Source organism: Dipteris shenzhenensis, chromosome 26, assembly GCF_047967505.1.
Source record: "Dipteris shenzhenensis isolate YYH24624 ecotype China chromosome 26, Dip_SZ_1.0, whole genome shotgun sequence".
NCBI lineage: Eukaryota > Viridiplantae > Streptophyta > Polypodiopsida > Gleicheniales > Dipteridaceae > Dipteris > Dipteris shenzhenensis.
In genome coordinates, this window is record NC_141621.1 from 37928146 (window position 1) to 38000234 (window position 72089).

The 72089-nt window shown below is 40.2% G+C and overlaps 1 protein-coding gene across 2 annotated transcripts; it reads right to left on the bottom strand.

Annotated features, from left to right (window-relative positions):
* Nucleotides 1–16860: 16860 nt before the first annotated feature.
* Nucleotides 16861–34177, bottom strand: LOC147885035 (polyadenylate-binding protein 2-like). 2 transcript variants are annotated; one of them, XR_015543535.1, is made up of 8 exons: nucleotides 34040–34177; nucleotides 24376–24478; nucleotides 24180–24250; nucleotides 23950–24053; nucleotides 23788–23875; nucleotides 23572–23699; nucleotides 23131–23463; nucleotides 16861–17823 (listed from the first exon to the last, which is right to left on the bottom strand). XR_015543535.1 is itself a non-coding variant. In XM_087397177.1 (7 exons), the coding sequence occupies exons 1-7, from the start codon at nucleotides 34175–34177 to the stop codon at nucleotides 23415–23417; spliced, it is 681 nt and encodes a 226-aa protein (XP_087253303.1). In that variant the 3' UTR covers nucleotides 22939–23414. The 2 variants fall into 2 exon arrangements, 1 of the variants encoding a protein (XP_087253303.1); XM_087397177.1 differs by lacking the exon at nucleotides 16861–17823 and having other exon boundaries at nucleotides 22939–23463.
* Between the last annotated feature and the right edge of the window lie 37912 nt (nucleotides 34178–72089).

A 72089-nucleotide genomic window follows, 5' to 3' on the forward strand; every position in this document is an offset into this window, starting at 1 on the left:
TGGTCACCACAAGTTGGATGTGGATCAGAGGATGCCACACAGTAGGCTTATGCCTTGAGACACTCTATATAAGAGGTCTATCATTGTATTGTTTATCGAGCATTGGAATAGATTGATTGAGTGTTGCCTACATTGTTGTATCTCCCATTATGGATTTTCTTGTATGGTTAAATCCTCCATGATTGTTACACTGATCTCATGTAGCCCTAGGCTTAGTGGCAGTCTCATTTAGTTTCTTATCACTAAGGGTAGATAGAGCATTTCTCGGGGCATCCCACTCTCGAGTTGCGAGGCCCGTTTGGAGCCTCAAATGATCCCGGATGGCTCTGGGCTGAAAGGTGACCATAGGTTAGTTGCTTTGTTTTGCACACCGGTTCTATCGTATGGTCGGTGGCCTATTTTGGGACTGACCCCCAATCGACCATTTTGGGCGGACTGGGTCGGTCACCCAATTGAGCCTAGCCGACTACGATTAGTGGCTATATAAGAGCAAGCCCGTGAAACCCATTTCATCACTGGCTACAGTAACCCTGATTCCTTAGCATCCAGCCTCCATCTTCTACTATTTCTAGCATGCCATCGAAGCTTCTTTCACAGGAGCACATGGTTGGGAGGCAACGCCATCTATTGTATCAATTCTAGAATAATCAAATTTTTTATTCTCCATACTATCTTATTTTCTCTCTTGCATACGAGATCCTGTTATCTATTGAGCACAGACGTTGTATTATTTTCTTACATGTTATTAGAGCCTGGACTTTAGCAACAAGATTTGGTAGTGTGTTTCTGTTTGCGAGCAGATTGTGAGAGATGGCCCAGCCCGCAAGACTGCGAATCCCACCATTCAGTGAAAGTGAAAAGTTGGACGGCTCTAACTATCCACTCTGGAAGTTCAAGATGAAGGCCATCCTAAGCGCATACGAGATTGGGACACCACTACTGGGATGGACGTGAGGCCAGTTGCGAGACTAAATCTAGCCAATGCAGGACAACATATAGTACCAACTGCGGATGAGATTCTCGTGTGGATAAGAAGAAATGTAGATGCATTGTGTTCTATTGTTTGCAACGTTAGTGATTCCGTCATGGCATTAATTCAACATGTCAGCATAGCGGAGGAGGCATGGACGGTCTTGAAAAATCAGTACGAGACCACGAATCAGATGCGGATTCAGAATCTAGAGACTCAACTCGCAAACGAGAAGTTGTCTGAGTCTAAAGCGGCGGAGAAGTTCATCACCAGGGTGAAGAATCTACGCGATCAGATGACTGCGATTGGCATCACCATCACCAGCAAGAATCTAGCACAAAGGTGCATACGGATTCTCCCACCAAAGTACAATGGTCTTGTTATGGCGCTGAATACACAAAACAGAAATCCGCCCCTCAACTTTGAGGATTTAAGCACGATGCTTCTAGAGGAGGAGATGCGTTAAAAGACGAGGACTGGAGAAGATTCGGCTTTCTGGACCGGATCAAAAAAAGGTAAGGGTAAGGACTCTGGTAACCCATCTTCTTCTGATGATAAAAAGATAAAGAAGAAGATCAAGTGCTTCTATTGCAACAAGGCAAGGCACAAGCAGAATGAGTGCCGAAAGAAGATTGCAGATGAGAAGAACGGAGTAAAGAAAGAGTCCAGCAACAGCGCGCAAGCAGCACCAATAGAACTATTCATAGCAATTGAGGAGATTTGCATGGAGGCAATTCATGTACCTGTGGATGAACCTTGGATCATTGACTGTGGTGTATCATGCCACATGACCAGTCAGAAGGATTGGTATACCTCTCTACAGCCGGTAGGGAATGACATATCCTGGTCGCAGTCGGCAATGATGCAAAATGTCCAGCAAAAGGAAAAGGTACGATTGCTCCCAAGTTAGATGGAGTTGTAAAACAATTGCCCGATGTTCTTTATGTGCCAGATATCAAGAGGAACTTGTCCGTTTCTGCGATCACGGATCGGGACCTCAAAGTTCAATTCGATAAGAATGGTGCACAGATTTTGGATCTTCAAGGGAAGGTTGTTGGTAAAGGTACACGGCGCAACAACATTTACGAACTCTCAGCTTTCAATGCTCGAGCAGATGTGAAGAACACTAAGCTATGGCATGAGAGGTTTGGTCATCTAAACCTTAGTTCTTTGAAGGAGATGCATAAAAGTGGAATGATTGCAGACCTACCAAAAATTTCAGATCTGCCCAATGTATGTGAAGCTTGCATGATGGGCAAGCAGCATCGGCATCGCTTTCCTAAAGAGGCCAGTAGGGCAAAGGCTCCTCTAGAGCTCGTTCACACAGACCTCTGTGGAAAGATGGAGACGGAAGCTTTGGGTGGTTCCTACTACTTCATGATGTTGATCGATGACTACAGTAGAAGGATATGGATATACTTCCTGAAGACTAAAGACGAGTCTTTTAGTAGGTTCAAGGAATGGCATGTAATGGTCGAGAAAGAAACGGGGAGGAAGGTGAAGAAGTTGAGATTAGACAGAGGTGGAGAGTTCACATCAACTGAATTCAAAAGTTACTACAAAAGTCATGGAATCAAGAGGCAGAAACCCCCGCCAATACATCACAGCAAAATGGAGTAGCAGAACGCAAGATGCGCATCATTTGCGAAATGGGCTAGAGTATGATGAAAGGGAAAGATTTGCCAAAGACTTTCTGGGCTGAAGCATGTAACACTGCAGTTTACATCCTAAATCGTAGCTACACGAAGGCTGTGAATGGGATGACTCCACTACAAGCCTTTTTTGGTAAGAAACCTTCAGTTGCACATTTCAAAGTTTTTGGATGTGACTGTTTTGTGCATGTCCCTGATGCTACCAGGACCTAATGGGAACCGAAGAGCTGGAAGTGTATTTTCTTGGGCTACAGTGAAGAGGCGAAGGGTTACCGTCTCTATAACCTTGTTACCAAGAAGGTAATTGTAAGTCATGATGTGGTCTTCTTAGAACAGCCACATCAATTGGAGGAGGATGCTTCCTTCCCAAACAACCAGGACTAGGATATCCATCCAGTACCACCACCAATAGCAGACCGAACTCCCCAACGGTGCTTGGGAGGATTCAAGACAAAGAAGATGAAGAAGAGCCTGCAGAACCACAATGGCAACGGCCATTCCCGAAGTGGGTAAAGCAGCTTTTGGATGGCAGAGAACCTCCAGCCATTGAGGAGGAACCATTCGAACACTGCCAATCTAAGAGATTAGAGGAGCAAAGAAGGGCGCAGGAACACTTGGTCAACTATGCGTTGATGACAGAAGTGATCGTGCTGATGAACCCAAGTGTCTTGAAGAAGCACAGGGCGATGATAGGTGGATGGAGTCTATGCAGTCAGAGTATGGCTCCATAATGAAGAAAAACACTTGGGACCTTGTGGATCGACCACCAAAACGCAAGGTAATCAGAACCAAGTGGGTGTACAAGACATGGTTTTGAGTATCAAGATACTTTTGCTCCCACAGCTCGACTAACCACAATTCGCAGTGTTTTGGCTTTAGCTACCCAGGGAAGTTGGCCCGTGTTTCAGATGGATGTGAAATCCACCTTTTTGAATGGAGATCTCAAGGAGGAGGTATACGTGGAACAACCACCAGGTTTTGAGATCCCCGGTTCAGAAGGTAAAGTCTGCAAACTGAAGAAGGAACTTTACAGGCTGAAACAGGCCCCACGAGCATGGTACTAGTGAATTGATGCCTGCTTTCTACAAAATGGGTTCAGGAGGAGCCCATCTGATGCAAATTTGTATATCTTCAGAGAAGGAGGCAGGTGTATGATTGTGGTCCTTTATGTGGATGACCTTGTCATAACAGGGAACCATGAAGAGAAGATCTCACAGACGAAGCATTTGCTAGGAAGAGAGTTTGAAATGACAAACCTCGGACTGATGCATTTCTCTTTGGGGAATGATGTTTGGCAAGAGCCAAAACAGATCTTCATTTCACAACTAAAGTATGCCAGAGAGATACTAAAGGCATTTGGCATGGCTGAGTGCAAGACAGTTGGTACCCCTATGGAGGTTGATGCAAAGCTCTCAAACGAGGATTCATCACCACTGGTGGACGAAGCGAAGTACAGAAGGCTTGTGGGCAGCTTGATTTACCTGTGCAGCACATGGCCGGACATCAGCTTTGTGACTGGTGTATTAAGCAGGTTTTCCAATAAGCCCCGGGAGAACCATTGGAGGGCAAGTATGTGGGTGCTGGAATACATCAAAGGCACACTTGATTATGGCATCACCTATACCAAGGGCAACATCTTGACCAGATTCTGTGACTTGGATTGGGCAGGAAACGTGGACAGTAGGAGATCAGTGACAGGGTACTGTTTCTCACTTGGATCTAGAGTTGTGTCATGGGTCAGCAAGAAGCAACCCACAGTTGCTCTTTCTTCTACCGAGGCCGAGTACTTGGTGTACTGTCCGACTACAAAGAATGTTGCGGACATCTTCACGAAGGCTCGTGGAAGAGACTTGCTGGAGAGGCATCTTCATCGACTTGGCATTGGGCCGAAAAAGTAAGTTCACTTGCGGGTGGACACTGAGGGGGGGTGTTAGATATCAATGCTCCACTCTCGTGTAACTACGCGGGAACCAGCTAACTCTACTTGTAAGCCCCCCATATGAGGAGAAGGCATTTGAGTAGCTCAATTATCCGGTAGGTCCTGGTTTGGACACCGAATGGGGGCCATGTGTGGCCTGATGGCTGGACGGCTTCAGATAGAGTTGACACATCGCCAACTAGACTACATGCAAGTGCGGGAAGGCATCCCTTGACTAACCGCACTGAGGGTGGACGGAGCATTTCTCAAGGGAGCCCACTCTCGGGTTGCGGGGCCCATTTGGAGCCTCAAATGATCCTGGATGGGCCGAACAGTGACCATAGATCAGTTGCTCTGTTTTGCGCACCAGTTCTATCGTATGGTCGGTGGCCTATTTTGGACCCCCAGTCGATCATTTTGGGCGGATTGGGTCGGTCACCCAATTGAGCCTAACTGACTACGACTGCTGGCTATATAAGAGCAAGCCCGTGAAGCCCATTTCATCACTGGCTATAGCAACCCTGATTCCTTAGCATCCAGCCTCCGTCTTCTACTGTTTCCAGCATGCCATCAAAGCTTCTTTCATAGGAGTGCACGGTTGGGAGGCAGCGCCATCTATTGTATCAGTTCTACAGTAATCAAATTTTTGATTCTCCATACTATCTTGTTTTCTCACTTGCGTACGAGATCTTGTTATCTGTTGAGCACAAACGTTGTATTATTTTCTTACATTACCTTCCTCCTCTCGTTTCCATGGATCTTTTTGAAGTAATCGATTCCGTCAAGCAAGCCATTAGTAGCACCAAACTATGGATTGCCGAGAACTAGGGGAAGAGAGAGGAGAGAGCGAAATCTAGCTCCATTAACCCAGTACGAGAAGGATGAATTGGCTTGTCAGAAGGGCTTAAAGAAGGAAGAGAAAAGAAAAATAATTATGGCTACTAGTGAAATAGATAAATTGTAGTCATATAAGAGAGAGCTGATAGACTTTCAAAGTGACATATCTTCGCATGTGGCTCATTATGGAAGATTTCCACCCCATGAAGCGCAAGCCATTCGGAATAAACAAAGTGTTATACAGGAGAAATTTCATCAATCCTTACTTCTCTTCTGTAACTTTAACTACATCGATGAGGATGAGATGAGCTGAATGGGTTCAATTTAGGATACAGAGAGAAAATAGATTTTCCTTCCAGTGAGAGGCTTATTGTGAGTTTGCTATGTCCACTTGTAACTTTGAAAGTGATTCCTAAACACCATTATAAATATTAAGAGAGTTTACAACTACTGAATCTTATTTTTTGGCATAACTTATCTCAAGCTTATTGTAACTTTTGGTGTTTCAACACCTTTATAAATATTGTGAGAGTTTCCTTAATACTGTAACTTTTGAAGGTTTCTATTAACACCATTATAAATATTAAGAGAGTTTACAACTGCTGAATCTTATTTTTTCGTGTAACTTATCTAGGCTGCGTTAAATTTTATAATTTTAGTTTCATCTCCTTTAAAAATTTAAAAGAAAAGCTTGTTTTTATGTTTTCATATGTGCTTTGAAGATTGGGTTTTTCTTAAATTTTATCCGAAAACTAGTCCAAAAGTATATGTAAAAATGAATTTGTACATTGACAAGTCCAAAATTAATTAAATAAGTGTTCCATGCAAATTGATGCTTGATTATTGTTCCAACAAGAGGCTACCAAAATCTTAGACCCACTCCATGACTTGCACTCAAATATCTACTTGGGCCTACAAATTGATTGACATCTTATTTTTCTTGTTGGAATGCTCATTGGGCAACTCTAGGCATGAGAGAATGTTCATTGCCCTTGTCACAACCCGTGCTTTGACAACATAGTTGGTGGAAAGATCATTGTACTCACAAGAGACACAAAATGTACTATGTTCACATTACGAGAAGCGGATGGAGCTATAGCAGTTAAAGAGAAAAAGTTCTCCTTCTCAAACTAATATCTCTTAAACAACTCACATTTAGTCATCTTATAATTTTTCACACCACATTAGAAACAAACAACTTGCCCGGGGGTATGACCATTGGATGTGTGCAAACCAGGGTGGTAGGGATGCCCCTTCATATTGGGTGGCATTGCAAGTACCATGATTGGCATCGATACAATTGCCAAGGTCGAGATAGTATTTGTTGTAGCTTGTTGAGGTGCATGGCAACATTATATTGGCATCCTTTTGATTGTGTGTGTGGTAGCTTGGTAGATAGCACACTAGGGGCAATTGAGTCCACGTTCTTTGGGGCCATTCCCATGGTTCCAGCATTTGACCAGTACACTAGACAGTTTGTCAAAGCATGAAGTTGCTCCCATGCCACCTTTGGAGAGGTGGAGCCTTGGCAAATGACTCCTCTAGATTTGTCTTTTTTGCTTTCTTCTTTGAGCATTTCTAATCTTGGAGGAAGCTAGCTCATTAGAGGAGTCTGATTTTCGAAACTTCCCCTTTTGGAGCTGTTACCCTTAGTGAAACAACACCTGCTTGGCCCATACTGCGCACTCAATCTGCGCACTCAATAGTCTGCTCCATTGAGAGAGATGTGAGATCTGTAGAAGCCATAGCATGTTTTAGCATTTTGTTTTTATCATGAGCAAAATATAATACTTCCCCCACTACTAGTTGGTTAGCATGCAAGAGCCATCATTCAAATTTAGTGGAACTTGGTCCCAATGACATGTCCTTTTGGTCCACTTGACATAACTTGCGAAGGATGTGGATGGTCATCTTCTCCTTGCAATATCAAGCTAAGAAGTGGCAGTGAGCTCCATGAAAGTGTTGAGCAGGGATGTTTTTATTGAAGCTATGCTTATATATTAATATAAAAGCTTGGTGAAAGTTTTCAAACTCATTTTTTTAAGTTTCACAATATTGGTAGAATGTAGATACTTTTTATATTTTTTCTTTTAAATTTTGAAGGAAAAATGAATATCCTGGCAAAACTTTAATATGTTTGGGCATAAAAGTTTCAAATCCTGGCGAATGTTTCAAACATTTATTTTTATTAGAGCATACAAACTTTTGACATCAATATAAAAATTTACCTTCTTAACAAAACTAACTTGAAAAAATTATCCATGTTGTTGAGATGTGATTTTCTATACTAGATTTCCCAAGTCAGAGACTTCTTCCAAAGAGTGGGAATGAGCAATGGCATCTTTATTCTTTGGTTTGCTATGCTGACTAAACATTGACCTACTGAGCACCTTCAAACATCACAATATGAGCATTATCATCATTAGAAGATTTCCCCAAAAACTTGGCCATCATGGCTATGTGGTAGAATGCGTGACAATGGGAGTATATGGGTGAAACCTAATAGGAGGAGGACATAGGGGCAAAGCCAAGATCACTGTTATGATGCCGATAAGATACTCCAAGAATGAGGATAATGAGCCCTCAAAAGTACCATCTTTGGAGAGAGCATTGCTACTATTCTTATGAGGATCAATGAGTGCATCCAAACATTGTTGCTCACAAAGATAATGTGCATCTCGTGCAGACATAAACCATGCAAGTTCTTATGAGAATTGTGGTCACCAAAGTGTTAACTATAGCTCCTTGTGTAAACTATTGAAGATATTGAGAGTGTTTTTGTACTAACACAAACAAACAAAAGTTTAGCTATTGCAAAGTCTCCAGCTTCAAGACCACTGGTGATCCTTCAAGATTCTCCACATCTTGCAAAGGCATCTCTACCAAGTCTAAGCTTCCTAAACAGCCAGGCAAAGCATCTTGGTCCCCCTGACCAACAACAATAACCTCACATGCATTCTCACTACTAACAACTGACTCATTCTCTTGGGCATGACAAGAAACACACACCTTATGATCAGCAACCACACATGCAAAATCTATCACATCATCATCCAAAATAGCATCTAACTCATCATCAATCACACCATCACTCCCTTCCTGCACAACTGGTATGCAAGTATTTGTTATCTTCTCCAAGGAAGCCAATTCCAACAGATCATCCAATGCATTATCAAGAATACAGTTCAGCTCATCATCCAAATTCTCACAAGCTACAATATCCAACTCACCACCCGGATCATCAATATGTACTTCATCCATAGTATCTTCATTAGTAACATTTTGATCGTCACATTCTACCTTGACTGGCTGAAGTACAGGCACATGCAAGTCATTACTCATTTCTGAATCAAAGAGATCAGCCAAGTCATATCCATATTCAAACACATTAGGTTCCTCAGCACTAATATCAGTTCCACAATCTACAACATCGTCAATAATCTTTTTAAACAACATATCTCGATTTCTCTGCCAAGAGTCAGAAGTACAATCAACATGCTCATAATCAGTTTCAGCCTGTTTAACAGTATGACCAACCTCTTTCACATTAAAATCATGACAAACAGACATACAGGAACCCTTATCCTCATCCCTGATAACATGCAAGGAAAAATTAGTAAACTATTCACACGGTAGATAGCACACTGAAGTCTTCATCACTTCCCTAATCATAGGCTGAACCATAAGTGGCTGCACATCATCAATACTTCCATCCTCCTCCTCCTCATCTTCTGAAAACTCTTCAGGGCTGATTCCAAAAACCTTACCCTTCTCCATTTCCAACAGGTAAAGTGACAGCAGTATGGCCTTAAAGGCATGTCAGGTGCAGTTTTTGGAAGGAAGTTGGATGATACCTTAATCAAAGTCTGAGGTTAGATGAGCTATACTTGTAACGTATTACTACTCTATTCAAGGATTGTATTATGATACATAATTTAGTTTTTAGTTTGTGTGCAACCTTGTACAGTTCTTGCAAACAAATGCAAAACAAAGAATATGCAGGATGGATTAAAGCCAATAATATTTGTTGTACCAAAGAACTTATATACTTTGAGATATTTTTTTAATTATGCAATTTCAGCTTTGATTTTGTATGACTTGTTATGAAATTTTCCTTATGTCCAATTGTTTGTGGAAATGTAAACCACCCATACACATTGGTCATGTGTTTGATATGAAGGGTATTCATTAGGAAGTAGAGACATCAACATTACCTATGACATGTTAACATTTAGAATAATTAAGACTTAAATGTGTACAATGATCCAGAGTACTTTTATGATACTTCGAGAGGTCTCATAAGTTATTTTCCAAGGATAAAGACTTATGACATGATTGAAGATCCAATGGTTGAGACTTTGGTACATGCAAAATATATTGTACATTGTCAAGGTGTACTACACGCTGGCTTTAGTATATAAGATATTTTTTTAATTACGCAATTTCAACTTTGATTTTGTATGTCTCTACTAAGGGAATCATTGATTTGTACACATAGGTGTTTCAAGTTGTCCCAAAAATTTGAGGGGATGACTTGTTATGAAATTTTCCTTATCTCCAATTGTTTGTGGAAATGTAAACCACCCATACACATTGGTCATGTGTTTGATATGAAGGGTATTCATTATGAAGTAGAGACATCAACATTACCTCTAGGCAAGCTATTTTCTTCTTGTATAGACAAACATTTAGAATAATTAAGAGTTAAATGTGTACAATGATCCAAAGTACTTTTATGATACTTCGAGAGGTCTCATAAGTTATTTTCCAAGGATAAAGACTTATGACATGATTGAAGATCCAATGGTTGAGACTTTGGTACAGCAAAATATATTGTACATTGTCAAGATGTACTACAAGTTGGCTATATAAAATAGCTTAATGAAGAACAAATGTCACATCGGCACCTAGAACTACCACCTTAGACTCAAATGTCCTACATTTGCATATATCCTACATATTTGAAAGCTATTTAACCGGCATAACCAGAACCAATAATCTTTTATCCATTGGGCCAAAATTTTGATCATTTGAACTACTAAACTCACATGTGGGATGTATTTCAAAAAAGACTCTATATGATCATAGTGCTTTCTAGAAATTTAGTACATGAAAATTGAACTCTCTAGTGGTATCTACCATGAAGGACTTGGCATTTAATGGCAATATTTTTGTGATAGAAAAAGATGAGGTTTCTGAGTTACGGTATACAATTAGATTGACCTTAGAGTTTGGCTTTTGAATGGTATTTATGCTGTTGAGTGTAACCAGGCTACACTATTTACAAAGATTATATGGTCCCATGATGAGAGTTCTTTTTTCCTGTAGCCCCAATATAATAGGTAGTCATCTAAAGTATTGGTATATTGATTGTTCCAAAACTCTGTATTCAATCTCATGCATGTTTTGTTACACAGACACATTTGCATTGTCAAACAGGAACTTAATAAGATATTTGAATTCACATTTTCCCAATAGAACACTATGATAGTAATTTGGACAATCTTGAATTTACATTATAAGTATGACTAATTTACAAAATGGTACGTAACCATGTCTTATTTAGTGCTTTGATTACTATGCATGGTTATTCTTTTACATGCCTAGCATGCATCTCAATTTTCTATGCTATGATCAAAGGTTCATCAAAAGAACTCCCACGCTTTTATTTTCCATTTTACATATAGAATTGTAAATACTCATCCTACCATGTGCAAAAGGCTCCATATATGTCCATTGTGGATGGTCTTACCATAATCTTTCTTCTTCTTTAATCCACGTTAGAAAATTTTCATATACCTTTGGTTGTATAGAAAAGTGTTTGGCAATTTTCTTATCTGTGAAAGAGCTATGAATTTTTCCTTGATCCTCAAAAGGACCCTTTTTTGCCCTACAATACTACGAAACTAGTGCTAAATAAAGGCAATTTGTGGCCATAAAAGGGATCTAAGGCTTGCACTCAGATTCATTATTTCTTGTGGCCATATCTCATAGATGTGCAAAATAATTGACTCATCCTGATTCACCTACTCATCCTGATTCACCTACTGCGACTCCACACATTGAATCAAGAGCAAGTAGTTATGTTCACGAGACTACTCATCTATGCATGCGATATGGTATATTTTAATTGTATTCATTGTGGCCCTACTTCTCATGGTAATTGTTTAATCTTATGATGTGATTTAACTATCTGTATCTTAGTTGATGCTCTTTATAATGTTGCATGCCTTTAGTTGCAAATAAAAGAGTCAAACTTTCCAATCTTCTTTTGCAAACAGATACTCAGAAGGATCATCTGTAAATTCGTAAAGCAAAAAGCAACACTATTTAAACGTAATTATACCCGATTTGAAAAAGCAAGAGAAAAGCAAGCAGAAGTCGGTGAGAAGTGAAGGGAGGAAAAGCAGGAACGTCGGTCTCAAAAAACAGTGCAAGAATAATTATTTAAGGGAGGTGATCTTCCAATCGCTACCATTCGAGCTCTCCACTTCGAGGTGATCTTCCAGTTCGAGGTCTGCATTTCATCGTCCATTTGACGGTTATGGCCTCTTCCATCGGCAGCGCCATTGCTTTCCTTGGCAGCGCTGCAGTGCTCGGTGCGACGTTGTACGCAGCCAAATACTCGTGCACCACCTTCAGCGGTCCTCGTGAGCGCCCGTCCTGTTCCCATGGCACCACAACAACGACCTGCGCATCTCAGACAGTGGTATTGGCACCCCAGTTCGATGGTCCATACTGCTTCGATACCATAGAAAGCCTTTGCGCATGTGGATCGAAATTCTCTCAAAGAGAGTGATCAATGGATGAACGTCTTACATGTAGAAGTTTGTGATTGTATTGTAACTTTGCAGAAATGAAGAGCATGTTCATAGTAACAGTGTTTATAAACATCTATATACAGTATAGTTTATCGTAGCAGTATTTATCAATTTTGCAGGATGGTCATCGTAACAGTTTATCAACATCTATATTATGCTATGCTCGGATATGCCCATTGACACAATGATATCGCTAATGTCAACTTTAAAGCAAAATGATTTGTGTATTTCACGCCTATGTTGATTATCTAGCCAAAGAATCATAAGACAATATCTCACCCTCGTATGTTGAAAGACCTCAATTTCAATTATCTCAAAATCATGATCATTTTAATGTGCATATTTTTTAATAATAAACATCATTCAAATGGCAATTGAAATAGGTTAACAATTAGCCATAAACTTACAAATTGATGAAAAGTAAAATTTTAAAGAACCAAGCTAAATCGAGGCATTTTATGAGAAACTTCATAAGTATTGATAGAGAGTATGGAAGAGTCTATCTTCTCTAATCACAAAATGGGACAAAAGCATCATATATATTGTTAAATGCCTAGATGGATCTTACTCTCTTCCCTTATCTCTTTTTTGTTATGTACTTCTATATCTACTTATGCTCACCTATAGGCAAGCGATATAAATTCAAATTGCCACAAGTAGCATCGGATTTGACTACAAGATTTTAGAGCATGTTATCTTTAAAAAAACTACACCTTAAGCTTGTTTACATTGTGAACCACTAAGGCATCAAATGCCACTTGGCAAAATTAATAGAGTTGAGTGCCTAGAAAAAGGATTTAGGTTTGCAGATTGAGGCTCCCATTTATTTAATTGATTGATCTTGCAAGCCATTCAAAGACAAAAAAATATTGAAGTGCATCTCCATCCACATGATAATATTCTTATTTTTTCACACCTAAATTTGCCAACTTCATGATTTGAGCTACATCCATAATGGGATAGTCAAAGAAGGCTGTTCGGAAATTTGTCCCATTCAATCTCCCTATGGCTTCATCAAGTAGCACTACATAGGAATGTGTGGAAAGAAAACTCCTCGAAAACAAAATTAGCTAAGGTCATTCACTCATATAATTTGTGTAATGGTAGCATGATAGGCGCCTATTATGATATTCCCCTAAACATCATGAAGTACTAAACCAATTTATACTTCACCGCAAAATCCCTTGGATACATCATCTAAGGAGCATCAAAGTCAATTACTACCTCATACTATGTTAACACTTGAAATTGATATTAAATGCTTGGTTTTTCCTTTTTTCTTTAGCCTTTCTCTACATTACATGTCAAAATCAAATTATTAAATTTCATAAAATCAAACATTATTTGAGTTGAAAAAGGATTGATTCCATGCTTTAAGAGTAAATCTTTAAATGGACACTACTCTATGGCCCTGATTCTTGTCTAAGTCGAGAGTAATATTCTTTGATATTATCATTGTTAGTTTTGGTAGGCACTAGTCTTACTAAAAATGGCATAAAGATTATGGCTAGTCTTTATTGCATTTGGAGTAGCGTGGCATATTGTTTTAGGGTAGAGAATCCTTTCTTTGTCACACTACAATAAGAAATAAGGTCAAATCCATTGCTCTATATCTTGTAATGGACCGAGACTTGGTATGCTTCTCATTCATAGTATATCAAAGCACCATATCAAATCTTGTCCCATAAATAAGTCTATACATGCCTTTTATTTTACAATCTCCATTGCACACACTACAACATGTGAGGGTCACCAACGTTGGTTTTTCATAACCATGTTCGACGTCGATGGTCATAAGAAGACAAAACATTCTAGGAATCTATTAGATGATGACATAGAGATTATGGCTAGGATCTCTTGCATTTGGAGTAGCGTAGCATATTATTTTAGGCTAGACAACCCTATCTTTGCCGCACTGCAATGATAAATATTTATATTAGGGTAAGGTCAAATCCATGGCTATATATCTCATAATGGATTGACTTGGTATGATTCTCATTAATATTATACCAGAGCACAGTATAAAATCTTGTGAGGTCTATACATGGCCTTTTGTTATAAAGAATCTCATCGCTGCACACAGTAGAACATGTGTGGGTCACCAACGTTGGTTTTCAATAACCACGTCCGACACCAATGATCAAAACAAGATGAAACTTGGTGCAACCCTAATATATGATGTTTTAAATATTTTGGCTAGGTTATTATTTCATTTCAAGTATTGTAGCATATTGGTTAATAATAGACAACCCTTTTTTTGCCACACTGCGAACTGAAACATTTTTGATAGGGTAAGGTGAAATCTATTGCTCTACATCCTATAATAGACCGAGAATTGTTATGACTCTCAATAACATTTAAACCAATGCCCATACCAAATCTTGACCAATAAATAGGTCTATACATGCCTTTTTATATCCCTGTTGTGCACACTACAACGCGTGAGGGTAACCAACATTGGTTTTTCGTAAACATGTTCGCCATCAATGATCATAATAAGACAAAATTTTGTAAGAATCTAATGCATGATGGTATAAAGATTATGGTTAGGCTTTTTTGCATTTGGAGTAGCATACCATATTGTTTTAGGGTAGAGAACCCTATCTGTCACACTGCGACGAGAAATATTTTTTCTGCCCCCATAATGAACATTAAAAACCAAGGCATCCCCATGTGAACCTCATCAAATTCCTATGACCTAAAGTTGTACAAGCCCCAAGCCAAGTAGAGCATTGGTGAGGCTTGCATCAATAACCACCCAATCCCAAGGTTATGGTTTCATTTCTCCTTGGACTTACTCTAACATGACTTAATACTTAATGTTTAGGATCATTTGAAAGGTTTTTGAATCCTTCCAAGAATCCACAGAGGTAATGACCTCTCTCCCATCTAGACCATTGCATATAAAGAGAAGTAAAATCCACTTTGCCAAAACCTTGGAAAGTAGGGCCCTACATTGCAAGTCTAGACCAATAATTAAAGCCCCCCTCTGGGGTGGGTAGAATCAAAGTCTCCCAAGCCACTCTGGTGGCTATGTTTGAATCCTCTAGTTAAGAATCTCTAGATATACCATTATCCATTATTGGCTCAGTTTGATTTTCAATGGAAGATTATAACACTTTGTGCATGCAGGCCCGAGCTTCACATGCAAGTCCATGTGTTAATGTATGTGTACACACACAGCTACATACATATGGACCCTAACAGAGCTTATGCTTTATGTTCTAAGAAAGGTTACTTCACTGCTCATATACAAGATCTAAATAACAATTCTAAGCATCATATGTGGAGCTTTGAATTTGAAATCATCCACCTTAGAAATCACCCTTTCTAGTTTATTATCCAAAAAGTGCCCCCTCGTAAACTTCCAAATTTTAATGATCAGTTTTCATAGGCCCTTTTAACATCACTTTTCGAGTTTGGTAAAAAAAAACTTTTGAAATCATCCTTTGAAGAGTAAATGCCCTCATACGCTATTGCAAGCCATGGTTTATATGTAATTGACAAAGCCAAAGCTGTTCGTCACACCAGCAGTAACACCTCAACAGAAACATCACATTTACCCATAACATCAAATCACAAAATACACAAACTTTTGAAGCGGGTATTTTCACATTTAGGAATCCTGGTGTTATTTTTCATTGCCTAAAGAGAAATGAGTCAAACAGACAACAATCTTAAGATTAACCTAGAAAAGAAAATCAGTGTTCAGGCATCCGTTAATATCCAAGCTCTCTCCCGCTATATCGTTTTCCACAAGCAGCCATTCACCAGTCAGCATACGCATACAGAAGGCAAGAGCAACAGAAAACTTAAAGCTTCTTTGATTAATATTTCTAGTGTCAGAAGCCTGGCAACAAATGTGCAGGTCGTCTTTATCGCAAGTCCGATTGCAGAAAATGTACTGGGAGCTGATTTCAGCAAATCAACTAACACAGACCAAACAGCAGCCAGAATAGCTGAACATATTGGTAGTTGGTGTGTATTTTTGTGTTTTCTTTTGATCTTTCTTTTTCTCCTTCACCCAAATCTTTTGCAAGCTGAAATATCCTTCTTCACTTTTTTATGACCACCAACTTCTGCCATCAAAACCCCTCTCTTCTTTCTCTTTGCATCTATGACCACCTACTTCTGCCATCAAAACTCCTCTCTGCTCAACTTCATCCTTTTTTTGAAATCACAACTCTCTCTATATTCACTGTCTGGATATTTTTCTTCATCCAGGGAAACTCCTCGTCTTTCCATATTAACTTTCCTCTTATCGCCATTTTCAGGTCTTTCACCAGAAAAACCATTTTTTCCTATTTTATTTTCATTTACTGCTTTGATCTTCTTTGCCACTCACCACTGTTCTCATGTATCTCTTCTCATCTTTTGAGCCTGGTGCTTTGTGGGGTCCCCTGTTCTCACCTTTTTCCACCCATCTTGCAGACTCTTTTCAAGTCTTAACTCGTTAAGAATGCTAGGACATTCACAATTCCACAATTAATCAAGTCTTTTTTTGCCAACTATTTCAAGACAAATGGAATTGTCTATAGAGCTTGCAAGTCGTTACACACCTGGATTTCACCAGCAAAGTTTCAAATAACAGCAAATACCTTATTCAAATGAGAGATTTTTTACAGTCCAAGCTCACTAGGAAAAACCTGGCCTGGATTTTTAGCCTGTATGCCACGTTGCCCAGGCATTATGGGAGTTGCAAAGACACACATAGACTCCTTAGTTGAACTGCTAGCTTCAATCGCAAAGCAGATTAGAATGCTGAGCATGTAATGTTGCTCACACTTCAATTTGCTATAGTATAACTGATTCCCCAAGTGAAATTGTCACATGATAACCGAGGGTGAAGGCCCAATTTGAGGCAGGACATGTGTGGGCATGTCTTGGCATTGAAATTTCCAGAGTTCCAAAAGCATTCAACAGATTTTCCAAGAAAGTTTACTAATTAACATTTCAACGCAACTGTTAACACGAACCTCAATGAAAGGGGTTGCACTTTGAACAAGCAGTTTCAGATCCCCAGAAACATTGGGATTGTCTGAGGGTACAACTGCATAAATGTAAGCCTCTGCACATGTGCAGTTTTCCATTGTATGCCTATGATAGCAGCACGATAATTGGAAGGAACCACTAGATCTTTAGACGTAAGCACAGGCTTCTTATATTGCTGGTCCAACCAGGAGAAAAATCCAAGCATATGGGGCTTGTAACAGGGGAGGTAAGGAAGGATGGGATGATGTCAGACTGCATGTATTCAAAGCATTGGCTAGTCCCTTCATATGTACACGTTAGAATATGGTATGTCCTTGTCCAAGAATTGGATATGGGCCTCCATGCTCCAAACTTTTCCAGAAAATCAGCATCCAATGTGCAAACAAAGTCATGCTGGAGTATGCTCCACAGTAGGAGGCCATCTCAGAGATCAGAGCCTTGTCTCATTCATGCAGCGCTTGCAAATATCACACCATATTCCTCACTTTGTAGCATTGTCTATCTTGTTCTCTAGCTTCCATCACCTCATGTCAAGCAAACATTTTGTGTAAGGGCATTCCCCTTCTAGGCAGTCAGGTCCCTTTCCAATACACGAATATCTCTTATGATAGTTTCCTCACGAAACAAGCAAGCCTGCATTCGATCATTATGAAACAGTCTTACACCTTTGTGAGAAGACAATACATCCAATCTTGCAATTCAACAATCACTCAAAAGAGACAATGTACAAAAATGAGAGCAAGAGCAGGGAAACGGGGGTGGGAGTTTGTGTGGGTTTGAGTGTGTGGGTGTGGGTGTGGGTGTGTATATGGTGTGGGATATGGAAGCGGACACCTTATCCAGTTAATAATCTCAAGGGTATCCAAGCATCTGCTCCACTTTCAATTTCAAACGTTAAATGGATCTTTCCTTACCCAAAGCGCCTTCTGCGATTGATTTCTTGAAGTCGGGAGTTTTCTGTGATTGCAAGTCTTGCAAAGAATTCTAATCTTTCAGTCCTCAAAGTTCTTCATCTTGTGTGCCAGAACATACTGCTCCTTCTAGCAGGCATCCAGCAAAGAACAACCATCTAGTGCATGATAACAGTCGGGAGCTTGCTTTCTTCTCGCTCCAGAATTGAAGATCAGTGTTCCCAGAATGAGACCAATATGGCTCTTCTCAACAAAGCGCCAAGTCAACACACTAGTTCCAAACAGTAGTAATGCCAACACAGAGAACATGAGTGTGTTGGTAGAACACCCCCTTTCAGATACCAGGCAGAGTCTCAACAAAACAAAGATTGTCTTCTCGTTCTTTTCCTAGACCATGTACTATTTGCAAAGTTTATCACTCATGGTTGCCATATCCTTCATGTAAATCACAACAATTTACATTTACAATAAGGAGACATGTCCTGGCCCTACACAATTTCAGTATTCTGACAATGTATCCACCCAACTTTATCTATTTCATTATGTTGATAGCAGATGAATTGTTTGTTTCATTTATGCTTGCCTGTCTATTTTCCTAATACTAAAATATAATAAATATTTTCCTTGCTCTTTCAGTTAGGTATGATCTGGATAGAGCTAAGTACATAGGGGTGAACGCCCGTTAAGGTGGTTAGTCAGATAGCACCCTTTTTTAGGGGAAAACTGAACTATACCCTCTCTGGGAGATAATAACCTTATCCAGGAAGCTAACCTCGCCCCACCTGACTCTAGTAAAGGCCAACTATATGCATAGGTTATACACTGGCGCTACAGACCTAATGGATTATCCGGAATGGCGTGGCTGTAGGCTAATGGATTTCTCATATTTGGAAATTCAAATGATAAGATGTCAAACTTAAAGAGACCATATGTTGGGGTGAGGGGTATTTCGAGACAAGTCATAAATGCCTTCATATCAAGTTGTAAAGTTTGTCTACGCGTACTTGCTACAAATCACAAATTTGGAACAGCCCACCTGGAAGAATCGTAATTCATGTTACCGCTGCATTTTATTGAAGCTACTGTTATCTAATTTCTTAGCCTTTGTGAAGTTCTCTCCAGGTCTCTTCTCTCTAGATTGGTGTTCTTGCACTTGAAATAAGATCAAGGATTGTTCCACAGTGTATATACTTTTAGCAGACAGATCCACAAAATAATTATGGTCTTGTATTAGCTACTGTCCATAGTCCATAGACTTGTTTCAAGGTTGTTTGTTAGGAAAGATTGTCCTCTTTTCTCAAATAAAGGTCACATTATATCTTCCATTTTATATGTGAGATTCCCCTATAGGAAGGGAGAGGGAAGATCTTGTTGCCTCTATCGAGTCCACTTTTATTGTGTGGAATTTCCTCAAGTTAACACGGAGATTTTTTTTTGGTATCAGAGTCTTATGTTTGTGGTCATAGAATCTATGTATATGCTTGACATTCTGTTCCGCTCATAGATAACAAGAAGAACGTGTCTGCTAATCTATTCAAGAACAACTAGCTGAAGTCAAATCTGCTAGGCTAGTACAGTCTTAAGAGTTGCTTTAACATTTGGGTGATAGACTCCTGAGCATGTCAGGGACATTATGGGACCTTTGGTAGAAGAAGAGACTGTGCTCCATCACGGAAAACGGAACTTCCACCCAAATTTCCGTTCAAGGATGCTGTTTCAACCAAGTTAAATAATTCTCCTTCTCTCGCACTTTCACAGTCAACCACCATAAAAAGAATCAGCAGCCAATCTCCATTGCCACTAAAGGAAAGAGAGCCAATATAGGAAAGATGACATGGCCAATGAGAGAAGTCCATCATCTTAGAAGGATTTTTGAAAAAAAACAAGTTGATAAAAAAGTGTGCGCGCTTGTGTAACTAGATTTTGGAGCTTTTAGTAAGACCAAAACAAAGAAAATCGTATGTGGTGTTGTAATAACAAAAGTGTACTTACTAGGTCCAAAGGAGTTGCTCCCAACATAGAAAAAAACACGTTCAGTTCCAAAGACACATATTCAAATGAGAAGGTTGAAAATAGAAGGCTGGTTTGCAAAAAAATAAAACAGCTCCAAACAAAAACCTGCTACAAATAGAATGTCTCCGCAATGAACCTCTGAAATGTGGTGCACTTTTCAACCCAAACGGAATTACTTTAGTCTTTACTTGAGTATGCCACCCACTTGGTGATGAAAGGGGTCTGGATAAGCTTGGGAAGAAGCTAACACTCAAGCAAAAGGAGCAACACATGAAAGAGGGAAGGTGTTTCAACTGCGCACAGCAAGGGCAGTTATTTATAAAAAAGTAAGAAAACAGTCAATTCAAGAGTTGCAGAAGAATAGAAAAATCCAAAGGTAAACACTGTTCATGGCAAAGATAACAATGACTCACCTCACAAGCTTCTAGGGTCATGTGACACCTCTCATTCTTTTAGCAGGAGCAGAGAGAACAAATTGTCTCAAGCAGAGAGCGCAATAGATGAAAGAGAGAAAGTGTCTCAATCATGGGCAACAAGGGCAGTCATTATTAGAAAGCAAGAAAACAATGGGGTCAAGAAAGCTTCCATTATTCTCACAGGAGCTACTCTCCTAATTTCATCTTATATATCACAAGACTTGATCATTGTGTGACACAAAGCTTGTGTCATGGGCATGCTTAAGCCCATGGCATGGCTTCCTGCCTGTCCGCAAGAACACCCAACAACTGGACAGGAGCCACAGAAGCAAGCAGCGCCATACAAGTCCATGTGGCAGCCACACAGGCTGCCATATCACCAAAAGGGCACGTCAGCAGCAAGCGCACATAACGGCAGCAGCCACACGCCAGCATTGACCTGTCTGCAGTGCCTGGACTGCCACATGGCAGCCGGCTGAGTCAGCCGGCCAGTAAATTGCAGGCTGATGTAGCAGTCAGCCACGTCAGCATGGTTGGCCTGTCTCAGCCGGATTGACCACCTAAGCATCTCAGTTTGTCCTTTTCCACCAACAGGGGGTCCACCACCTACATAGACCCCACTCCTGTTTATACTATCTACCTCAACCTCAGCAACAGCCTACAGCATCCTCAATCTTCAACCCTTCACTCAGCCAATAGCAAAGCACCGTTGCATCCTTGAAGGGAGTAGGAGGAGCAGTCTGGCCCTCCACTCCATTTATACACGCGTTGTGTTTTTGCTTCATACTAAGATATGATGAAAGATTTTCCTTGCACTTTCAGTTAGGAATTGGTTTGGATAGTGCCTAGTGCATAGATATGGATCTTGATCAAGAAGGTCATTCGAATATTATGGACGGACAAGCTGTTTTTGTCCAAATCTTTCTTCTCCTCTTTCCATACGAGAGTTTGACTAAAGGGAAAATGAGCAGAACAGACTCTCATGCAAATACAATGATTACTCTGATACTAATATAAAATCTCAATGTCAAATTGACAACTTTACGTAGTTTAGATCAACTGATATATCTCACGTCCAAAATCAGTAACCTTAGAATGAATGAATTTCACATGATAAAAGTTGACACAAGGCGCCCAGGATAGAGAACAACATGTAGTTCCATCCTAGTGGGGATCTGATGTATAAATTGGAAGATAAAAAGTGACCTTAGCTCACAATCTCTCTACCCCACCTTGGAACAAGACAATGGGCTATGGTTAGTAGCCGATTGCAAGGCCATATAAGTACAAATGTAAAATACTCCGTGTTTTCAATTCAAGACCATGCCATAGGAAATCCGATTTGGAAAGAAGAGATTTGCAGACCTCCACAAATGTTTGGAAATCCAGATAAGATCAACTTCAAGAACCTCAAATTGGAATGACAACATGAGTTGCTGCTTTATTTTAGTGCCTGGATGGGTTGTACGATTTGTAGCAAGAGAGCATAGGCTATATGTACCTCTAGGCAAATTGTACAACTTGCCAAATAAGGTTCTCAACAAAGGTCAGCCTCTATTCGATAGTTACTCTCTTGAAAACTCATTGGCTGCAAGAATCCTATCTTGTGTCAGCATAAGTGGATTTACCATAGAGAATCTCAAGAGGAGATTTTCCTGTTGATGTATGTTACTTTCAGCAAATTTTACCAGTGGTAAAAATCGCTCCCACATCGATTGTTGGTCATACCCATAGATTTTTAGCAAATCCAGCACTGTGTTAAAAGGTACTCGCCACTAGTCCCGTTCATCACCACTACCAGGGCTTTTACTTTTGCCTCCATGTGTACTTTTGCATCCATGACAGTGAACCTACTGTCCTTGTCTAGCACAATAGACTTTCGAAGAGCATGATGAACAAAGATAAGCTGCTTCAAGAGCCTTCAGGTTCTTTACATAGACGATCAACAAATCATTCTAACAATCTCATGACCGTAGATTGTTCTAGGTATAGATCATAGTTGCAATATGTTCCCATGCTTTGGAATAAGTATGCTGGCACCACCCACTTGGCAGATCATCTAGAATGCCACCTTTATCTGGGAAGATCCACCAGCAACACCTTTATCTAGCCCTCCCTTGCAGGCTGATCATGTGGGAGCTCTGCCTGCTGTTTGTATTCATCTGGTCCCAGTTGAAAGCCCTTCTAGCTGCTACTGCCTAGCGCTTCTGCTGCAGGCCTGCGCCTGCCCATGTTTGCTACTATGCAACAGCCTCAGCCATGCATTTCTTATGCTCTCATTTGCCTAAATTTGTAGTAGAGACACTACCTTTCCATTGTATTAGCAAGCTTACTACAAAACCTCCCACAGAAAACTCGATAATTGTGAAATACGCAGCTTCTGTATGTTTAAAAATGGGGTAACGCCTTGGAAAGCCTAATCTTGAATATGGCCAAAAAAAGCACGAGCAGATTCTCGAGTCATGATAAAAGTGCTGCATGTAATAAAGAAATAATCTTTTAAGGGGCTTCCAAGGCTTAAGATCACGTACTTATTTCTTTGGATCCTGCAAAAACATAATGATCTACATCAATGACAGAAGGTTCAAACAAGATGAGACCTGTGTGTAAGCCCTTGCACAACAAAGGTCTCCATCCACCTGCAGTTGGTGTTCCTGCAAAGAATGGATGACCAAAGACAAAGACCAACTCTTGACAGAGTTGCTTGGAAGCACAGGAACTTTACAGAAAGATTCAAGGTTGAGCAAAATTGAATTGTGTAATATTCTCATGATTCATCAAGCCTTGACACTATTGAAAGCATACTGATGAAGGTGGGCATTCGACTAAGAAGAGGGACAAAAATCTTGATCTCAATATGAGAAACCTCAAAACAGTTCATCAATCAATAATAGGGCCTGTATCGCATGGGCCTATGAAACCTGGGCATTTTCCTGCATCAGGGCAAAGAATGCTTAGTTATACTACATTCCATCAAATCTTGTATTGAGATCTGTCCAGACAGAAAACAAACATAAAGAGATATCCAACAAGGTACCCACCCATAACCGTATGGAGAATAAGCATAGGGGGAGACAAAGGGCCTTCGTGGACGATAACCAAAATAAGGGTTGAAACGCCGTCCACGTATCTGCTTCATTCCTGGCACATTGGTCCTTTTTGCTGAAACCTGCAATATTCAATAAAACTGCCCATCACTAATTTGTCAAGTACACACTCAAATGTGACATCAGACACAATCATATGACTGCACTCACCTTCAATGGGCGACCATGGAGCTCAGACTCGTTCAATAGTACAGCATTTTGAACAGCTTCCACCTCCAAAAATTCCACATATGCATACCTGACAATCATCAAAAGTCAGCTTTGCTCAATACAAAACAACGTCAAAGTTGAATAAAATATCTTGAGAGCTACCCCTTAGGCTGTCCAAATTTATCTGTCAAGATGGTCACACGATTCACAGTGCCACAAGATTGAAAATGCTGCTGCACCTCCTCGGGTGTACAAGAGTAATCAACCTGACAGCCATCAGATTTTTTGTAGAATTCAATGTGAACGCAGTACATACATCACATACATCAGACCCAATAGCTGCATGAACCACTCTTCAAGAACACAAAATAGTTATTGTAAAAAATACATACATTACCAACAAAAACTGAGCGCGCATCAGCTTCTTCTCTACTTTGTTGTGGAGCTGCACCAGTTGCAGGATCTGAATATTTTTTAAGATTATGTCAAAGTCCTCGGATAGAACCTAGTAGTAGCTACTGCCACTCTTCTATATCAAGGAAACAATAATGAATTGCAGTTTTATAAAATTTGAAATTAGAAGACTACCTTGTCCTACACCCATCTCCTTTTCAACCTTTGCTTGCATGTCTCGCAAAGCAGCTGCCTCCTCTTCCATTTCTTTCAAACGCCTTTTCATTTCTTCCAGTTCCTAGAATATCCAATGCTTTTGTTAAGCTGGTAGTCGTATCATTGAACCCCATTGAAGCCACAGTATTCCTAGTTAACTGCTGAATTGGAAAATTATAGTAGCAGATCTATTATGAAAAAAAAAAAGTGCTGAATTGGAAGATTATAGTACCAGATCTATTATGAAAAAAGACAAGAAACATATGAGAGATACAATCCAAAAGTCTAAATTGAACAGGATGTTCCTAGTTAGGAGTTGAAATGAAGAATTATGGCAATATTGTGAAAAAGGACAGAAAACTGGTGAGAGATACTATCATGCAAGTCTAAACTGAACAAATCGTCATAAATAATACGAATTCAACATCAAAAGCTGGGTGCTCTGTCTTACTTGCTGTGTTCTCAACAAGAGATAGGAATAATGCTTGATCTCACTCTTCCTTGACTTCTCAAGCATCACGGTCGTGTTCTATCTACACAGTCCTATTGTTTTTTGGCCTCTAGGTGGCACAGCCCTGTTCTGCTTTCTCATTCTCAGTCTGCACAGTCCCATTCCTCTTAGGCCTCTTGATCTTGATGAAACCTTAATCTAAACCTTAGATCAGCTCCCACAATCAAAACACAGCTGTCTGGTAAATCCACACCTTAGGAAACGACGAGGCCGGAATTGGCTGAAAACCAAATCACAGCAAGGAAAGTCAATTCGCAGTACCCTAGAGTGAATCACACTTGTGGAAGGAACGCGCTTGGAAGCTGGAAACTTTGAACAACAAGCTGGAAACTCAATGATGGGGCTGGAAAAAAAATCACAGCAGAGATAGAGAAAGAAAGACAGAAAGTTTATTAAAGTCTACTAAAGACCGATGGGTCTATGAGACTGATAGAAAACCTGATACAATAAGCAACAGGGTGGAGCTACTAAGTGAGCATCCTAACCCATGCTATAAAACTGTGTAGACGTAGTCAATCATAGAGAGTGGAAGAATTGAGAGAGAGGGAACACAGCACTAGGGGCCAAAAATAAGGGCTGGCCCGCCCCTAGGTCTTTACTGCAATAAAAATTCTATTGTACAAGGTGGCTCACGAGTCTTCTGAACATAAACTAAGAGCTCAAGCCCCTTACTTTGGAGACTAGGCCAGGCAACTAGAAAGAATGTGCTTTCCAAAAGCGGGCCTGCTTTCTTGCTAGAGTAAGTGGCTATCCCACAAAGCTGGGCTTTCTCCAAAAGCAAGTGCTTTCATGGGATTTCTCCAAAAGCAGGTGCTTTCTCCATAAAGTGGGCCACCTTTGATGCTTTTAGCTCAAGTGGCCCCTTCATTAAATGAGGTGCCACTTGTCTTGTGCGTTTCCCAAGTCATGCACCTTGCACAAATGATATCGAACACTTAACCCGTTAGAAGTCAGGCAAATGCATGCATTCTACTTCTTGAACTAATCCTAGTCCCTTGTGAGAACACTACTGAAGTCAACTTTCTTGGACCAAAGTCAATCTAAAAGATTTTTCTTTATTTCTTAGGAGAAATATAAATTCGTGACATCCCCTTGGCATAAACAGCTTTGCATGTGTTCCGCTCTGATGGTCTTCTTGACAGGAATAAAGTGAGCGTGCTTACTAGATCTGTCAATAGCAATCCAAATCCCATCATTCCCATTCTCTGATTTTGGTGGATCAAAGATGAATTCCATGGCTACGCTATACCATGGGGCTTCAGGTAGTGGAAGTGGCATCAACCTAGGTTCTTTTGTTTGTCATACTTTACTTTTTGGCAACTAAGTCACTCTGTCACAAACTAGTGGATGTCTTTTCGCATACCTGGCCAACAGAAATACCTTTCTATTGGCTTGGGTCCTGGTGGAGATACCTCGATGACTTGCATAAGGTGGTTCATGATATTTCTCCATTACGTTCATCAACATGTCATGAGTCACACATAGATAATTGCCCTTCATAAGATGATTTTGGTGGATCAAAGATGAATTCCATGGCTACGCTATACCATGGGGCTTCAGGTAGTGGAAGTGGCATCAACCTAGGTTCTTTTGTTTGTCATACTTTACTTTTTGGCAACTAAGTCACTCTGTCACAAACTAGTGGATGTCTTTTCGCATACCTGGCCAACAGAAATACCTTTCTATTGGCTTGGGTCCTGGTGGAGATACCTCGATGACTTGCATAAGGTGGTTCATGATATTTTTCCATTACGTTCATCAACATGTCATGAGTCACACATAGATAATTGCCCTTCATAAGATACTCATCCTTGAGAGAGTATTGGCTGGTTAACTGGCCATCCTCTCAAAATCTGGGTCCTGTAGATGGCGCTCTTTCATCTCCTCAAGGTACTTATGAGGAGCTATGGTGACATTATTTTCTTGGGGCCTCCTAGAAAGGAAAACGCCACTCTATTCTATGCTACGGGGGTATGGACAATCTGAAACGAACAGAAAATTTGCCCATCTCAATGCTTTTCTGAGAGCTTGGTTTGGATCAAGAAGTATTTGAGGCATTAAGTCTCATATGTCCCCATATGTCTTCAGCATCACACAATCTCCTACTGTCTTAGGCGACCACATGTCCATTTGATGAAGAACAGCTGCAACACATTCTCCGCAAGCATCACAGTCAACATCAAAGGGCTTGTGCCAAGTCATGAACAATGAGAATTGGTTCCGTGGTTGACTTCTCCTGGAGAGTGTTAAAGGCTAGCAATGTTCTCTTCCTCTATGATTTAGAATAAGTGTCAGCATTCTTTCCTATAGAACAAAGGCATCCCAAAACTACATCGTATTGTTCCAAATGTGAAACCATAAAATCATTGTGATCCACATAGTCTGAATGTGGATCCTCATTTTTCCAATGAGAGGTGTCACAAGTGCTGACTGTCCCTAGACAACCTACCGGGTATCAAGGAATTGCCCTAACTATTTGATTCCGAACCACATGGCTAGGGTGTGAGAAATGAAGTTATCTGTTGCTCCAATATCAAACAAAACCAAAACATTTTAATCTCTCCATATGAGACAAAGCTCTCTAGCCTTTGGATCAGCTACTCTCCTTAGTACGTTAGGGACTCCTTCCACCAAAGTCTTTGGTGTTCTTTTGGCTTTTCTTGGTCCTTTGAGTTCTTGGATCTTTCAAGGAAGTCAATTGCCAAGTGTCCTTCTGTCCCACATCCAAAACACTTCCCTTGCTTTTGGAAGGTCTCAATTTGTTCTGGAGTAAATTTAGACTTTCAATTGTAGGGCTCAGTCCACCCCTCATCTTTCGTGGCTGAGACTCCACCTCAAAACTTGGCAGCATGGAGGACTTCTTTCTTGGTCATGCTGCTACCATGCTCTTCTTTTCTAATCCCCCCTTCTTTGCTTTCTTGAAGGAAGGATGCTCTGATATCTTAGTCACATGAAAACCCATTTCGTCTTGTTCGAAACCTCGAAACGTGAAACAGACGAAACAAAACGCTCTCAACGAAACCTTTGTTTCGCCCGAATCAAAATAAGTGTTTTTGCCCCGTTTTTTCTAGAATCCAAGGTGTTTATGTTTTGAATTTCCTTTCAGTATCTTGACTTACATTTCTCTTTGTTCACTCTAGCTTAAATATAACATATATTTTTGTCCCTATAAGGGTATATATTAAGTATCAATTCGAAACCTACCCATTTCGTACGAAAAGCCGAAACAAAACGAAACAAAACTTGTCGAAACGACGAAACAACGAAACAGACAAAACGTTTCTTGTGAATATGTTTGATATGCAAGAGAACTTTTTGAGCAGCTAACCAAATAACATCTTGAGACAAGATGTTCACATAAGCTCGTACCTTCGGTGGAAGTCCTACCTTGTACTTTCGAAGCTATACCTCATCTATGATTTCTAAAAACACGAAACTTGCAAATAGGAATCCCAAATTTTCTTGTTATAAACTTCAATAGGCTCGTCCTTATCCATGTGAAAGCCCTCCCATGCAATGTGTCCTTCCACAACCCGTTTTGGAAGAAACTGGCGAGAGCATGCTTCCTTGAATTGCAACCAATTGCGCACTCCACCATGCACTAGCCATGTCCGTGGTCACCATGCGAAGCTTAGAGGATACTTCGTACTTTTCAGCACCAAAAGCCACATGAAATTGGCGTACAAACTTCCCAGCTTTGTCTATGTTTCCAAAAGCTTTGTCATAGGTGATAAAACAGACAAACTTACCTCCTTCTGTTAACTATTTCTCCTTGGGTTCCAAATGCTTTCCTAAGCGCTTCCCGCATGGAGAAATCGATGAACTAGTGTTGGAAGTGGAAGTAGACGGCTTTCTCTTATGTCTCTTGCTCTGAGATGTGGGTAATCTCCTTCGCTTTCCACTTGGGTGCAGGCTCTTTCCCCTTTCCCTTGACTATGATGGTACCGGGAAGTGAAGGGCTAGGGGTATGCCGCTGGCTTACTTCTTAAACATGTGTGAACCCTCAAAAAGATGCTGAAATCAAGGGATCTCCTATAGAGTTTTGAACTCCTGAATTCTGGTTCTCACAAAATCTTTACCAAGATTATCGCTTGGCCTTATAGGTCACTTCTGGCTGGGCCATCAGGTGGCTGAACTCCTATGTTCTGAAACCATGGCCTACTTAGAAGATCAAACCCAAGCTATTTCGTAGCTAATTTCATCAGAAATACACTGGATCATTGAGAAGGGATTAGGGAACAACCAAGTATGGATAGCAATTTAGACAGCTTCCTAGACTTGGGAAAAACCCACATCTCCTGCAATAGATTAGCAAATAGATTTTCTGTCTTGGGACAAGCAGATCTGAGCCTAATCGTCAGATTTAGGGCTGTTTTGAACTCAAAATTCACTATTGTAGGCTGAAGCCTCCACTTCAAGTTTCGTCAAAGCTCTGGGACAGCCTGTAGATCAAATTGCAAATTGCTTTGTTCACAAATTTGTGGCAAATGGGTTGGCTGGAGCAGGCTGAGCTGAACCGTGATTAATCTGGGAGCTTTTGGGTTGGAATGCTTATGCTGCTTATGCTTAGGCACTGATGACAACATAATTGTTGCTGTGATTGCTAAGTACGTCTTCCTTTTGTTTTCATAAAAGTTTTTGTTTACCTCTTTTTCTTCTCTTTCATTTTCTCTTTTATTTTCTGTGTAGATTTTTGGTCTTTAGAACAACAAAAAATCTAAATTTGTATGATTGGACTATTCTAAGGTGTATATATGTGGAATTTTGACGTTAAAACTCTCTCTTTTCCAAAATCGATGCTGTCCTCAACCATCTTCTTGGTCTTGGGACCGCCGTTGTCAAAAGGAAAGTGACAATCCTGAGCTCTGATACCAGTGAAACCTTATCTGAATCTTAGATCAGCTACCACAATCAAAACATAGCCCTTTAGTGAATTCTCAACTTAGGAAACAAGGCCAGAACTGGCTGGAAACCAAATCATAGTAAGAAAAGTCAATTCTCAGCACCCTAGAGGGAAACACACCTGCAGAAGGAGCAGGTTTGGAAGCTGGGAACTCCAAACAGCAAGCTGTAAACTCAACGTAGAGAGAGAATGTCAGAGAAGAAGTGAGAGAGAACACAGCAATAGGGGCCAGAAATGAGGCTTGTGCCCTAGTGTAGGTCTTTATTGCAATAAAAAATTTAATGTACAAGGTGGTTCACGAGGGATTAAGAGTCTAAGTGCAAAATCTCAATATAAACTGAGAGCTCAAAGGCCCTTAATTTATAGACTAGGCCAAGCAACTAGAAAGCATGTACTTTCCAAAGCTGGCCTCTTGCCTAGAATATGTGGCTTTCCTGAAAAGCTGGCTTTCTCCAAAAGAAAGCGCTTTCATGGGCTTTCTCCAAAAGCAGGCGCTTTCTCCATAAAGTAGGTTAAGCTTTTAGTTCAAGCGGGCCCTTCATTAAATGAGGCGCTCCTGCACCTTGCACAAACGATATCTAACACTTTAACCCATTAGAGGTTAGCCGAATGTATGCATTCTAGTTCTTGGACTAATCCTAGTCCCTTGTGGGCATCCCCACAATGTTATTTAACCAATGCAACGCAAAAAAAAAAAAAAGAAACTTGTTTTAGTTAACCGAAGTCAACTTTCTTTGACCAAAGTCAATATAAAAGATTTCTTTTTATTTCTTGGGAGAATTACAAATTTGTGACACTTGACGTTTTTTAGGACGTGGGCCTCTTGGAACCTATGAGGGCCTATGATTGTCGGAGTTGGTCCAAAGCTGTGATGCAAAAGATTTGGAAACTTCATCCCAATTTTCTTGAGGTGCTTCTTCATGATACGAAGGTAAACCCATTGCCTCTCTTTGTAGTACAATTCCTGAATGGGGTCCTTGATTTCCTCCATGATTTGTTTTGTATCATATCCTTGCTTTGGGTAAAGGGGGGTTCTACTGTGTCTTGAGATATGATGATGTAGGCTATCTATATTTTCCAAAGCTAGACTTGACCTTTGAATCCTCTACACTAGACCGTGCTTCATGATCCTCTGAGCCATACCTACAAGCCTCTCAGCCATGATCATGAGCTGTTGAGTCAGTTGCAGGGATTATATCAGGTTTCATCACTAAGTGTTGGAATACTTAAACTAGGAAAGGCCACTCAAGCATTTCCCACCTCTGCTCCAAAGGGGGGTTTGATGGGTAGTCGGAACCTTCTGGGTATGTGTCCATGTGTGAGTGTGTCCATTGGGATGTGAAAGTGTGTGACCCTGGGTGTATATGGATGAGTGGATTGGATCATGCCCTTTCAAGAGTACAAGAGACATGGCTCTCAAAGTGTACAAGAGCCATAGATGATGCTAGAGGATCAGCCCTTGTGGCTTATAAATCAATATACTTGAGACTTGGTCTCTATCAACTTGTTCATTATTGGCTCACTCTTTGTGTCTATTCCTCTTGCAATGCCATTGTCTCTCACTCTCCCCTTCCTCTCCAAGGGTATATCTCTGTCTAGCCATTTAACTTGGATGGAAACTGCTGGAAAATTTGAGTTATGTCCCAAACTTATCAACTAGACCCCTCCAAAATTAACTGGTGAACTTCTAGTCTCGGTTGGAAAAAATGGACTTGGGAATGTTGTGCATTGGGTGACAAATAAACTGGCACAGTCATGTGGGTCAATTGCTTGCTTGCAAGCAATGAGCATAACAAATTTGCTGAAGTTATACAATATAGTCAGGCACATTGCGTTCCTAGGACCTATGGTTGGTTGAAGGTTAGTCACGAAATCCTTGCTAATCTACTCAAAGGCTGACCAAGAATCTCAAGGGAGCTAGAGCAATCTAGGCAATTTCCTATGAGGAACCTTAACTTTATAGCAAACTTGACACTATGTAACATAGTCGCATAAGCCGCTGCAAAGATGCGTCAAAAGATTTCTTTCCAACTTTTCAAGGATGCCGTGTACACCTTTGTGTCCGTGCATTGTTGGATCATGAGTTACCATGCAACAATGGAGGTCAAGAGAGAACACACAAGCAACCTTTGTAGAAGAACCACCCATTGTACGCAATAATCGTTGGGGTGATCATTGAGCATCACTTTGTACCAGTGCGTCTGAAACTGTGTTGTAATAGTAGGTTGTGCATCTCCTAGAGCATGGCTTCCTAGATTGAACACGATGGGGTAACTATGCTGCTCCAAGGTTACCCCAATGGCATAGTCGCATCGAAGGGCTGGTCCCACTTTGTCAATGCTGGACAAGGTGCTGTGGTAACTACTTAGTCGATTGAAGGCCTTCAAGGCTTCTGGAGTAGAGCAAACAGTTTACTTCTTCCTTTACTCAGCGCTCTCATTTTATGAAAAGAGCTCATGATCATTATATTTACTTCTCCTAATCTTGACAAGATAGGTTTAAGTTCTTATTGAAGCAGCCTCAAGTTATAAGTGCTCTTTCTCATTGGGTTAAAAAGTTGGAAGCATCCTGTGATTGTTTAAAAATACTGAAGACATTAGGACAAAAGACCTTCAATTATGCAAAAATTGGTAGATACCCTAAGTGCTATGGAAAGGTAGCCATTCTTATAGGAAATGTTGTTATTGCTAATACTTCTTCCTTTCTACTACTTTTTCTATGGGAGCTTTTCTTAAAGGGCACAAAATCTGAACTTTCTTCTTCCAAGGATGTGAGTCTATTAACAGCCAGAGAGAAAGGACTTTCAAAGTTTGCTATCCAAGTCATAGTTAGGGGAAACGGAAATGGGGAAACAGGGAACGGAAACGGAAACGTGGCTCAAACGGGGAAACGCCACGTCATCAAGGGGGTTTAGAAAATAGGATTTTGAGCTGAGCACACACAGATTTAGAATGCTACAGCCTACAGCCTACCAAATTCCGAGGGCTGAAGGAGAGTGGATGATGGAGGGAGGCTGAAGCAGCCTGCAAGAGAGAAAGGACTCAAGGAGTGGATGGGGCTGAAGGAGGGCTAGAAAACCCTCAAAAGTCAAGAGGGTGAGGCTGAAGGGGTGGAGGGAGTGAAAGATTGCAGTGGAGGCCAAAAACAAAAACAGACACAGAGAGAGAGAGAGAGAGAGAGAGAGAATACCTGCCGGCGGAAATCGCGATTTGAAACGGCCGTTTCAGGGTCCTGAAACGTGTTTCAGCCAGCCGTTTCAGGGGGCTGCCTTGAAACGGCATTTCTGGCTGGGGTGTTTCCTGAAATGCGTTTCAGCATAACTATGATCCAAGTAGACAAATCTTTAGGGATTATCACATTGGAAATTGACAGTGTTGAATCTAGTTGCTTCAAAACTAAAGAAGTTCCCTTGGTTCGCAACCTTGATAGTGGTAGCTCTCTCTATTCAGAGGAGGAGATATCCTTGCATAAATACACGCCCCCCTATCCCCTTGCTCTAATTTTGCTCCTGTTGTAGATGGCATCATAGCAAGAAGACTCCCTGGACCAGCTTCATTTTCTAAAAGCTACTCAATCTTTGGGGGTGAACATGGTAAAGTCCCCTCATCCTTCTACAACTCACTCACATGAAAGTGTGAACTCAGGCTCGTTGCCTCTCGCCTTTACTCTCTCCTCGGGAGATCTTTTGCTTTCATTGCTTGGAAACTTACTCTCTTTTCTGCTGCATCTGTGACGCTTGTATGACACCAGGTCTTCCACTTTCCCAAATTAGATGTTAGATTTGAATAGTACGTATGTTCAACCCTGAGCCTGTGTTAAAGGGCAGGGAGGAGACAGTGGGGAGGGGAAGAGGGAGCAGAGTTGTTTCAGACTACTAGTGAAAACAGGCTTGAAATAGTCTCAGCAAAAGTTTTCACGCAACAACTATAATTTTTACTAAACCACAAAAGTTGTCTTCTCAGTTGCAAGAGGCAAAGCCTTAGAACATATAATCTGCGTCCTTGATGCCAGACAGAGCCAGAGAGTCAATCAGTATCGTTTTACATCGGCATTGCAATAACTCTTCAGTATATAAAACCTTATTTTATACTTTTGTCAATCAAAATTAACCCACCAAAACATAGTCTCTCCAGAGTAAGGGTTAGCATACAAAGCTCAATTAAATGGAAAAATATATAATTTTGACTTTAACCGGGACCTGCAAAACCCGTTGAGGGATAAAAAGGAACCTTAGAAGCTGCATCGTCCCCGGCACCATCCTCTGCCTTTCCCATCCTATCATCCAGGTTGCCATCTAAGTCCGTTTCCATGTCTCCCTCTACGTCCTCTGGAATCTCGCCTCCGTAGACCTCATGTTCCTCCTCCATGATCTGCAATAAATCGCTCATAAGTGGAAAAAGGGATATTCTACGTCACGTTAAGGCACGTAACGTCAAGGAAGACTCTCTCTCTCTCTCTCTCTCTCTCTCTCTCTCTCTCTCTCGACACAATACAAACTGGAACCGAGCTGCACGGAAACAGAGAGAGCAGGCGAATTTGGCCTTGATACCCTATGCTTTGACAATTACAATTATAACACCCACAACTCAGAACCCACGCCTTGCCACATGTATATAAAAAATATACAATTTTTATTAAGTATTTTAAAATCGAAACTATACATTATGGGTACTTGTTTGAAACCTCTAAGAATACAAAAGCGTAAGCTGCCATTATAGCAGAAAGATGTGCCCAAAAAGATCTGAAATTTCTTATTAGATACAATTTATGTGGAAATGGTACTATGTTTTTTTTATATAATAAACTTGCCAAATGTATTATAAAAAAGACGCATACAAAATTTGGCCCTTTTAGGGGATACCCCATAGCCTACACTGCTATCAGCAAACACTACTATGACCGGTTGTATGGTGGAAGCTAGCCATAGTGGAAGGTAGAAATGGTTATGTGTTATTAAGGTTAACTTTGATGTAACTATATAGCTATGTTAAGTAAAATAGTGTTTTTTGCATCTAAATTGCTCTCTCATGAATTTAATAAGAAAGGGGCATAGGCCATCTAGCATCAAAAGGCCCCAATTCTCCTTGCATATAAACCCGGAGTCTGGACCTAAGAAATAATTTGAATACAAGATTGTCACTTGAATTACTACATAAGTAGTAGCATCCTTGCAACCATGATGTGACCCTTCAATATGCATGTCTGTCATCCATTAATTTGGATGTTTGATTACTCCCTCATGGTAAAGTACATTTGCCAATCATGGCAGCATCAAAATCAATGTGACCCTTCAACATGCATGTCTGTCGTCCATTACCTTGAGTTTTTTATTACTCCATCACAGTAAAGTACATGCAAAAAACAAACAAAAAGGACAAGTTATTTGTAGAAATGTGTTGAAGAGCATAGATGCAAATCAAAACATGTTATACTAAAATCAAAATCATAAATATATGAATATAGATATACAATAAGGCATGTATTTGTGCACTTATATAGTATACATAAATATTATAACTACATAGGCTATGGAGATTTGGTGTGCTTCCTCTTTGTAATATATAGAAACCAAGAGTGGGCCGTTCCCTTGTGATTTATCAGCTTTCAATCATTATCATGGGTGATCAATGATTCGTTATCATCTATTTTTTAATAGTGAAAATGTGTTGCAAGTATTCATTTTGCAAATTCCCACATACCACAAGCTTTTGCTAATCTTATGTAAAACTTGACTTTACGAATATGTCTTTCTTCGGAGCAAAAATACTATGGTGTGGAGATTAATGCAGTCCCTTGTAGACACTTAATAATATGTTAGTCTAAGTCCTCTTAATTACCATGGTACGAAAAGGCATTGACTTATTTGTTTTTATACGCATTTGTTTATTGGCCTCTTGGGGGAATGTGTTCTAAATCAAGATGCTATTTGATTGGCTTAGCCTTGGAAGAAGAGGAGTTAGACTTAACATGCTTGATAACAGTCTTAATCTAGAAATATGAATCTCTCTCTCTCTCTCTCTCTCTCTCTCTCTCTCTCTTTCTCTCACTCAGACTCGTTCCCAGCCTTCTCCGTCGCTCAGCCTCACTCCTAGCCCATTTTCGTCCCCCCTGCTCAGTTTTTAGCCTCCAGTTCATCCCTCGTTTAGCCCATTAGGTCAACAAGGACTTTGCCTCACACTCTCTCTCGTCTCAAAGAGAACAGAGCCGCCACTCAAGGTCCCCCACATTCCACTAGGTCATCTAAACAGGGGGCCACTGCTTAGGTCATCGTGTTCGCCAAAGCTCCCCTTCTTTTCACTCAGGCCTCTCCTGTCAGAAGTAGTAGCATACTCCCACACGAGTGGAGGGACTCAAACTCCCAAGCCCATCTCAAGGGGTTAACTTGTAGGAGAGGGGTCTCTTTGATTTGCACAAGCCAACATGGGACTCCCAAGGTGCCCAAGCCCAAGGCTTTCACCCCCATGAAGCTCTTAAATCCTTTGTACTCATTTGTTGCAGGTTTTACCCCAACTCCCATGCCATATGCAAAAACCTAGAAGCCCCCCGATCCACAAGAGTGTATCTATCACCTAGAACTTGAAGTCCACAGACTCAGACTTCAGCTTGCAACTTTGGAAAGGAAGGTCCATGATATGGAGGGGAATAGAAAGCAAGAGGTCATCAAGTGTAATGCATCTCCCTCGACAACAAATTTGGTCTCTAAATTGTAGGAAATGGTTAGTACTCACTTGGAATCTATGAAACAAGAGATGACAGTGGATAAACAATAAAGTGAACAAAATTGATGTATACAAGGAAGTGAAAGAGCAGCAAACCTTAGAAGCCAATAAGCAGATCTTGCATGTGTGGGGGCTACCGAAAGGTTGCCTTGATACAAAGGAATTCACAGAAGATAAGATTGATTAACTAAAAGAGAAGATACCACAAGTAGAATGGGATCAAGATGTCATCTGGAATATTGAGCCAAAGGGAACACAAATACAAATCACACTCAGTGGCAAGGTAGCCAGGACCAAGATTCTCAGACAAACTCACAAGCTGAAGGGAACGAAGATATGGATATCTCAGGAACTCACTCTGGCATAGCTCAAACAAAGAACCCCCAAACTTGTAAAGGTGAAAGAAGCCAAGAAAGCAAGAAAGTCTTAAAGCAGTCTACCGAGATGGGATTGCATTAATTAGAGATTTCATATCTAAACCTAAAGACCCTCAGTCTTAAATTGATGCAATGAAGTCCAGTTTTGATACATTACTAGGACTTATGCATGTTAAATAATCTCAAGCTGAGTTGCGATGTGCACTCCTCGAATCTCTGAGTCTCAAAGATGCGGTAGTGACTCTTTTTTGTGTGTACTATGTCTCATAGTCCCGTGAGGGCTTTTGAAGATGTTACTCTCTCTCTCTCTCTCTCTCTCTCTCTCTCTCTCTCTCTCTCTCTCTCTCTCTCTCTCTCGCTCTCTCTCTTGCACAAACACATGGACATGAGTGTGGGTGCATAAGCACATGTGTGCACTCGTACACACAAGAGTGTACACGCATGCAGATGCACGCATGCGTGCACACACACACACACACACACATCTTTGTTAATCATATTCATATTTTATATGTTTATGATGAAATAGTATTGCTATTCAGTTTCATTATATTAATATTAAATATGTTTACGATGAACTAGTATTGCTATTCAATTTCACTATTAATATGGTTGGTTTATATTAAATCTCTATTTTTATTGATAATATAAGTATTTGATGCATTCATGAGTAGATCCGTGTTACTATCATTATTTTTAGTTTTAGTATTAGTATTCTTAGTGTTAATCAGATATCCTTTTAATGAGAAGTACATCTCTTCGATTACATCACATGATCTGGCATCAAAAAGTCGCTCCAAGAAAGGGTGAAGATGGACACTAGAGGTAGAGTACCTCCAAATCTAGCCCTCTCACATGGCACTCTTGATGTGACTTCACCTCTACATGGATTCGACAAGGACTTCTATGATAATGACGTTTTGATAGGAAACGCTTGGCACTTTCCGTTGCTGAAAGAGCTAGCTCCCTTGCCACCTTCAGAGAATGGACCATCAAGACCTCTCGTTGCAAGCCCTCTCTCTCCAACCTCTGTCAGTAGAGACACCCAACAGGCTATAAGGCCCTCTTATGCAGGGGTGGTAGTTAGGAGCTTAGAGGAGGGTTGTTCACCCCCCCTTTCACGCGTCGTGCTGCTAGCACTGCCAGCAAAGGAGGGAATGAAAAAACAAGAGGAGCTTATAGCTCCTTCAGACCCCGAAACACCAGCAACAATGGAGAAGACTGGAGGTCAGCAACCTTAGCAGGAGGAGGATTAAAGCGAGGGATAGGAGGTGCTAATCCCGACGGTGAGGCTATTGGGCTCATTCAAAGCCAGAAAAAAATGGATGTACTGACGCCCAACAGGAGCCCCTCTCCCAGCCACCCAGATGAATCAAATGCATTTGGAGATGCAGGGCATCCACCATCAAAGGATGGTATAGGAAGCCCCTCCAAGCTAGTAGGCGCAAATGGAGGAACCAAACCTCATAAATGAAATTGAAGGAAATGCACCAGAGAACGCATGACAATATAAATCGCAGACTCAACAGCCTGAAGTTGAGGAGAAATCACCTTCTAAAGGTACGGTGGCAGCTTTTTTGAATGAGGATAGGCTTGAACAATCAATATACTAGCTTGAATCACATGCCTTAATTGGTTATTTGCCTAGCCCCAAACCCCCTGCTGCCTTTCTAGAGGGATGGCTTAGAAACAATTGGATAAGGAAAGGGCTTGTAGTCACTAGTGTTAGATTTCTAAGAAAAGGGTTCTTCTTCTTTTTGTTTGAAACTAAGGATATGGCTTGGAAGGCTCTTCACCATGCCCTATGGACCATCAGACATGGACCCCTTTACTTAGAGTTTTGGTCCCAAGACTTCAACCCTGATAAGCCAAGATCCACCTTTGTACCTATTTCGGTAGAACTCCCTGATCTTCCCTTTTCCTTAGTGTACCAAGCCCCCAACCTTTGTAGAAGCTTAGGCCAAGTGATAGATGTGGAAAAAGAGCAATTCATTAATCCTAGAGGTCATCCCCAGGCATGTGCTAGATTGGATGTGGCTAAGGAACTTCCAAAAACCCTGGTGATAGTCAACAGGAATGGAAGTGTCTATATGGAGTAGCCCCTTGTATACAAGAACCTCCCCAATTCATGCTTTTTGTGTGGGCTCTCAACACACACAATCAAAAACTGCTCTTTAAAGAGAAACAGACCTAAACCAGTACAGGAGCCAGCTCAATAGCAAGCCAATCTTCCTCTTAAACCAAAGTGGACTGTCAAAGGCAGGACAAAAAACCAGGACTTGGAGAAAACTGCAGAAATATGGACAGATAACAGTGCAGACAAGAAGGTAGAGGCTCAGAAGAAACCTGCTACACAACAAGAAAAGGAGAGAGTGACTTTTCCTTTGGCAACCAACAATACTTTTGAAGCTCTTATTGACCAAGAAACTGAGAAGTGGATTCAGGATGCTCAAATGGAGGAAGCTGAAATCAAACCTGGCTAGTCCAGAGAGTTTGAGGAGGATGTAAATCAAGTATATGCTAGCATGAGTGAATCAGAGCTAGGAGACTCAGAGGAAGAACTTGCTTTGGCCCAAAAACAGAACAACCCTTCCGGACCTCCTGCCAAACCTCAAGCCACAACTATGAATAAGAGAAGGATCTCCCAAGTAAAGGGTCAGAGTGCCCCACCCAAAAGCCCAACCCCCAAGGCTAAAAAGGGGAAGAGTAAGAATGGTAAATAAACCATTCACTTTTCCCACAATGTCTGTGGATTAACTGATCCTTGGAGGAGTCAAAAATTAGCGAAGTGGTTGAGAGACAGTTCTCTGTCTCCAACATTTCTTGTATTACAAAAGGTGAAAGTTACAAATGACATCCTAAATAATAGGCTAAAAAAGGTAGACATAAAAAAATTTTGGTATTTCACAAGTCATGATGAAGGAAGGGGTGGCACTGCAATTGGGGTATTGTCTCACTACAAGGACTGTGTCATCAAGTGCAGCCAGGACCCAAACCACAGATGGCTTGCTTTGGAATGCAGAATGAAAAGCTTTTTCTTCACAATTGTTTCAGTTTATGCCCCAACAGGCTCTATGGAAAGAAGAATCACTTGGGATTCAATACTGAATCTAGGAAGTGAGTGTATTATGATGGGGGATTTCAATATGGTTGAGAATATCAAAGATAGATGGGTGCAGAAGGGTTCAGTACTGAGGGGTTCCAAGCATCAAATATGGGAAGATCTCAAAGAAAATCTACAAGTGCTTGACATTGGGACCCCCATCATCTACACTTGGAGCAACAGACAGGTAGGTAAATTGAGGAGAGAAGCCAGGCTAGATAGAGTCTACATTGCTCAATCTCTGATTGACCAAGCCCTAGAAGTCAAGCAATCCATCTTTTCTTCCCTCACCTTATAAGACCACAAGCCAGTGCTAGCTTGTATAGATTTGGGATTTGGGAAGAAAGGAAACTCTTGGTTTAAGGTGGATCCTTCCCTTTTCAAGCTTCAGATAGACAAATCATAGAGAGATGGCACCTTTCTTTTGTAGCAGCTGGATATGTGTCCCAGGGTTGGAAGGATGCTATTGAAAAGGTCCAAACGATCTTAAAGGAAGCCAGAAAGAACAAAGCATCCATTAGAGCAAGAAGAATGGACAAGCTTAAGAAGGATATTGAGGATCTTGAACAAAGAGCTAGAAGCAATGATATCAATGCCCAACATCAGTTATTGATTAAAAGAAAAGAGGTCAGAGTACAAGAATAGATCAAGCTTCATAATGCCAAGGTCTACTTCAGGGAGTGGTGGGCAGGCAAGATAGACAGACCAACTAAGGAGAATTTCAGAATGATAAAAAAAAAGAGAAAGCATGAGGAAATCCCTTGGTTACAAAAGGAGGATGGGGAATTGGCTAAATCAGAAATAGAAAATATGGAGATCATAGTCAGTCACTTCAAAAACTTTTAAGCACAGTGGACATAATGGACAAGAAGGTCCTGGAGGAGGTGCCATGTAGCCAAAAAATCGTTTGTATCTAAACTAGATAGAAATCAATTGGAAATTGACCTATCCCTTCAAGAACTTAAAGAGGTTGTTTTTGCAATGGCTGATGGCAAAACACTTGGGGAAGATGGGCTACTTGCTGAATTCTACAAAGTTTTTTGGGACACTGTTGGCCCCTCCTTACTAGCTGTTTGGAGGGAGAGTGTTAAATAGGGGTTGCTCTAAGAGCATTTAAATGGAGGAGTCATTAAACTTATACCAAAGGAAGGGGATAGGATAGTCTTAAAAAATTGGAGGCCCCTCACTATGCTACATTGTTTCTATAAGATACATTCTAAGGCAATTGCTCTGAGACTGAGAGACAAGATCGACAAATGGATTCTGGAGGAATAGAAAGGATTCATCAAGAACAAGCATTTGTTAGAGGCAATCATCAACTTATGGGAAGGGTGCACTCATGCTGAAGAAAGCAATCAAGAGATATGTTTTATTAAAATAGACTTTGATAAGGCATATGATAGGCTAAATTGGGACTTTCTACTATAGTCACTTAATAGCCTGGTGGGATTGGGAAATAAATTTACCTCCTATGTAGCTTTGGTACTATCAAATGCCTCAGCAAAGGTGTGTGTAAATGGTGAGATGTCTCAGAGCTTTATGTTGAGAAGGTCCATCAGACAAGGATGCCCTCTAGCCCCCCTCTTATTTGCTATAGCCTTGGGATGGTTGATAAAAGAACAAGTAACTATAGGAGAAATCAATGGGATAGAACTCCCCTCATGCAAGTAGTTGGTGAACCAGCAATTTGTAGATGATACTACCCTAACAATCAGAAACACAGATGTAGACATATAAAGAGCTATGGAATGCATGGACATATTCAGCAATGCATCTAGGTCAAGAATAAACCACTCCAAAACAGGTTATACCTTATTATCTGGTGACAACCTAAACCTTTTAGACTAGCTTGGATGTAAGAAGATTCCCCATGGCAGATATTCAGGTTACTAGGTATCCCTATGGGATTCAATGTCAAGATGAAAGATAGATGGGAGTGGTTCCTAGAAAAGTTCAAAAAGAAATTAAAGAGTATCAGGGGACTGTAGGCAAACCTGGCAGGGAGAAGGGTAAAACTAAATCACTGTATTTATCCAATTGCCATTTTTTATCTCTCTTGTTGGTGTCCCTCCAGAGCAGGGTTAAAAAAGCTCATAAGGATCTGTAGATCCTTCGGGGTGGGAGTGACACTGAAAGAAGGATAGCCAAAGTTAAAAGGGATTTCTACACTAGACCAAGAAAGGAAGGAGGACTGGGTGTCATAAATATCCAATTGGCAGCTACATGGATAATTAAAGTCATCCCTAATTGTGAAAGTGATTGGGCTAACCTTCTTCTCAGTAACTTCAAACATGTCAGACCTCTCAAAGCTCCTAGATGGAAGGACTACTGCCTATTAGTAGCAGCCATTGGGAACCCAAAACCTTGCACTACCAAAGATAGCTAACTGTGGAAATCCCTGTGGGGGGTCTTTGAGCAGATCAAATGCCTCATCACTCTCTCTGGGAAAGGAAGCTTCATGACTTTAGATTCCATATGGTTATCTACCTTCTTTACAAAACAACAACTAAGTGACAATGACTTTCTGAGAGCATGGCACTTGGTGAAGAAGGGGATTTCTTGTTGGGGGGACCTATGGGACAAGACTAATATTAGATGGAAGAATTGGTTGGAGATAAGAAGAGAATTCAAACTGCATAATGTAGACCAAGAGCTGATTATGGGAAGAATACAATTGTGGGATGGGGACATCACTTGGAAGGGGGGCATAATTCTTAATTACACTAGAGAGTTTGGATGGGTTGGCAGCTCATCTCTCTTACCTATACCCACACCATCTAAAGGTATAGAGGAGATTGTTGCCTAACTAAATAATAGGTGGAACAACTCTGATAATGAAAGAAAATGGACACTCAGATCTGAGCTGATATGGGACAGAGGAATCCCTGAGAAAATGTCTACACTTTTATGGTTAACTTTACATAAGGCAGTCTGGACCAACCGTAGAAGTCTCAGCATTGGTAAGGGAGATGGCACATGCAAATATTGTGTGAAGACTAAGGAAGACATCTTCCATCTCTTCATAGCTTGCCCCAGAGCAAGAAAAGTTTGGAAATATGTGCAAGTAAGAATAGGGGAACCTATAAATTGGAAGTCCATTCTATTGGGGGATGCTCTCAAAATACCTTATGCTACATGGACACACATTAGAGCATATGCCACTATGGTTTATATGGATATCTAGAAATGCTTTTCAATTCAGTGATGAGATCATGCATGCTGAACAGCTCTTTGTTAATTGGTATGAATGCTATGTCTTGACTAACTCATCGTTATCTACTGTGGCTCAAGCTAAGTTCCTTTTGGACCAAGAATACCATAACTACAATGACCAGGTATCCCAACTTCAAGTAGAACTAGAAGAGCACATCCAAGAGGTAGGGAGATGCTCCAACCTAGGAGTGGACATGCAGGCTCAACTCCTCCCTTCACTCTTTCTAGTCAAAGCAGAAGCTGCAAACTAGAGTACCTCCACTGGCTACTGTTTCCTTGCTACTGATCTTCTATGCATAGGCCCAGTACACTAGTGATTGCTGCTGCTTTGAAGGATGTTAGAACAACAACTCTCTTTTGGATCACTCTGTTAACTGCAGCAGCACATTGTCTCTTTCTTGGTTAGTCAAGGAGTCAACTTGGGATCATAGTATGAGGCATAGCCTGCTCTTATCAAGTACTCTTAAGTATATCTTACTGGTTTTGCTTTTTCCCACTACCAGACAGTGGTCACTTTGTATGCAATTATCCTTCTTTAGAGGGGAACATTTTGTCAATCTTTGACACCATTGTACAAATCATATGATTAGAATATAATCAATTTTTCTTTGCTAAAAAAAAACAAGTACATCTCTTCAATTAATTATGTATTTACATTATACCCTTTATCATACAGTCGGAGCATCAGGTCAGTCACTCTATACAACATGTAATATAGTAGCTTCATTAATGTAGGGACTTCTTGATTTGCTAAACTTATAGGCCATTTGCAAGCAAAAAGAGGTTAAATTTTATTATCTAATGTAATTATTGTTTGTACATGTATGGAGGGGACTTTTAAATTCAAAATTACAACATTTATACATACAAAAGATGGAAAACAATTGTACCAAAAATATGTAGAATTTTCAATATAGGGCTATTTCAAATGTGTGCTTGCTGGCACATGTTACATATTCTTAATAGAGTGACCACCCCAAGATGAAAGTGTCACAAACATGATAAAAATTAAGAGTTGAGGCTCACTATATTGTGCATTGACCAAAATACGCCCAACAACTAATTCTAGTTCAAGGTAGAACAAAGACTTAGACATCCTATGAATCTTTTGACATATATAAAATCTATGAAATAGTATGGACAAGTGTAGGGCATCCTCAAAAGCTTCTCCAAGTCATTCCCATAAAAACTGCATGTGCTTCTCATCAACCATTTCATAGTATTCTAGATAGATTGACACACTTGCCAGCGTCTCACTAAGGCCAATGTCAGTACTTTAATTCTACAACTGGGATAGACAAGCTTCAATGCCAATCTACAGTTGCTACCCCATTCATGACACTCTAAATATGAACTGAAATTATAGTTCACCACAAAGGCCAATGTCATTACTTTATATCTACAAGTGGGATAACAAGTTTCAATGCAAATCTACAACTACTATCCCATTTATGACACTCTAAAAATGAAATAAAATTATAGCTTACCCAAAAAGAATGAATGATGTAGAATTTATAAAAGTTCTAAGTTTATTAAGTTATTCGATCGAAAATCACGTGATCTTGACTCCAACAGATTTTAACCCCTCTCTAGCCTTCAGTCCCTTGTCTTGGGCCATGGAATTAATTGCATTGTAAGTGTCCTTTGAATTGTTTTAACCAGTTGGAGGCTAGGGAAATCACCATAAATTCCTAAAGCTTAGAAATCTACGTCCCTGTGACAGAACCCCCCTTAAAACATTGCAAATGTCCTCGTTTGCACCAAACTTTTTGCCTTGTTCCATCAGAATCTTGGCAAAAGTCTCAAAGAACGTAGAAGCTCCAAGCCTCAATTAGTTAAAAAACACAACCAAGCATCCTTCCACACACAATAGACATACATGCTCAAATAGACAAGATGCTCCATATGGCCATCCTATAGGACCCACATCGATTATTTATCCTCACATGGACATCTCGTAGGACCCATAGCACGAGGTACATATCAAAGACTCATCTAAAATATTGTTTCTCACCATAATATATGCTTTCAGCTCATATTACCATTTTCATTTTGTCAATAGTTCACTCTTATATCATGGACCAGTAAATTCACAACATATTTATGGACTAGTTTTCTCTTATTGACATAATAGCTACATAATTAATCATAGATATATAGTCGGGCTTCAAAAGGCAAGCATGTTTACACTAAGCCCCCACCTTTGGTATTTATCCATACATACTAAAGTCTTTCAAGAAAGGAGCTCATGCTTAGCACAAACCAACATTCACTATCTATTTCCTTCTACTTATTCTTAGGTTTAGCATGCCAACATTTGCAAACTCAACTAAATATCGACTAGTAGGAACAGGGTTGAGTCATTAGACCACCACCCCTTATATAGAAATCATAGTGGCCTTCAACCTTAGTAGTTGCAATACCCATCTAGAGAGCATATACATCATTATCTGCATTTTGTGAGAGGAGAACAGCTCGTGATAGGTAAAGATTGATCACACATAGGTGCAATCAACCAAGCTGAACATCAACCTCCCCTCTTATATAAGGTATTTCCTTTATTCTTTGATTAATCTTGAGCTTGGATAAGCTTCACACAATCATTCTTAGCTTCATAGTTGCAACTAACCATCCTATATCCCATACGTAAGTCATGTAGCACATAATAACCAAATATCATTTATAGTTGCATCCAAAAGTACTCAGGAAGATATAATAGAAGCATGTGCCATCCATATCCTATGAAGGGTTAAGGCTCCCTTGAGCCACTCACATACTAACTAGAGCACATAAATAGTTGCATCTAGAAGCTCAAAGTAGTCGAGAAGATAGACAAGCTTGTTTGGCTTGGGAATAAAGGCACGTGCCTTCCATGTCCTACAGAGTGATGCTCCCTTGAGCCACCCAGGTATCCATTACCTGAAAGAGGCAATACTTGACAAGAATAAAGCCCAAATCATGCAAGCTTGATGTCAACAAGCTAGCACTAGCTCAATAGTATTGGATTAAACAAGTACTAAATCACCTCTCAATGAAACAAAACATCAAATGCATGCATTCAACAAAAAATCAAGACAAATCATTCTAATTGCCAAATCCATGTAGGCTTGTAGTGTCTAGTGTGCTATAATTACTACATGAAGAAAGACTCAAAAACTTCATGTAACTTTGAAACAACAAGGCTTACAACTAGCATCAAAAGCTCGATTAGGATCAGCCATTGTATCTTGTGTAAAACATCAAAAGAATTAGGCTAAAGGATAATGTCATTGACAAGGATTAGTCATTGTATCTTGTGCAGGGTCATGCAACAAGGTAATGCATATGTTAAGAATGGTGTAAATTACTAAGGTCTAGAGAGGACCATAAGAAGTAACATGGGAAAATCCTAACCATAACCCTAAGGGGGTAAGTATTTTATGTTCTCATTTCTTGTCAAATTTTAAAGGAGTTGTACATTTTAGGTTCCTCTATTATAATCTATCATCCTCTCCCTATCTCCTCTCCACACCATTAAGAGCCCAAGCAATGGGGCCCTCTCTCTTAATGAATGTTGGAAGGGGTCTCCATTGAGATACGAAACCTCCATTTTCATGTGTGGTGAGCATACAAACCTACATGCTTGCATTTTTCACCTATAAGTTGTAACTAATGGCCATTTTTGTTCAGCAAGTTGGAGGGAATTTTTTTCACTCCATCCTAATGTGTCTTTGCCTAGACAAGGCATTGTATGCATAACACTTCCCATCTTCATCTCCATTGATGGTCATGACCTCCATTTTCACGTTTGGGTGAGAGTGAAAATTTAAATTGTTGCATTTGTCACTCCCAAGTTATAGAGGGAGTTGTAATTGCTATTTTGCCTCAAACAGATCTCCGTGTTGAGCTATAGAGAGACAAATATGGTATTTTAAAGGTTGTAATGCGATTGTGATATGATGAGTGAGAGGGAGATTTCGAGAGAGGAAATGCGAAAGGAAAGAGTGGAGAAAGGTAAAAATGATGTAAAATGTATGGATATGGATGAGATAGGGTGCATGGGACAAGCTTTGTGATAATCGTCACACCCTCAAGGATACCTCCACAGTACCTACTAGCAACAATCATTACACCCTCAAGGCTACCTCCTTAGTACTTACTACCAACCAACTCTTCATCCTCAATAAACCTACATCCTTGCATGATGATCTAAATCTCCTACGTGATCCTTTTTTGAAGCTTGAGCCTTTGTGACCTAGTGCTCGAGGCATTTGTAGCCTTCTTATGCACAATAGCATCATCTCTGACTCCTCATCTTCTCTGCACAAAACTTCTACACACAGCCTCTCTAGAAGACAATGTCATATTATCATGTCCATTCACATGTGGAGATAAGGCCATGTGGCAAGCCGTCTCATTACCAATCTCTTTTGGAAGTGAAAGTGGCTAGATAACCCTCAAATAAGGTCAATTGCTCAACGAATACATGGTAGATCAAGTCAACCTCTAGCAGCTGACAGGTGCAATTTGATTTCCATGTCAACTTATTGCACCACCTCAGTAAGACATGTAGCAAGTGCTACATCATCACTATCACATAGGCAATCTAATCCATGTCAGGATTGCCACATGGGTAATACAATCATCATTAACTTATGGCATGCTTGCTACTTTAGCATGACTTGTGGCGAGCTTGTGGCACCCATGCTACCATAGCATTGACATATCAACATGCCACATGACACACAATGCCACATCATCAATATGTTACCTAAGCACACACTAATTTCTAAGCATGATTTGCATGTTGTACATGAACTACGCTACCACATCACTTGTGCTTGCTAGCCATAGTGCTCTATAAGCACACATTGCATGTATACCTATTTGCCATGTCACCATTGTTTTTGTAGTAGGCATTGTACTTCAATTCTTTGCACTAGGCATTGTACTTCAATTTTTGGATCTTAGTTGATTGTAGCTTGATGAATAAGAAGTCCAGATTGGACCATAAGTTAGTCTAAAGAGTTCACTCCATAACTAAAATTTATAGACTCATTAGTGAATCTAAGCTATGTGACTTTGGTTATATGGACGAATAAGTGCCTGAATCAATTGTGCTTCCTTAAAGCTTGAAATCATGTATTTTTAGATGCCCATATCTTGGCCGATTCACATTTGAATTGGTCCTAGCTTTAGTTCTAGCTTTAGCCATAGTTTCACACAATAAAAGTACATGATATTCAAAAACATTTATTGCCATAAAACCTATTTTTAGCATCATGATTCATGACAACCAATGCTTTAATCAAGAAGTTTCTCTTAGTTATTTGGGCCATATCCTAATCAATTTCATTTAGAACTAAGTGCAATATTCATCAACATGGTTAGCAAGCCTAATTTTGATATAAATCCTGTTTTGCTATTCTTGCTCATATACCAATCCAACATACTATTTTTAATAGTTTGGGAATATTTCTACATAAGGAATGGAACATGAAGCAATGTTGTGCAATTATAAATGTTGTATAATTTTGCCAAGGAAAATTTATTATTTTCTTGGACCATATTTAGGCCTTTGATTTTTTTTAACTGTAAAGTCCTAGCATCAGTTACTATTTCATTTTTTCAAGGAAATAGGTAAGATGGAATGGAAAAATGACCCACATCAAAGCAAGTTACAATTTGTATTCTTGAATAACATAAAAATGACAATGATGAATGGATTCCCCAAATATACAAAAAAAAATTGAGGGTAACAGTGCAACACACTAATAGATGCTTCTATAAAGTTAACAAAAAGGATTTAGGGAACCTCTCCAAAGTGTTTAAAAGGGAAGAATTATAGAATTTGAGATGAACTATAGGGACAAAATATTAAATAGGGTCTATGTTCAAAGTGTCTTTATGTAGAATGTATTTATGTTTGTCCTAATTCCCAATTGTACACTTTAAGATGCTAATTGATCAAGTGTGTCTTTGATTTTTTTTTTTTGGCTAATAATGAATGGTGTGTTGTAGATTGTACCTTTCAAACTTGATGTTGCATGTACTCCACATTGAGCTAGGGAGGCTTCAATATGAACCCTGCACTCCATTAGAGTTGAAGAAGAATGGAACTTTTTTTAATGACTTGATGTTCATCCTACCCAATCATATTCCTTCCATTTTGATGCTTTATAGATTTTTTGGCCAATTGTAAGCTGTGTGGCTCTCGGCAATGACTCACATGTCATGGGGATGTTAAAGAATGCCGATGGAGCCTCCACTCCAAGCTACTCCTTGTGAGAGCAATGCAAGGCACAAGTCATCTGCAAGTGTCACTCAAGCGGCCTACAGATTATTGCAATGTGTCTCCACGTGAGAAAGAGGGAAGAGGGAGAGGGGAGAAGAGAGGGGAGAAGGGAGGGAGAAGGAGAAGGGAAGAGGAGGTGAAGGGAATGGAGTGGCAAACACAAGGGCACTACGATGGAAACAAGAGAACACCCAAAACACTCTCTTGAAAGAGAAGAGGGAGCTTGTATTCAAACTTGTGCAAACAACAATGAAGACCAAAGTCAACCATTTGGCCTTTTATACAAGTCACCTTTTGAAGGGAGGGCCAACCCTAATCTCTTTATACCACTCTCCCTTCTCTTTCTTTTACCATCCTCTTGGGCCCATAAGACACAATCATGGCTCTATGGACTTGCCACTGTCCATCAAATCACATCAATTAACTAGTGGTGGCATATTGTTGACCAATCTATTAACATGCCCCCCTTCCTGATCTCAATCCAGTCCTTTGGATCATGCAATGTTCCTAGTTGTTGGAGTGTTGTCAATGAAGATAATGCAAAGTAATCTTTCGTGTGCATTGAGTTGAATCTTCTTTTTGTCCATTGTGGCATAAGGATGTTATGGAATGCTTTCTAGAATTATGGATAAGTGATTCATTTGGAAAAAGCACTTCATGGTTTGAGTGAGCCGAGTTGAGTACTTGTGACCATTAAAAGAAGGAATAGGAAAACAAAAAAGAAAAATCTAAGGGGCAAGTTATTAGGAAGAAGGTGTTAGGAGGGAGGATTGATGTAAGATCCTAGTGGTGTTAGTGTTAGCAGAGTAAGTAAAGTGCATTCTCATGCTCCTCTTAGGTCCCATATTTTATTTGAGTGGGACTTCTAATGGATTCTTATTAGACTATGTCTTTGTCATGCCATGTTTGAACATCTAGAGTTGTGCATGACATTTTGTCTTGCTTCTCTACATTGGAGTTCCTCTAAAATCCATTTCATTGAGGGATTTTCTTGGAAGTCTTTGAACCCAATAAGGGTATGGCACCATCTGGAGCTTAATTTTTCTGAGTCATCAAATCAAGAGGAGTCTGATAATACACCATACAAACCCCTAAATGAGGATTATGGCTAAAGAGGTTTATAGAAGGGGGATTCTAGGAAAGGCTTCTAAGCTAGAACTAAAAGAAAATAAAAATAAAGAGAATAGGATGAGTAGAAGTTAGATAGTTAATGGTGATGTTAGTAAAGGAATATGAAAAACAATCTTTGAGGATTACAAGAACCTCTTCCAAACCCATATTGGTGCAATCACCTTCACCCTGGAGTTGAATGCATTCTTGAGAGCTGCTTGCAGAAAACCACTTGTCGTCCCTTGTGTGAACTCAAATTCAAGACGATGACTTAGGCATGAGTCACTGCCCTGTTCTGTTTTGGCTTTGCTGAAGGGATGTATTGTTGATGCTGATTGGTGTATTGACTTTCCGTAGTGTTTGTAGCTTATCTTCCCAACCAAGGAGCCATTGGGTTGATGTATTTGTGCTTTGTTAAGTGTGCCGTGCTGAGAACCTAAAGAGGATTGACCGCCTATTTTCACCTAGGAATTCCACATGTGAGCAGAGAGGTAGGACTTCCACATGTTATAACTTTATTGCTCTTGTGGAAACACCTAGACCTAGCACTTGAGCTCCTATTCACCTAAATGGCCTTAGTACCTATGAGTACATCTGAAGGTGAGTACAGAGACATATTGACCAATTGTGATCTCATGTAAGTGTGATAATCACTTTGAAGTAGAGTCACTGAGACATTACTGGAGATCTTTCTTGGTGAGCAGTTGTCATCTCGTTGACAGCAACATTTCTTGAAGTCCTTTGAGATCCTTGATATTGTAGCAATAGGTTCTTATGGAGCAAGTTCTTCTAGATCTCTTGTTGGCATGTTTCTTATTGTTGATGTTGCACCATTGAACATTGCGATCTCTCACATGTACCACTTCTATTATACTCATCATACTAAAGTGATATATGTTCTATGTATCAAGTGTGAGTAGGATTGCAATGTCTCAGAGATCTTTTGCTTTTGTTGAGCCCAAGTTTCAACTGAGAAAGTTGTCAAGGATGAAGATAATTCATTGTTCACATTGGCAGGTTCTTGTGTGGCTTCCGTTGTGTTGGGAATTACTACTTTTGCATAGCTTCCCTAATGATAGATGCCAAATTTCTTAGTAAGGAAGGTTCTTGTGTGGCTCCCAATGTGGATTCAACTTCCCATCTTGGCAGGTTCTTGTGTTACTGTCTCTTTTTTCAAGATAGGTTCTTGTGTTACTGCCAGTTGCCTTGAAGATGATGCAATAAATTGACAGCCCTTTTGATAGACTTACGTTCGAGCAGGTTCTTGTGCTACTGTCTCCCTTTTTGAGACAGGTTCTTGGTAACTACTTGAGAGGGGGTAGATGAATTCCTTTGCGTATGATCCTCATGCATTGGTGCTTTTCCCTTATCCTTGCAGGTAGGTTCTCGCTGCTTGTGGCATCTTTGTAGAGTAGGTTCTTGTGTGACTACTACTGGTGCATTTGCACTCATTGATGCTTTTGTATTGATAGATTTGAGGCTCTGCTCCTACTTTTGCAATGGAGATGTTATACATTTAGGCTTAGGGCAAGCATGGATGGGTTGTTTATTGCTCTGGTGAGGCTTGGGTACCCATATATAAGAATTGCCAAGGTAATATCCCTGGGCCTCGGGTAGAGGCTTATGGGAACCCATTGGTAATGCACCTTCCTTGTTGGATGGCATCTTCTTCTTCTTCTTTGATGTTGAGGTTTGTTGTTTACATGAGGGGGTGGGTGGTGATGGTGAGGCTTGCTGTTTAGAGGAGGGGGTGGCTTCATTTGTTGAGGTTTCTTTGGAAAACAAAAATATGATTCACCCTCAAAGTATCCTTGAGCCTTCAATAGATCCTTTCGGACCCATATTTGCTTGGTTGCCTTTTGTCTTCGTCTTCTTCCTTGGTGGCATCCTTGTTGAGGTGGGGAGGTGGAAGTAGTTGTTGATGTTGATCCTTGGCTAGCAATTGGTGCATCTTGATGGGATGATTCATCCCTAAATAACCCTTTGTAAGTGTCTTGGATCCAGCTTTTACTAAGAATGGAATCTTCCGTTAAGGTACTTGTAGGAGCTACAAAAAACTTGAAAGGCACAATGTAATCATCGAAAGAAACATTTAACATTAAAGAACCAATAACCTTAATAGAGGTACCATCTATGGATTGAATTTCAAAATCACATACTTGAAGGCGTACCTGGCCAAGATGCTTTAATGTCTCCCAGGAGATGAGGTTGTGGCCTACTCGCCCATCTACCATGGCTTGTATTCGGCATGTTGTGACAAAGTGCGGAACGTACTTAGCCTAATCTATCACTCAATGAGCATAAAGATCACGGAGGATCAAACCATAGAAGAAACTCCATGAGAGAGAGAAAGGAAGTATGAAACACTCAATCTGTTGCAATATGTGTACTCAACAATACATGATAGTCTTCTTATATATAGAGAGCCTTTAGAATAGTCAAACCATGTGGGATCCTCTCATCCACATCTCTCCTTGTGGATATCCTCAATCCACATCTCCACATCATGTAGTCCACATCCTAGGGTGGCTACTTTAATTCTTTCCTATACCATACCTTAGCCCTTTAATGTATGTGCTCATGGCACCATAACTCTCAACATGTTGCACCTACTGATGTCAGCTCTACCCAAAGTTGAGATGGAGTCATATCTATCTCATTAGGATCAATCCTAATTCAATTTGATTAGGTAGTACCACTCTTATGGTGTAAAAAGGTGTAATGGAGTTAAGTTGTTCATCATCAAGGTACATCATTTGAGTGCCCTCAGTAGTTGGTGGATCTATTGCCGCTAGTGTATGCATCCAATCAATTGAGTCTTCTAGATTTGGTAAAGGATCACACCAAGGTTCATCAAGACTCTTCTCACTGTCCTCTTTCTCATATTTTTTAAGCAGCTTTACTGGCATAGATCTATCGGTGGTATCCGATACAGTTGCAAATAGATTTTCAGACATAGTGTGAGCCTTCCATGTTCAGAGATCAACCCTCACTACTTGCTGATCTCTCCTCAAATAAATGTTGTTGGAGCACCAATCATGGACCAATCCTACCATATGCAAGAAAGGTCTCCCTAGAATAGCCTCATACCTAGGGTTGTTTTGGAAATCCATTACCACAAGGCCCTAACAAGGCACACCTGATATGTGAGACCACATGATTTGATTTAAATTTCTTGAGTACTTCTATGGCATGAGCCATGCCTCCATAAGCTAATTTAACTACCAAGGAAGTACTCTCTCGATTGGGGCTTCCCCACTTTTCCCAACATTGTTTTGTGATGATGCTAACACCTGCTCCTCCATCTAAGATTGACTTAGCTTTCTTATCATGGAAGGAGATGGGTATCACTGCATCCATCTCATCACTCTCAAAATATTGGCCCAATCTGTTGACTGGAACCCTTGGAAGGTCTTGAGCATGATTGGGAGATTCAACATTATCAGGATTTTGGGTTGGGGTGTCACTATTTGTCCATTCATCCAATCCGAGAGGTCTCTCCATAGAGTAGGATTACCCCATAATAGTGTTGTGATGGGCATCTTGATCTTAGTGGACAAGAATGAGGCTAATCCTACGATGTCTCGAGGACCAGTGATCGATTTCATGCCTATTGATATAGACTCTTCTAAGCCATATAAGGACATGTTGTCATCCTCCTTTAGTTGTTGCAAGGTGGGGTCTTCTTCAAACATCCATTGCATTAGGATGGATCCCTTTGTTGAAGGTCATTACACACCTTATTCCTCTACCCTTTTAGGTATTTGCAAGGCTTTTGAGGCTCGAGCATTCATCCCATGTCTAAGATGAATTGTATCAGTACTCTTGCTTGCCTTGAGACTTTGCTAACATTCTTCTTGGCACTTGTGTACCAATTTATGCGCCTCGGTGAGACCTTGTTTCCCCACCCATGGGTTTGGATATTCACCTTGACCCTTAGATGTTGTGACTTAGCCATGGGTTGAAGCCGTTAGCAGTGCCTCACTTGCCTCATGTAGGTGGTTGTTGCTGGTACCGTTTGAGAGAGTATCATCAGAGGAATACGATGTTGCTAGGGAGGTTGTATCTTCATCTGACCCATCTTGGATGATGACCATATTTTTTCCCTTCCAAATCTTTGTTGCACCCTTGGTGCTTACTTGTGTTGATTCAGTTCCCCTCTAGGTTATGATGTGCTGGCTTTATCCCTTTTGGCTTGTTTGTGAAGCTCTTTATTAAGGGATTTAGCTTGCAACCTCATGATTACATTCAAGGATACTATTGACACTTGGCCTCTCTCAAGGCTTAACAAGTTAAGGCTTGTGGACTTAGATGTGATTGGCTGCTTAGATTGGCCCTTTTATGGACACTCATTGGCAAGGCATAACCCTTGAAACATATGGCATTGAATGGGTTGTGCCTTGGTGAAGTTGTTTCTATATCCCGTTTTTTGGGGAATCGGTGCCGTCTGGTAGACCAAAATGTATTGGTCACCTTGTATAATGTAGTAACTTATAATGTTAGACCGATTTGCATTGTCACCATTTTGGAGATAGTTGTGTCCATTGAAGGTAGGTATGGGGTCTCCCCAATCACTAGGTAGCTCTTCCACCAATACTTGATTCAGGGGAGTATTTTGTGGAGGTGGTGGTTGAGGTCCCAGTATTGGCAAGGGTAATGGAATAATTTGAGCCATAAATTGCCCTTGATTGGCTAATGTGGCTCCTTGTATTACCCATTGTGACTGATTGGATGGATTGGGCAGTGCAGGCAATGGTAGATGCAGCCTTTGTTGATACGTGGGTTGTGGAATTAGCCGGATAATGACATTGGGATGTGCCATGATTTTCCCAATGAACACAATGGGCACAGTAGAGTGTTGGCATGGCTCTAAGATGAGGGCATTCCTAAGTCAGATGATTCTAGTGCATACCCCACACCATATGTTTTCTCTTTGTGGAAACAGATGGGGGTTGCTAGGAGCATCTTTTGGTGCTTCTATATTCCATTTTGTTGGCTCAACTTGTTAGATCTGTTTCCAACTCTTTCATGTTCAGCACTTTGGGCATCATGCTAGCATCCCTAGTTGCTTTTGAGGTTGAAGCCTGTGCTGTTTGGGACACATCATAGTGAGAGTGCTCTCAACGGAAGCAGAACAAAAGAGGGAGAGAGAGAAACAGAGAGCCACACAAGTTTTTAGTGGGTGTAGAACACCTAATCTTCTTTTTTATTCATTTATATATGTGTTTGAGTATTGTACATAACCGGGGTAAAGGCACAGTGACCTTTAACCCCCACAACCTCCCACTTAAAGGACAATGTGCCTTTACGGGAGAACAACTAGTGAGCATACTATCCAACCCATCAATACACGACAATACTCAAACTGCTGACTAGGTAGACTCTTTGTCAACATATCTGTAGGGTTATCATCTGTATGAACAATGACAAGCTCTATGCACTTGTCCTCAAGTACCTCCCTGATGAAATGGTACTTGACCTCAATGTGTTTGGTCTTTGCATGAAAGACCGGATTCCGTGCTAGCTGAATAGCACTCATGGAATCACTATGTAATGTCGGTACACCTGTATGAATCCCCAAATCTCCCACTAGCCGATCAAGCCATATAGCCTCCTTGAAACCCTCTGTGGCTTCAACATACTCAGCCTCTATGGTAGACAAAGCAATGCACTTCTGCATAAGCTCCATATCCTCTGCTGCCACTAGTCCAAGCATGCATCTAAGTGTGGTCATCTTCACAACCGAAGAGAATATCTCATCAAAGTCCACACCCTTCTCTTGCTTGAACCCTTTAGTGACCAAACGGGCCTTGTACCTAGGCACATCATCACTTGTGACCTTCATCTTGTAGACCCATTTAAATGGCAATGCTTTCTTTCCATGTGGCAAAGAAACCAAGTCCCAAGTCTTATTTTTCATAAGTGAACTCATCTCTGATTACATAGCATACTCCCACTTGCATTGATCCTCGTGCATCATAGCCTCTCTGTAGCAAGAAGGATCCCCGCAATCAGTAAGCATCACATAGTCTACCCCTGGAACAAATCTATTAGGCGGTCTAGACACTCTAGATTATCTTCTCAAGGGCATTTCAGCTTGCTGTCCCACCTACATATCAGCCACATTTAGCTCATCATTTCCACCAATAGATGATCCATCATCTACCCTTGATTTTATACTTGTGGGAGTACTTGGTGGTACCATTTCTTGCACATTTGGTGCATGGACAACTTACTATCTATCGACATATGCAAGTGGATTCATGTCCTGGAAAGTGATTCTCCTCATTTCCACATCCCTCATGGGTGCCTTATGCATCTTCTTCTCATTGAAGGCTACATCATGGCTGCATATGATCTTCTTTGCTTCTAGATCCCAGAGACTATAGCCCATCTCTCCACTTTCATCATAACCCAGAAAGATGCATTTCCTAGACTTAGGATCTAGCTTCTTTCGAAGCTCTCTTGGCACATGTGCATATGCCTCACACCCAAATATATGCAAATGAGAGCAAGAGGGCTTCTTGCCACTCCATGCCTCTTTAGGAATACCACCATCCAAACTCTTACTAGGTGATCTATTGATCATGTGCAGTGCAGTCTTCATTGCTGTAACCCAAAAACCACCAGAAAGACTTGCATTGGAAAGCATGCAATGCAACCTTCATTGAATGGTGTGGTTCATCTTTTCTACAACTAGATTTTGCTCTGGAGTACAAGGGGATGTGAGCTCCCTCTTAATCCCATGTGTATCACAGAAATGCTGAAAGTCATGAGAGAGATACTCTCCACCATTGTCAGTCTGTAGGCATTTAAGCGTTCTACCTGAGTGATTCTCAACCAAGGCCAGCCATTTCTGAAATACCTGGAACACATCACTCTTCCAAGCTATAGCATAAGCCCACACTTTCCTAGTTGCATCATCAATGAATGTCACATAGTATTCAGCCCCGCCTAATGACTGTGTAGGCATGGGACCGCATACGTCTAAATGCACCAAATCAAGCTTTTCAAACTCTTTCTTTCCCCTTCTTTTATGGGCTGATTTAGTCTGCTTCCCATAGAGACAGTGCTCACAAAATTCAAAATCAGAGAAACTTAAATGCGGTACATAACCCAAATGGCATAAGAGTTTCATCCCATTTTGGCTCATATGGATCAACCGGCAATGCTATAAAGAAGTGCTTGGCTGCTCGGTTATTGCAACAACATGATCAAACACCCCTGACACATGTAAGGGATACAAAGTCCCACACTTGGCACCCCTGGCCAAAAGCATAGAGCCCTTGTGAATTTTCCAACTCCTAGAACCGAAGATGGTCTAAAAACCAGCATCATCTAGATGACCCGTTGAAATGAGACTCTTGGTCAGCTTAGGCACATGTCTCACATTTTTCAAAATAAATGCAGACCCATTTTGCAAAAGAAAACTTTATGTCACCTACTCCCACTATGTCACATGCATAGTCATTTCCAAGATGCACACAACCTGTCTTTCCACTGTCATAAGTGGAGAACCATTCCCTATGGGGAGTAACATGGAATGAAGCACCAGAATCCAAAATCCAATCCTGGGAATATGCATCATCTGAAGTGGTAAGCAACTCTGCAGATAAACTAGACATGAAGAGAATGTCATTGTCACTATCATGTGTGATTGCATTGATCTCCTTGATCTTCACTTTTCCTTTGTCCTCCCTTGGACTCTCTTCCTTCTGATTTGCACCCCAATTTGCATTCTTTTTCTTATCCTTTTGCTCTCTTTTAAGCTTGTAGCAATCCTTTTTCATGTCGCCCTTCTTGTCACAATAGTGACACTCAATGTTCTATGCCTTGGACTTGCTACGGGACTTCCCTCTTTCTTGAAACTTCCCCCGGACTATGATCTACCCCTTTGCACATTTAAGGCTACATCTTGCTTGTTGCCTTCCATTGACTTCCATCTAATCTCCTCGGCCAACAAGCTACCAACCACATCATCAAAGTTCAATACTCCACCAGGTGTAGAGTTACTGATAGCAGTATGGAAAGTATCCCATGAGGATGGTAATGAGCATAAGAGAAATATTGCTCTCCTTTTTGCATTGAAATTCAGCTTTTGAGCTTGAAGCTGACTGAAAATGATATTAAATTCATTTAAGTGCAAAGATATGGATACTCCCTCCTTCATGTGCAGCTTAAACAATCTCTTCATGAGATAGACTTTGTTTGAGGCAGTCTCTTTCTCATATGTAGCACACAGCTTTTTCCATAAAGCTTCCGTAGTCTTTTTAGTGACTACTGTGAAATAAATTGTGTCCCCAAGATGAAGTCTAATGGTAGACTTTGCCATCCATTCATTTGTGGACATAGCTGTAGGCTTAGCTGCAATCCCTTACAAGGGATTTATCTACTTCTTTTGAATAAGCACATCCCTTATCTATTCTTTCCACAAAGAAAAGTTAGTCCCATCAAACTTTTTAATGCTGAAAAACTCCTTTTCAGACATGGAAGAGGATGCCATGATGCAAATAAAACAAAATCCCCAATGCTAGTACCTGCAAGAGAGAATCACACCAAATACCAGGTGCACCCAAATGTGTATGCCACAATAGAGTGAAATATCACCAAAACTCAAAGCTCAAAGCATCAAAAGATACAGCTGACTCATGTGCATGTTCTATGCATCCATATGAACAAATCAGGCCCAAAAGAAAATGCCAACTGCAATGGCAATCCAATAAGTGCCAAATGGCTCAAGCATAAACACCGTCCATGGGCATATGCATCAACAATATCTCATCCAAGAGAGCATAATGCTATCAGTGCATCAATTGCAATGTGTCAAAGCTGTCCCTTAGCATAAAATATCATCCATGTGCAAAGTGTCCATAAAAAATAGCATCCCACAAGGCAATCTGGGCCTATCAGTGCATCCAATAAGGATCACAATGCATCCAAATGGCCTATAAATCATCCACTACAACCCAATGCACACCACAAATGAGCGCACACAGATCAAACTGCAACCAGAGTGATCTACATAAGGTATGCTCAAGAAATCATGGTCCCATGGCAATGACTGCTAATGAAAATAGAACCTGAGATGCTTCAAAACATGGGTGCCATTGCATAATCAGACTCAGCAAGAAAATCTGCAAATATCTCTCTTCTGCTGGAACTCCAAAATCCCAACCGATGAGTGAGAAATGGGAGTCAACACTTGTCCACTGCCATGTGGCATAAATCTAAGGTTTCAAAACCTTAGAATGAAAAATGCATAACAGAGAGATGAAATCAAATACAAAGAGATCTATAACTCTGAAAATACTCTACTGAATTGTGCAAGAACTGATAGATAGAGGTTAGGCATCCGAAACGCAATGGGACACACGGTTTTGGAAACCGTGGTCCCAATCACTGGGTCCAACACACGGACTGAAAAACGTTTTTGGAAACTGAACTATTTGTAAACTCCACCGGAGTGTGAATGATGAGCAACATAGAAGTCTTAGGACCTCCCAAGTCCACCGGAACTGATAGATCTGCAAATGGTTGCTCCAAACTTGAGTTCCAACACTCGGGCAGAAGAATGTTGAAACTGACATAGTGAGTCAAAAATTCAATGAAATGATTCCAAATTCAAGAATGAAGATGTTTCCAAGCTCCTAAAGTGAAATGGACAACAAAAGCAGGCAATGGTTGCCTCTACAAGACAATACAGAGTCTCTGTCGTTGAACGGAACAGGAAAAAGCTTAAAAAATGACTTTTTCTTTTAAAACACTTAACAGGCTCTCAAAACCACTTTGCAAAACCAAAGTGACTTTTCCAAAGGTTCCTTCAAGGTCTCTGTGCACTCAGATGCAAGTAAAGTCACCCATAAAGACTCCCATAGAGCTTCTCCTTCCTCCCACATCACACACGCTCAGCTAGATCACTCGGGCTCTGATACCAGTTCAGAGTGCTCTCAACAGAAGCAGAACGGAAGAGAGAGAGAGAGAGAAACAAAGAGCCACACAAGTTTTGGTGGGTGCAGAACACCCTAATCTTCTTTTTCATTCATTTATATATGTGTTTGAGTATTGTACATAACTGGGGTAAAGGCACAGTGAACCTTTAACCCCCACACAGAGGAAGCTAAGGATCTATCCTTTTAGGGTGTCTCTTACAGGGGATTCTGAGGTTGAGGGTCTTAACTGTGAGCCATCAAGGTTACTCCTCTTCCCTCTTTGCTCTAGCATTTGGGACCCTTGTGAGAATGTGGGTCCAACTCCATCCTCATGGGAGTGTCTATCATTAAAGAATTGGTACGATAGGGGGTGATTGCCATTAGGTATCGTGGGACTTGGCTCCCTGAGTATGGCTTCTAACATCAGTGGTTGGGCCAGCATTTGAGCCTCTGACATTGCCCTAGTCTATCCAGCAAATGGGTTTCGCCACTCTACAGGGTCTATCAATCCAAACCTTCCCATGATATTGGAAAAGGTTTCCTAGATGTAGTTGTTGCTATAGATGGGGTAGGGGAGTGGAGATCAGTGGGGATGGAAGAGTTCACCCATGTCTCCGTCCTGACTCAAAGACTCCTCCGAGCTAGATAATTCAGCTGCTGGTAGATCTTGCAATGAGTGAGAACTGACTTTTGAGCTTATTAACCCTGACGATGCCAAGGTAGGTATGGAGGTCGACAAGATGGTATTTGAGGCACTATCCTTAGGCTCAAGGTGATCTTGTAGGACTCTTCTTGATCTCAAGATCATGTGTTCATTGGCAAAGTGAAGGCCTCAATTCTAGGTTGAGTCCGCCTCGATGCGGATCAAGGAGCAGTAGCCCCTTGTGGCTTCCCTGACTTTATGTTCCTAGAGCTATCCCTATGGCCGTGGGGATAGGGCTATGGCAATGGTAAGTGGGATAGCATTAAAGCAACAATCGGCAGGATAGAACTATGGCAACGAGTCAATGGCTGTTTGACTCGTGGGATAGAGCTATGGTGATGACCCGTGGGGATAAGGCTATGGCAACGACCGTGAGGATAGCAAGTCAGTGGGATAGAGTTAAGGCAATGATCGGCAGGATAGCAAGTCTGCAGGATAGAGGTATGGTGATGACTCGTGGGGATAGGGCTATGGCAACGACCGTGGGGATAGCAAGTCGGCGAGATAGAGTTAAGGCAACAACCAACGGGATAGTAAGTAGGCAGGATAGAGATATGGCAATGACCCGTGGGGATAGGGCTAAAGCAACGACCCATGGGGATAGTCTTATGGCACTGAGTTAAAGTAAGTTTGACCAGTGGGATAGCTGACTGATAGTAATTAATTAGGGTGGCAGGTTAGGTACTGACATGTGTTAGGTCAGCGAGATAGAGTTAAGGCGATGGTTGGCAGGATAGCAAGTCAGCAGGATAGCACTAAGGCGATGGGTCAACATAAGTTTGACCGACGGGATAGAGCTATGGCGATGGGTTAACACAAGTTTGACCGATGGGATACACCTATGGCAACGGTGGGTGGGATAGCGCTATTGCGACCTGTGGGGATAAGAACACACAGTTTAGTCGACTGGTTTTTGATGATACTTGAAGATTTGGAAGTTTTTGTTCATGCTTTTTTGTGATGGGGGGGATGCTAAAATACCTAATCTACTTAGTCAATCAAAAAAACTTGAAAGAGAAACAACTTTTGAAAGCCAAAATGCAAGATTTCTTGAGGGGTGAGTTTCACCACACAAAACAACTTCGAAATTCAGCAAGAATCATCATTTTTTATTGTTTTTGGTGTGTTTAGACCTCATACACTTATTTAGCAATCTTACAAACTATCTTCCTATCAACTCAAAAAACTAAAAAGCATGAAAAACAAGCTTCAAATGATCCAAAATGACTTTCCAATAGAAAATGACAGCTTTCCTAACTTTTCCATCCAAAACTCTCACTTCTTCACCCTTTCCTCCCCTACAACTCCACTAACAAAGCTCAAAGTTAAGCTTGAAGCCTTGTGCAATGGGTGGATAACAAAGGAAGACAAGTGCAATGCAAAAGCATACCTCCATTCCCTAGCAACGGCACCAAAAATGTGTGGGCTTCGACGATGACTCACATGTCGTGGGGATGATGTTGAAGAGATGCCAATGGAGCCTTGACTCCAAGCTACTCCTTGTGAGAGCGATGCAAGGCACGAGTCATCCGCAAGTGTCACTCAAGCGACCTCTGGTGGATTGTTGCAATGTGCCTCCACACGAGAAAGAGGGAAGGGGGAGAGGGGAGAAGAGAGGGGAGAAGGGAGGGAGAAGAAGAAGGGAAGAGGAGAGTAAAGGGGGATGGAGTGGCAAACACAAGGGCACTACGATGGAAACAAGAGAGCACCCAAAACACTCTCTTGGAAGAGAAGAGGGAGCTTGTATTCAAACTTGTGCAAACAACAATGAAGACCAAAGTCAACCATTTGGCCTTTTATACAAGTCACCTTTTGAAGGGAGGGCCAACCTTAATCTCTTTATACCACTCTCCCTTCTCATTCTTTTACCATCCTCTTGGGCCCATCTAGCTCCAAGACACAATCCTTGCTCTATGGACTTGCCACTATCTATCAAATCACATCACTTAACTAGTGGTGGCATATTGTTAACCAATCTGTTAACATAAGAAATTAGAAAGGACAATATTAACATCCATTTACAATAGCATAAATGAGGATTGGTTTATTGACTTGTCTGATTAAGGGTGGACAACAAGAACATCTAATGCAAAAGACTTGATACACTATCGAGTACTATCTTTTTTAGATATAAGATTTAGTGAGATTTTTGTTTCAATTTACTGAGTATTTGTAAACTAAGTTTCTATTTATTGAGTATTTGCAAAATACATCAATAATTTAATTGTCAAGTATTACCAGATTCACATGGAGAATTGATTAGAAGGGGCAACCTCTTTATTGAGGGGAAATGCAATTTGCATCCCATTTTTGTAGATTGTATTGATTTCCATTATCGAGGTATTAAAACATATATCACAAAATTGTATCTTGTCTTGATGAATAAAATGGATGCATTATTATGACTCACAAATATTATTTTGTCAATCATGATGTGTTGTGCAATGATAAATATTTTTATTTTGGTATTTCATGAGTCTATAATTCATGTACTATAAATTTGAATGGTATATCTCTGGGGTGCCAACTCCCTGTAGTAAGAAAACCCTTCATAATCTTGAGTATGAGATGAATTTAACAATATGCCATGAGTAGAAATTATTCGAATTAACATGGTTGTGTTTTACACTAAAAGAGCTTTATATATGTCTTTACACCTTAAAATTTGAGTAACACATGAAAAAGTTACATTAATTTGAAAGGACATGGGTTTTCATATTTTAGTGTATTTTTTGTTTTACTCCCCCTAATCCAAAAGAGACCCCCCCCTTGGGCCTCACATACTATGAAAAATATGTACAAATCTTAAAATCTTGCATATTTTTCAAGGTATATGCCTTATATTTTGTGGGCGGGGGGACATGAAATTTTCATATTTTTCCCTTGCATATTTGAAAATTTTAAGGAAATCCATGCATATTATATATGGACCTTGTCCTTCCATACCCTGGATTTTGGACAAGGGTAGTAACATATTACACATCGAGTTGGTGCCTCAGGGGTATATATAAGCAAAGAAGTACTGAATTTCTCACACACAAAATGCGCGCATGCGTACGCACGCGCATGCGCACACACACACACACAAAGAGGGGTCACTCACACATTGGTGTGCAACTTCTTCAATGAGTCCTAGGCTAAATTGCTTCTCTAGTTGGGTCTCTAGTGCGGCTAGGCACTTGACAATCCCATTCGTCTGTACTTTTAGCTCAAGGTTCTCCCATTGGAGACTCTCAATTTGTTCTTATGGCTCAAAGTTTTCTTTTGCTCTCCCTGCCTTGTTCAAGCATGCTGCATATTTTTGTAAAAAACATAGCATTTGATTTTGTTCGGTTCCGTCGACTGAAAAAAATTCCATCTCAAAGTCCTTCCCCCTTCTTGCAAAGAAAGTAGCCACAATGCAATCACTTATCTGAACGTATTCGAGCTAGAAGTCACCCAACCAAGGTCACATTTTCCTTACATGTACAAGATTGAAACACATCACCCTTTTGTTCACCATGTTTTCTCCCCCAAACTTCCCCCAAGCAAAGAATCTAGAGCACTTTCATCTATGCACTTGCATGATGACATAGTCTTTGTTCTATGCATTTGGATATTTGAAAAATATAAAGTGGAATGAACCAAAGAACCTTGCTCATATGGGGCTAAATGTGAACTTTTGGCCGCGCCCACATCCTCTAAAATCATTGTTCTTGCTTCCACCATGTTATAATCCATGTTTCAAAGGTATGGCTATGGAATGCTTTGAAGATGGCCATGGTGCCCTTTTCCCCTTGGAACAATGTGGTTTGCATTATACCGATAAATATTCCTCTTTCATAAAGAAGAAAATTTCTCTCTAGCATGCATTTTCTTGCCCACCTCTTCATGAATGGCAGTTCACTTCCCTATGTAGGAGTTCATCGGTTTCCACTCTTCAAAATCCAAAGGAAATACATCTAATAGGAATAAGCACTCTAGTAAACCAAACATAGAATTATCAAATTAGAATCATTAAAATAAAGTTGTAAAGAGTGCATATAAAGTAGAAAAGCTTACAATGTGATGATATGGAATCTTGATTGATTGATGGAGGCAAGCACATGTTCTTTGTCATGTAGACACATTGCGCCCTTGTAAGCACATGCCCTTTGCCATGTAGACTGTCTCAACCTTGATACAAAACATATTCTCTCTTGCTCTTGGGTAGCTTGTGTGGCCCCTTAGAATATCCTCTCATGACTATCTAATCATTCAATTTGTAGTACAAGGATTCGTTCAACCAATGTAGTTTTGGTATTGTGAACATACAATTGTCACAACCTTACATGGTCATGTGGAGATATTCCTCACCATTCCTATGTAGAAATGAATCAACAAAATAAGGGATGGATGCAATTTTTTTCTATTAGAGAGAGGCCAATATAAAAATACATCTAGGGGGAATAGAAAACAATTGAAATCGACCTACAACACAAGAGGAGAGTATACAAAACAATAGGAAGGAAACTCCAATGCCTGAAGGGGGCATAGAATGTGTGAGAGGATGGGTGCTAAGTGTGGAGAGAGGGAGAGAGAAAGAGAAGGGGGGATAGATCCAAAGTTTACTACTTGGAGGGAGAGGGGATAGCAAAGCAAGTGCAAGAAGGTTTACAGGATGCTAGAGGTTCAAACTAAAATATGGACAGAGAAGCTACTATACTAGAGCAGAGGAGCAAAGGAGGAGACTTTACAATAGCATCAACCTAGACCAAGAGTCACCTAAAGATAATCTTACCCATTGGGCCAACCATGGCATTGATGAATAGGGTGGGTAGATTTGGGGTAGGTGCAAGTGGTACGTGGATTGTGGAGGGGAGATGGGTTGGGGAAAATTTGAGGTAGGTGCAAGTGGTAAGTGGATTGCAGAGGGGAGATGGGTTGGTGGTGCACTATGTAAGAAGAGGATCAAATGGAACCTTTCCTAATAAATGCCTATGTGCCACCTCAACATGGCATTTTCCCACAAAAAGGATCACTCCCATTGGTCAGCTCAGATCTCTCCCTAATCCATAAAGACGAGGAAACACTAATTTTGGTCCTTTTTAGACCCCAAATCTCCCTAATGTTTCCCAAAGAAGAATACATTCCTTGGCCTTATAATTGTTATGAAAATGCAATATTGTGTATTCTGTGGTAGGAAAAAAATTGTACTAGTTCTTTCACCAAGTTAAAACTAACAACATGAGTACTAGAATCAAAAGTGCTATCATATAACTTGTCCAATGTATTCTCAATCCTCACAAGGACAACAACAATATGGATGATTTGTAAATCATGCACAAACTATCCATTTTGTAAGTACAGCTTGGTCCCATACAATCCAAACTATATATGAAATGCATTATGTGTTGGCAGTTTCAAATGCAGACGCCCTCTGTCAATCATTATATCTTTAAATGTATCAAAGGAAATTACATCCTTAGTAGTAGCTACATTACAGAGGAGGTTGATGTTATAACTACCTAATCAAATATAATTAGAGACAACATGTATAGTTCCAAATTCTTGGTGAGGTTTGCACATATATTCAAGATTGCGCCCTCCAAAAACATCCTAATAGAATGAAACCAAAATATGGCACAAATTCTATAGAAGAGATGTAAATCTAGGGATTATCCTTGTTGTTTTACTAAAAATAAGATTAGAGGTTAGGTTTATTCCTCAATGAAGAGGTACTTTTTGATCCAAGTCATTTCATTTGATGCATGTTACTACTTGATTTCCCCCTATACCCATTCCTTAAGCAAAGCATTAGGTGTCCCTCTTTAACCTCTCTTTAAGTCCAAAATTTCTCTAATGAGATAGCTAAAGACAATTGAAAGTATTAACAATTTTTTTCAAATATGGGATTGAAGTATCACCAAGTAAAGATTTGAAAAGATTAAGAAAATCATGGAAATTAAGCAATCTTACATGAAAACCATGTTTTGATGGTATGAAAGCTTTGAGATTTCTATATATGAAGGATTCCTACCAACAACTTTGATATATGGTAGAAGTTACACAATGCTTGTTGCAAACAAGGGAGACAAGGTAAAAAAGGCTCAAGCATTTAACACTTTACACCTTAGTACCACTATTGAAAAAGAAAAGGCTTAAGGAGGTACATAGCAATGGCAAGGACAAAGAAGACTACTAGAAGGATAGAACATAGTCAATTAATGCCTTAGCACAGGGGCCATCCTTCTACCTTACCCATATGAGGCTATTGATTTTGAACTATTAGGCCACCTTGATGTGGTTGTAGTGATGGATAGGGCATACAATGCTATTGCATCAACAACTGTGAGTGACAATCTAGTTTGTGTCAATTTGGTGAGGTGGCCTATCAAGAGAGTCAGCTTCAAGCATGGAAGACCATTATGAGAGGACAAACACATGAAAAGGTGCACGAGTGAATAATTTATAATGGATGGAATGGGGGGCTCTAGGGAGGATTCCCTCTCAAGCGAGAATTCAATCTATGTGAAAAAGAAAACTTATTGTATGGTAAATAGGAAAATGCTAGGCTTTGCACACAAAAGGATTCTATGTGAGTTCTATGTTGACTCAGGGGGCTTCCCTTTTTCAAGCCTAAAACCTCGAGCTTCGAGCTTGCATTGCCAAGATAACTTCAAAAAATAGCCACGCAAATTACTCTTTCTTGGAAAAAGGGTGAAATATTTGTCTTTTGAAGGAAGTACTCAACCATGTGCAATGTGAGTATTGAAGTCTTGGAGTCTTACCCAAGTGCAAGAGTCACCTTTAATATTGTAATTATCATAGGATGTCTTTGGAACAAGATGAGCCCTAAACTCAAATAATGTACTCAAATTTGTGTGTGTGTGTGTGTGTGTGTCTCTCTCTCTCTCTCTCACACACACACACACACACACACACACACACACACACACACACACACACACACACACACACAAAATAGTTTTTCATATTGCCTACATCTTTGGGTGAAAGGATACTATTTTACACATGCATTATACTTTTGTATAGTACCTATAACTCATGATAAAAGGAACACACATGAGAGAGAGAGAGAGAGAGAGAGAGAGGAATTTAGAATCATAGCCTTAGGTCCCGAGAGAGAGAGAGAGAGAGAGAGAGAGAGAGAGAGAGAGAGAGAGAGAGAGAGAGAGAGAGAGAGAGAGAGAGGAATTTAGAATCATAGCCTTAGGTCACAAGGGATAACAACATCGTGTTAATTTTCCATGGTTTCAAAAAAAGTCCTTGGAGACATGCAACCCTTAGCACCCATTTCGCTAGCAAAGGGGTTTATTAACCCTTTAAATCCCTCTTGTTGGGCTTCATCATCATGACTTGTATTGGTTGGGTGGATGAACCCTTTTTCTAGTGAAAGGGATGTTGAACACTTCATTAAGCTTGTAGCGACAAGGACACTTTATGAGCCTATTGCAATGTACTAATGGTAGGATATCTTTCACCATGAAATCCTTGGTAGCATAGCATCAAGGGAAATAATTATAATGCACATGAGTCTCTTGGAATCCAATGGTTGTAGGAAATGCATGCTCTTAGATGGATGCCACCATGACACCTTTCACACTAACAAAAGGGTGCAATGCACCATGTACATTGTACATACTATCTATCTTTTTCATTATGTATATACTTAGCGCACCATGCATAGACTCATATTTAAAATGTAACCCTCTCTAGCCCTTTCTTTTTGTTGGGAGGTAATTTTTTCCCTATAAGATTATTTTCACCATTAGGTTGGATAGAGTTTTATAAATATATCTTTTCACATCTCATCAATCTGAGCTACAGTTTGAGAGTTATGACCATTTTTAATTCTCATCACATCTCCATTGACCCTTTCATTGGTGAAAGGATACTAGAAGGATGGAAAGTCTCAATTTCGATTTCATGGCTAGATAGAACAAAAAAAAACATATTTTTTCTTTATTCAAAAACTTACTTTTGATTGCTTGGTTAGATAGAGGACAAAATTTCCATCTTTTTTTCTTTCTACAAATCATCAATCCGACTACGGTTTGAGAGTTATGACCATTTTTTCACCATCATCAAACGTCCATGTACACTTTCTCTGGAAAAAGGGTCTTGGGAGGATGAAAAGTATTATTTTTAACTGCATGGTTACATGGAGCACAAAAATCACTTCACTTTTTCTTTGTACAGCTCATTAATCCGAGCTACAATTTGAGAGTTATGACCCATTTTTTACGTTCATCACATCTCTATGGACCCTTTTGCCAAAGAAAGGGTCCTAGGAGGATAAAAAGACTTAGTTTTGATTGCATGGTTAGATAAAGCACAAACGTTCCATCCTTTTTTCTTTTTACAGCTTGTTAATCTGAGCTACGGTTTGAGAGTCATGATAATTTTTTCACCATCATCACATCTCCATGGACCCTTTCTTTGGCAAAAGAGTATTAGAAGGATGAAAAGTATTATTTTTAACTGCATGGTTGGATGGAGAACAAAAATTACATCACTTTTTCTTTTTACAGCTCAGCAATCTGAGCTACAGTTTGAGAGTTATGACCCATTTTTTACATTCATCACATCTCTATGGAACCTTTCGCCAAAGAAAGGGTCCTAGAAGGATGCAAAAACTACTTTTTATTGCATGGTTAGACCACAAAAATTCCATCTATTTTTCTTTTTATAGCTCGTCAATTCGAGCTATGGTTTGATAGTTATGACCATTTTTTCACCATGATCACATTTCCATGGACCCTTTCTTTGGTGAAAGGGTCTTAGAAGGATCAAAAATATTATTTTTAACTGCATGGTTAGATGGAGCACAAAAATTTTATCTCATCATTTCGAGCTATCGTTTCAAAGTTATGACCATTTTTTCACCACCATCATGTCTCCATGGACCCTTTTGCTGCTGGTCTCAAAGAGATAATATATTTGATTGCATTGTTAGATGGATCACAAAAATTACATCACTTTATCTTTTTATATCTTACCAAATCCGAGCTACAGTTTGAGGCTCGTCAAATATCCATGGACCCTTTCACTGGTGAAAGGGTCCTATAAGGATGCAAAATACTACTTTTGACTACATCTTGGCTAAGAAAAAATATGATCTTGGATCCTTTGAAAAAGTTTTCAATTGACCAATGTAGTGGTTAGATTTTCATGTTGTCAGAAACACTTTGACTATGATATGTTTGCTTGTTTTTGAAGCATGGATATGATCATGACTACAATATGCAACTTTACATCTTTGGTATACACTTGAAGGAATGTACTTGTAGTATGACAAGAATAACACCATATTTGTAGTGTTTTGTGGTTTGTGGTTTGGGTGCACATTATATGTTGGTATTGTATTTTTGGTGCTACATGGTTGGTAAGTATGTGTGTGGACCTTGGAGACAAACCTACAGGGTATGGGTGGAAGCATCAAAAGGATGCACAACACCATTTCTCTAGGAAAGGATATATCATGAAAGGTCAAACTCAAAACGATAAGCTCATGGGTTTGAACTTGGGAAAAAATCATACTTGCTGACTCGCAAGTAGCAACAACTAATTGTTGTGATAAAAAATGTTGACAATTCACTAGTCAAGAAGCAATAATTTAGCTTCACAAATAACTTTCCTTAAAGATGATGTTATCCTCTCAATAGAAAACCAAAATAGAAATAAGAGTGAATCCAATTATCCATTCCTCCCCCCCTTCCCACATTTGACTTTGGTTGATGCTAACCTTGGGGTGCCAACTCCCTTTATTAAGAATACCTATAAACTTTTTTAGTATGAGATGAATTAAGAAGTATGCCATAAGTAAAAGCTAGTCAAATTAGCATGATCTCGTTCAACACTAAAAAGCTTGAAATATGTCTTTACACCTTGAAATTTGGGTAACACAATATTTTAGTATATTTTTTGTTTTAACCCCCCTCATCCAAAAGATATTATGAAAAATATGTACAAATCTTCAAATCTTTGATATTTTTTGAAGTATAAACCGTATGCTTTGTGGTAGGACAGACTGGAGATTGTCATTATTTTTCCTTGCATATTTAAAAGTTTTGTAGGAAATCCATGCATATTATATGTAGACCTTGTCCCCCCATACCCTAGATTTTGGATGAGGGTAGTAACATAATACATATTAATTTGGCACCCCGGATGCTAACTAACATACTTGCAACATTGACTACTTGACAATAGCTTGTATATCTTGCAACAGGAGCTCCACATTTGTACCTACATCACAAATTTATGATTTGAGCTATGCACATGTAATGTTATAGAGTTGTATGAATTGAATGTCAAGGGAGAAGTGAATACCATTCATGGAGTTCTAGAAGATGCATCAAATTGTTTATCACGGTGAAAGTCAAGCCCCATTTTACTCCTAATTACGTGTCAAGATGCTTGCAAAGGTTCAATCTTGTGCTTGCACAATGGCACTTCTGGGGGTGGGATGACATGTGATTGCAATTTTGAGCTATGCTTTGGACCTAGGTGTGCTTATACCCATTTTATAAAGGGGGGATAGGGGGGGCAACGACCCCACTAAGATGTCTCCGGGAGTTTCCAAGGGGGCTAAAGACATGCATTAGGCCCCCCTTGGGTGGGGGGTCGATGGTGTGTAGCATCATAGTATGGCGCAGATGCTACAAGGAAATACGAATGAATAAATAGTGCAACATCTATTGGAAGAATACATAAAACACGATAAGATGGTCATGGTAATACTTCATAACTCTGTATATCTTGGAGCAAGAGCTCATATATCATGGTAACAATAGAGACAAAATGCTAGTAATAGCATGCATATAAGAACCAACTATCGGTTAGAGAATAGAGATGAAATGATAGTAA

Coding starts and splice junctions, on each gene's coding strand:
- LOC147885035 (XM_087397177.1), bottom strand. CDS start 34,177: ATGGAGGAGGAACATGAGGTCTACGGAGGCGAGATTCCAGAGGACGTA. Junction 23,876..23,949: donor AAATTTGGACAGCCTAAGGG/GTAGCTCTCAAG, acceptor GATGATTGTCAG/GTATGCATATGTGGAATTTT. Junction 23,464..23,571: donor TATTCTCCATACGGTTATGG/GTGGGTACCTTG, acceptor GCCCTGATGCAG/GAAAATGCCCAGGTTTCATA.